The sequence below is a fragment of the Cupressus sempervirens genome, chromosome 10, assembly GCF_028749045.1.
Source record: "Cupressus sempervirens isolate cs-2001-9-10 chromosome 10, ASM2874904v1, whole genome shotgun sequence".
Taxonomy (NCBI): domain Eukaryota; kingdom Viridiplantae; phylum Streptophyta; class Pinopsida; order Cupressales; family Cupressaceae; genus Cupressus; species Cupressus sempervirens.
In genome coordinates this window covers 864,528,578-864,600,666 of record NC_143127.1, presented here as the reverse complement: position 1 = coordinate 864,600,666, position 72,089 = coordinate 864,528,578, and the positions used below count along the sequence as shown (strand labels likewise).

The 72,089-nt window shown below is 34.0% G+C and overlaps 1 protein-coding gene across 1 annotated transcript; it reads right to left on the bottom strand.

Moving 5' to 3' along the window:
- Positions 1-12,871: 12,871 nt before the first annotated feature.
- Positions 12,872-48,364, bottom strand: LOC149536753 (uncharacterized). The gene is made up of 3 exons (XM_089806340.1): positions 47,902-48,364; positions 46,663-47,120; positions 12,872-13,648 (listed from the first exon to the last, which is right to left on the bottom strand). The coding sequence occupies exons 1-3, from the start codon at positions 48,362-48,364 to the stop codon at positions 12,872-12,874; spliced, it is 1,698 nt and encodes a 565-aa protein (XP_089662466.1).
- Between the last annotated feature and the right edge of the window lie 23,725 nt (positions 48,365-72,089).

Here is a 72,089-nt window from a genome sequence, read left to right as displayed (position 1 = left end):
CGATGTAGAGAACAGATTTAGTACTGTCTTTTAATCTGCAAATTGAATTGAAAGTGTCAAGACCTCTAAGATATGGAAACATTTCACATTTAAAAGAATCGTGACTAAGAGTTATAAGTAGTAGAGACCCTATTAGAAACCAATGGATACGTTGATTTTTTTGTCTAAAAACTAGTGTATCAATTATTATAATCACTGGTTCGAAATTTAGGAGAATAGATAAATTTAGAGGTAAATTGGTTTGAACACCAAAGAACACATTATGAGAATGTTGGTGAAAATTGCCAATGTAATGAAAGGAAATGTAAACAATTTTGCACCTCTACTTGTCAGTAAGTTGTAGCTTAGGACTGAATTGCAGATTGATTTGAGTAATTGCTTCATAACTAATATTGCTTCATTTCTTCTATGCTCCATACAAACAATCGTGTCATTTGTTGAACCCTTAGAAAAGGGGCATCGTAACTATTGGCTTAGTTCTTGAATGAAAACAAGAGACAACACACTAGCGTGTATGTAATTTTAAGTAATTATTTATCTGTTCTACCATGTTGCATCTGCTATTTGAACTCAACATACCAAAATGAATGAAAACAATTTAAACTTGTTGATAGATTTAATTATTCAAATCATTGTTTGCATATAATGTTAGCTTAAAGAACAAATTTGACAACTGAGTGTCAATACACTTAACCAAGATCAAAAGTAAGTGCCGAGTAAGATAAGGTGTCGAGTGATAACAAGTGCCGAGTGCAACAGGTGTCGAGTGATAACAAGTGTCGAGTGCAACAGGTGCCGAGTGCAACATGTGCTGAGTGATATAGTTTTGTTCAAGTGCCGAGTTATCCAGGAAACAGCATGTGTCGAGTATCAAAAATACTTCAGGAGCCGAGTAACTCAGTAGATCAGCATAAAAGTTTGGAATTGCACAAACTATGATGCAAATAGTTTTTGCAGCCGACAGAAGGTAAACTTTGAGGGATTTAATGATAAAATCAAATCTTTATTTTTCCTATGCAATTCACATGCAGCCAATAAGAAAAATGCTAAAGGCATGCAACCAATCAGCAAAAGATAAGTATTGAGCGGGAAATTGAGATTCAATATGGATCGTAGATCCAAAACAAACCCTAAGTCTTTGAAGTCTTTATAAGGAAGACAAAATTTCACTGTAAAAGAGAGAGATAAGATATATTGAAGGAAATACAAGGGTGCATAAGCAAATCTATTTTCAGAAGCAAGAGTTATCAGATCACAAAGGATCAAGATCAGGAGAAGGCGGAAAAGGAGCCTGTATTCCACAATCAATAATTGTAATCTATCAGGTTTATTGTATCTAATACTCTCTAGCAATTTTATTAGAATGAAAATCCTATGGTGATAGGTTAGCTTTACAGCTATTTTGTAAGAACCTTTTGATTAGGTGATTAAAATCCTTTAACCAGGTGACACTTCATGTTAAGTGTTTGAAAATCCTCTAACTAGGTCACTATTAATACAGTGTAAAGCCTTTAACAGGGCAAACCATCAGAAGTGGTTGAACAATATTGCTACAGTAAATTTTTGTGGGTATCATCCCCACCCCAGTTTTACCTTCTTATTCCTGGAGGGTTTCTGGGTTACCAAATTTCGGTGTTATGTGTTATTGATGCATGAGTTTTGTTATATATTTATTTGATGTATTTACATGCATGCAACTTACTTTCAGTTAAAATTTTTATTGGCTAAAGTTTGGTACTTATGATTCACACCCCCCGCCCCCCCCTCCCCCCCCCCCCCCCCCCCCCTCATAAGTACTCTTTCCATATTTGAATATTCCAACAATTGGTATTAGAGAAAGTCAGGTTCTCACAAGGAAAAGCCTAACAGCTTGGAGGAAAAGATCTAAAGATGGAAGCTTTCAAACTTGGAAAGATCATTGAAAATCAGGTGATAGATGTGCAACTTGATTTGCATAGCTTGGAGGAATTCAGAAACAAATTGAGAAGCTCATTAAAAAAGAGGAAGGATCTAGCCATAGTTGAAAATGATATACACTATAAGGAGATTGATACCACCAACATATTTTCCAGTGGAGACACTAAAGAGTTTGATGCAGCAATAGCGAAACTAATGGAGAAAAATAAAATTCAAGCAGATGAGATAAGATCTCTCAAGATGGAACATGAATCACAGGCTATAATGATATGTGAAATTACTGAACAAAAGAAAAGAGCAATTGATGATAAGGTCATGATGGAAAATGACAAAAGGAATCTTGCAAACAAACTTGAAGAAAAATGTAGTGAACTGACAAGGATCTCAAACATGCAGATGGATACACTTGCCCAAATGATGAATCTTCATCATGAACTCAATGTAAAGGATATTGAGATCTCTACCTTGAAGATGCAAAATGAACAAATGCAAAATGAATTGAACAGAGAAAAAGAGGTAGCAGAGAATCTCAATAAATCAAGTGAAGGAATAAAGTACTTTGAACAGTTGCTGAAATCACCAAAATCTGCCCATGATACATCAGGACTAGGATACAATAGCACTGAAGTTGGAGAATCTTCAAAGAGTGCTGAACAAAGAAGTGATAAAGGTAAGAATTCAAAACCCACTTGTCATTTCTATAATAAGGGACATACAACTAATGTATGCAGGAGTAGAAGATTCAATCAATCAAACATACCCAAAAGTTTCTGTCACAAGTGTAACATGCAAGGACATATGACACAAAATTGCAAATCCAATGTCACAAGGACTCAAAGATTTGATGGACATTGTTATAATTGAAAAAAGTATGGACATAGGGCATTTGAATGCAGATCAAAACCTATGTGGACAGTAAATCAACTAGCAAAGACATCAAACCATGAATTTTGGGATTACAACACCAGGAACAACTGTCACTATTGTCAAGAATATGGACATATCCCATAGAATTGCATAAGAACACATTTTAGAGGGAACTACAAAAGATGGTTGAGTCAAACCACATGTTTCAGTTGCTTAAAAATTGGTCATGTCAGCAGGAATTTCCCAACAAGGTCAAAGGCATCAAGTTCTGAGTTCAGCAATGGAGAGGCAAAGATAGATGTTGGACATATCAGAAGTGAAATGAATAAGACATGGAGGAAGAAAGATGAGTCTAGCACATCAAGTACAAAGATCACTTCACCTAATAGGTTAAGTGATCACACTTCATCAAATTAAGCAAAGAACAAGTGTGAGGGATTGATAAATCAAGTAACATCATAAATCAGTCCCAAGACATATAAGAACTGCAAAAATGAAATCAGCATAAACAAAGATGCTAAGTCAAAATTGAGAACTTTATGTCAAAGTTTCCTTCAGGAGCCGAGTTGCTAACAACAACTGAGATTGATAGTTGATGCCGAGCTATAAAATATCAATAGGAGCCGAGTAAAGAAAAATACAATGGGAGCCGAGTCATGACGAAACCTTTCAAGTGCCGAGTAGAGAGTTGGCAGCGTACTAAGAATTTATTACTCTATTTTGAAGGGTACATAAATCCTATTCTCGATCATTTTCCCACCATTCGAACAAGAAGCAAAGCCGAAAAAGGAGTGGAGAAGATCAAGAACAGCTCAGAAGCCATTCGTGAAAGATTTCAATAACGATTCAAGACAAATTTCATCGATTTAAGGTATTTTACTTAAGTGCCGAGCTACGTAGGACTCATAAACTTGTTTAAATTATAAACCCTAGTTTGGCAAACAATGGCATCTGGGTCAGGAACCACCAAGGGTTTAGAGAGTCATGAAGTTCAGTTGGTCAGCAACGAAGTTAAACAACCTGAATTTAAGACCATTCCAGAAGTAGCATACAAGAATGATGCTGCAGGTGCATTATCAGTTATTTCGGATAAAGTTGTTATGGTACAAGATGTTCGCAGATGTTATAATTGCAAAATTGGTGCCATAGGAGACTTAGAAATTCATAATGCATATGATAAACTGTGTGAAAACAAAGTACTGAAAAATGAGTTTTCAATAATAGAAAGAAAAGGATTGACCAAAACCCTAGCATTTTCGACTGTTTTCAAAACAGAATGGGTACGGATAGTTTTGAGCCGAATACATGACGGAGCTTTTTGGTTAGAGTCAGGGCCAGTAAAATTTACCAAGAAAACTGTTCATAGGGTTACTGGTATTCCAACCCTAGATCGGCCAAAGACCCTGTGAAGTGACAAAAGGGAAGTAATAGAGAAAAATATAGGTGCCAAATGGAACAATAGAGGAATGACCATCGACACAGTCACGAATCCCCTACTAGATTTTGTTGTGAGAATTATTTCACACAAATTCTATCAATCAAGTAGGTTGAATAGTGTACCTTGTATAGCAATTGATGTTGCATAAAAGATAATCAAAAGGGATCACACTTATGATCTGGCAGAGCTCATGTTTCAATAGATTAATGAAAATTTGGGAGCTATAAGGAAGAGCAAGGGAGCTCAATGCAAATTTGGATCAGTTTTGATGTGTATGTTTTTCTATCTGATGAAAGAATTTCCTTCTATGGGTAAAGTAAAATGGAATCCAGACAAAACAATTGTTGAACAAATTAATGGATACATTGAACAGATGGGTGAAAATTTTGATGCCCAAATGACTGGTTATTTTGAGGACTTCAAAAAGTCCATGAAACAAAGAATGAGAATTCTAGTCTCATTGACTGAGAAATATGAAAAAGATATTTGTTTTCTTGTAGATATAGATTATACTTATATACAAGCAGTTATACCTAGAATAAGATGGCTTAGGCCACTAGGTTATGAACTTGATGTTGATCAAGCCTTTGCAGCAATAACAGCCTTACTTGCAGAAGAAGCAGATAAAAATGCAATTTTTTTTGGAACTTATCATGTTGTCAAATCAAAGGTAATAACATATTTGAAGACTGCTTTAGCAGTAAAGAAGAAAGAGAAAATGGTGAGACAAATCAAAAGAAAATTTGGCGTAAAAGAAGAAGGAACAACAGAAGAAAAAGGAGAAGACATTGAAGAAGAAGGACATAAAATTCAAGGTCAGACTCAAGGGTCAGAAGGAGACAGAAAGGAAAGTGCTGAGGTAGACGAAGCCAAGGAAGCACCAGTTAAGAGAAAGACCACATCTCCTTCTGCTCCTAAATCCAAGGGGAGGAAAGTAGCTGCCCCTGCACCAAAGAGACCGACCACAAGAGCTGCAGCACAAAAAGCCCAAGAGGAGGCAAAAGGAAAGAAGAAAGACTCAAAGAAGACTGCTACTGAGTCAAAGAAAAGGAAATTTATTCCCCAGCCTGAAACAGACGAGGAGAAAACAGAGTTAGAGGACAATAGCCAATTTCAAGTGGTAAGACACAAACCCCAGATTGTTGTTGATAAATTATGTTCAAAAATTAGAAATAATGATTTAAAAGGTCTAAAGAACCTGAATTTTTCTAAGCTCACCAAAGAAGAGAAAAATAAATTAGAGGAATCTGTGTATGCTATGATGGCTGAGTATAAGCACACACCTCTAGAATTAGATGAATCTATGCCAAGAGAACTGTATAAAATTATAGAGGATAAATGGCATTTTTGTTTACAAATGGAAAAAGAAATAAGGGAGTCAACATTGGCAAGATTGTTGCCTGATTTGGCTAAAGATCAAATAATAAATGCCGTAAGAAGGCATAATAACAGATTCACTCCCAAGTATAGAGCATTCAGCATATTCCAGAATAAAATTGAAGAGGTAGTTACTAAATCCACAAGATTGTGGAAAATAGTTTACAAGAAAATTGAAGATGTATATAATGAAGAATATAAGGCAGAAGCAATTGCCAAGACAAAGGAAAAGAAAGCATCAGAAACAAAAGAGAAGAAACTAGTGGAGAAGAAGAGTAAAGAAGAAAAGGAAGAAGAGGCACATAATGAGGAGAAAGAGGAAGAGAAAGATATAGCTGAGCCACAAGATCAAAGTATGCAAGACATACATGTATCTCCTCCTAGTCCTCCTCATGCCACCATCACACCTGCGGATATCATAAAAATAAAGGATGTTATAGATACTTCAAATCTAAACATCAATCCATTAACTGTAGAGGATTTGGAAATCCTTGACCAATCATCACTAGTAGCAAAATTAAGTTCAAATCCTGTATTGGTCAGTGTTGATGAATTACAGAATCCAAAAGTCAAGGTAAAAGCACAAGTGCCACCTTTGAACACACAAACTAATGGTATTCTATTCCTTCCACCACCACCTCCACCAAGTATAATCACTGATACACTCCAAGTGTCGAGTACAGCAGCAGGGGAAATAAAAGAAACATCTGAACAACCAACAAGTTCAACCCCACCTAGCATTCATAAAAGGGATATTCAAGCTGAAGAAAAAGAGACACCGAAAAAGGAGGAGACTGCAATACAAACATTGGTTGCATTACCAAAATCTGGTACTCCAACACAAACTCTTCAGCAGCCGAGCACAGATGGATTATAGCTGAAAATCAGAACACCAGGCTCGAGCTCATCAAAGGTAGTCAGGAGACTTCACTATGGAGTTCCTGAGCTTGATGAAGAAATAAAGATCCCATATTATGAATCTAGCACTCTTACTAAAGAAAAGATTAATGAAATTCAGAGTGCATTAGACAAAAGAAGGAGACAAGAAGCACTAAGAAAGGAATACAAGCATAAGCTTACATTGAATGAAATTAAAGACATATTCACGGAAGCTTTTTGCTTACAATCTCCAGATGAGTCAAGACCAATCATGGAACACCTATCTAATATAGTTGACCAGGTGACTAATGAAGACCAGGAAACAAATGCCAGGTTGCTTGAATGGTTAGAAAAGAAGTTCCAAGGAAAAGTAAATAGTAAAATATCCGATGATATAGCACTGTCACAAGAAGAACTAGCAAAGAAAGTTATAACAGTTAAAATTGTACTAGGAAACATCTTTTCCCTGTACAACAAGTTGTGTGATTTTTCCACATTCACACAAGACACTAGCCAGAAAATACTGAGCTTGGAAAAAAATCTAAAAATTTCTAGCATGCAACTCCCCACAGATCCAGCTCAGAGTGAGAAGCATTTTGTCCAATCGCTTCACACACAAAGAGAGTTAGTTGTTTTAGCACCAGAGGAGGCAACCACAAAAGCCAAATTGATACAAATGCAATCGTCAATTACTCCTCATTTGGAATTACTTCACAAGGAGCAGATAAATGCAGAGATAGTCCTCAGGAAAGACCCCAACCTTTCTTCATCTGATGGACTTGTACACCTAGCAGCAGAGATTGCCATCCAACATAAGACATTAGATGTCGCATTAGCAAATTGGGATGCAGCTCTAAAGGTACTCCTTGAAGTAAATAGCACATTTTTGGCCAAATATGGCATTTCATTATAAAGACCCTTGACATAAGTGTCAAAAAGGGGGAGAATAAGTAATAAGAGTTGAGTATAGGAATGAAATGATAAGTATAATAAAAGGGGGAGATAACAGAGATAGCAAATTTTGAAAATTTGGGGGACAAAGCAAATTTTGGGAGCAAAGTTTGAATGAAGGATAAATTACTGAGTCACATGAATCTTAATTAAGTGTTTTTGCCACTCATGTCAAAGGGGGAGATTGTTAGCTTAAAGAATAAATTTGACAACTGAGTGTCAATACACTTAACCAAGATCAAAAGTAAGTGTCGAGTAAGATAAGGTGCCGAGTGATAACAAGTGCCGAGTGCAACAGGTGTCTAGTGATAACAAGTGCCGAGTGCAACAGGTGCCGAGTACAATAGGTTTCGAGTGATAATAAGTGTCGAGTGCAACATGTGCCGAGTGATACAGTTTTGTTCAAGTGCCAAGCTATCCAGGAAACAGCATGTACTGAGTATTAGAAATACTTCAAGAGCCGAGTAACTCAGTAGATCAGCATAAAAGTTTGGTATTGCACAAACTATGACGCAAACAGTTTTTGCAGCCGACAGAAGGTAAACTTCGAGGGATTTAATGATAAAATCAAATCTTTATTTTTCCTATGCAATTCACATGCAGCCAATAAGAAAAATGCTAAAGGCATGCAACCAATCAGCAAAAGATAAGTATTGAGCGGGAAGTTGAGATTCAATATGGATCGTAGATCCAAAACAAACCCTAAGTCTTTGAAGTCTTTATAAGGAAGACGGAATTTCACTGTAAAAGAGAGAGATAAGATATATTGAAGGACATAGAAGGGTGCATAAGCAAATCTATTTTCAGAAGCAAGAGTTATCAGATCAAAAAGGATCAAGATCAGGAGAAGGTGGAAAAGGAGCCTGTATTCAGCAATCAAGGATTGTAATCTATCAGGTTTATTGTATCTAATACTCTCTAGCAATTGTATTAGAATGAAAATCCTATGGTGATAGGTTAGCTTTACAGCTATTTTGTAAGAACCTTTTGATTAGGTGATTAAAATCCTTTAACCAAGTGACACTTCATGTTAAGTGTTTGAAAATCCTCTAACCAGGTCACTATTAATACAGTGTAAAGTCTTTAATAGGGCAGGCCTTTAACAGGGCAAACCATCAGAAGTGGTTGAACAATATTGCTGCAGTAAATTTTTGTGGGTATCATCCCCACCTCAGTTTTACCTTCTTATTCCTGGAGGGTTTCTGGGTTACCAAATTCTGGTGTTATGTGTTATTGATGCATGAGTTTTGTTATATATTTATTTGATGTATTTACATGCATGCAACTTACTTTCAGTTAAAAATTTTATTGGCTAAAGTTTGGTACTTATGATTCACCACCACCCTCCCCCCCCCGCCCCCCTCTCATAAGTACTCTTTCCATATTTGAATATTCCAACATATAAATACTACCTATGTATGTTAATAACAACATAGTTCATACTATGATAACTTCTTTGGTAAAAGAAAAGTTGTGAATTCTTAAACATTAACCAATGATTCCTAAATGATAGATACCTAAGGAGTGACAACTGTGGAATCAGAAGTCTTTTGGCTGAAAATATAATAAAATACATTGCAATGACATGCTGAAATTTACACCATTGTATGTGTTAAGTTTCATTGTTATATTTGTAAGCATGTCTAAGTTTATATTTATGCCTATATGTAGATAGTGCATTTGGAATTCATCATAAACTTTATTATATTCTTTGGATCTCCTTATATTTTCATTAGTGTATTTTAGACTACCTTATGGGATGGGTGTAATGTGGCAATTTGGGAGGGATAGAAATGGATACAATATGTTTTGTTTGTTTCTTTCTATCTGCTAGTTATGGTTAGAAATTGATACATTGGGTATTGTTTCTTTCTATCAATTAAATCTTGGATTAAAGTACTTTGGCCAAAGTCGTTAGTTTTATTGCATGTGTAGATATGTTGTTATGTTATTTCTCCATCACATTTTATGATTAGGCTACTTAGACATATGTGGAAAGCAATATGTTTTACTACTGCAGCAAATCCATCTGATCCTGTTGTTTTGAATTGCTAGGATTCTCATGCCAAGGCCAAGGAGTTCTTCATGCCAAAAACAACCCTAGGAGAGCTAAAAGCACCTGGGCCACACTCTTCTCTCAGGTAGCAGATGGATGACATTCGATGGTTGTGGACAATGGGACTTGAAGATGGCCACATGTCCAAGGGCAACTTATTTTAAACCTTCATATGATGTAATGTATTTAATCATCTTATGATGATCATTTAGTTGTAATTATGTACAATGGATAATGTATCTATAATGACCTTCGAATGTAATTATTAGATCATGCATTTTGATGGATGGATGACGTGTAGGTCAACATCCTTGGATAATGTTATAAATTTACATTCTTTAATGGATAACTATTTTGTTAATGTTTGATTATGATTAATGAAATGAATGGTTGACTATGCAACTAGTATCTTAACTTTTGAATTTCACAATTCTTGCACTTTTGATGATGTATCATTGCTTAGAATGATAGAGATCTTAATATTTGATTATGATTAATGAAATGAATGGTTGACTATGCAACTAGTATCTCAACTTTTGAATTTCGCATTTCTCACACTTTTGATGATGTATCATTGCTTAGAATGATAGAGAACTTACACATGGAAAATAGGGAATGGTTCAAACACAAAGCTTTGGGATAATTAATAGGATGGAAAACATGTTCTAAAAGAGGATGCAAAATTATTTGACCTCTGAACTAATTTTAAGGATAAACAGGGATAAAGGGTGGCTATATATTCAAGAAGCAAGGAAATGACAGGGAATATTGGGCATAGAAAGAACCAAACATGATCTTTCTACACAACAAATAGTGAAAATGAAGAGGTCGTTGAAAAACAAAAGTTTGTTCGTTTCAAACAAGGAAGACAAAGTTATTTGGTGCAACTCTATTTTAGCTAACTACTCAGTAAAGTTATGTTATAAGATAATAGAAAGACAAAGATGATGGAGACTTTAGGACTTCAAATCTTTGCTGGAACAAAGATTGCCTATCTAACACAAGGACATTTGCTTGGCTAGTTGTAAAAGGAAGAATTTTAACTAGAAAGAAGGAAGAAACTTGGGTATGTAGACCCATCCAAATGACTATTGTACAATAAAGCAAAAGAATCTGTAGATCATTTATTAGTGCAATGTAAAGTGGCCTGAACATGTTAGGAGCTGATTCTTAACAAATTTGGATGACATAGGCCATTATAGAATACGAAAAGGAAGCCCATGTATTAAAAAATCTATCCAATCAAATATATGGGTTGTAAGCCCATCAATAATGATTTGGGAGATCTAGAAGGATATTTATGGACCAAAATGAATTTTAATCATTCAATTGAGGAGGTGACGAGCCTTCGCCAACACAAAGACATGAGTTGAAAATTCCATACACCATGGTGGACAACAAACTACATAAATAACTAACAATTGGAGGAAAAGTAGTCAAGCATAAGAAAGATAAGAATGCAAAGAAGATGCAATGGAGAAAACTGGAGGAAGGTTGTCTCAAAGCAAATGCATCAAGGTAACCCAGGGTAGTGGTAGGTGTGTGGGGGTGATGATTTGAGAATTGATGGGTTAAACTATATTGATAGTAGCTGAGAGAATTTAGAGGATGAGACAAACAATGTATGGGAAGCAAACACGCAATTAAAATGGCACCTAGATTATGTAAAGGTCAACAAACAATAAATTCTTTCCTTCCAATTGTGACTCTTCAATTCAAAGACTCTTCATTATGTAATGTAATTGAAACCTTTATATATGTTGGTCCTGCATCATTTGTAATCTTTTTTTTTTTTTTACATTAATACAATACTTTGCAATCTAGACGTAGCCACATTTGTAGTGAGCTAGGATAAATATTGTATTGTTTTTTCTTCTCATCTATTCAACTTGCATCTTGTTTTCTTTTCTACTTCAATTCCTTTCATTAATAAGCTTCATTTAGAAGGGATTCTAAAGTCATAATCAAACTTTAATATCAGTTATGTTTGAAGGACAGGTAACATAGAGGCTGACATCATCAAATACAAACACATTGTCAAGAATACAATGTTGTATATCTAACACTATCCAGAACTATAACTAAAATATAGGGACCTGCCAAACAGAATATTACTATACAAAGCACAGATAAAAACTAAAATTAATAAAATATACTAAGGACGCATTGCATTTTTAATTATAGATCATGGTGTAGTGACATACTCCTCTATAATAATCGATCGATGCAACCTTCTCTATGAAGAAATCGAGTAAATGGCACTTGATTATCGAAGTGTGGCTAATAAATATAAAGCAATCACCTCTAAGAACGTTCAATATGATCAACTGGAATGCCAAGCAAAACAAGAATAGTGGATGTCTATTTTGAATGGAGCAAGAAACATCATGTACATATTCTCAAAACCAAGTTTTATACTCTTTCAAAATGGAATATAAACTACCAAGCCTGGAAAAAAAAATCAATAAACCATCTTTAATCAAATCCATTAGCCCATTCCCTTGCAAAATCTTTCAAATTAGAATGGATGCTTGTCATAGTTCTGCCATTAATAGAAGAACTCGATACCAAGAAATGGAGTGTACACATAAAACCAAAAGAAAAATCTTTATACTTTGTTTGCGACCGATTCTTGGATCGGTTCACTTGGTAGCTAGTAGAGCACAATACAACTCAATTTAGAAAATCTATAAAACTTTGAATCAAATAAGAATGATCTAGCGATAAATTCCAATATGAACTGATAATATCCAAAACCAAACTTTGCAATTATAGCTATAAACAAAATCGATTCTGGAAAATCATAAATCGGTCAATACAACCGGTGCAACCAAACCGACTGGCATCCATTTTCACCGATAGAAATTTCACACATTGCATGAATCAACTTTAGAAGCTCGAAAATATAAAACAACGTTCAATATGAAAACTCGATACCAAATTAGAACCAAATCGTTATGCTTTAAACTACGTAACTAATTCTAGAAATCGGGTTGCCACAAACGAAGACTGATATCCCTCAAACCGACACGCACATATTCAATAAAACATAGTTTTCTATAAACATCGACTACACAAATTGGACCTTTATATATTATATGCTAAAACATTCCATGGATTTTGATTTGCAGCAACATTTAACATTCAAATCATCTGTTCACGGATATAAAACATTCGCTGTTATAACAAGGAATGTGACTCTTCATAAGTTTTGTTCAAAGTAAACATTAAATCTGAGACGAGAAGAAGTTAGACTAGTCCTTCTACAAGTACAATGCCACCAGTACGTCCGTAACACAAGTCCATCACTTTATTCCGCACCATAATTTAAACCCAAGATCTTCAGAAGCATTTCCAAGACTTAGGATTGATCTACTCCTCAGTCCTCACCTAGCAGTTACAGTCTGGTACGAAGCAGGTATCAAGTAGGAGATAAATATCAAATTCGTGATTGCACCAATTACCAAAAACCAGATGTAATGCCCGTTATCTTTGGAAATGCGTTGCCGAGAAAGAAAGGGGCCTAGAGACGCTGCAATCCAAACCAGCATTAAGCCCGCAACTATACACAGTGCTTGCCAAGCAGTGATATTTGCCTTTGTGGCAAGTGTAACTACAAGTATCACCTGGAGGCAACAAACTATAACGAGAGTCCAGAGGTGATGCTCGTCTTCTCTGAAGATGTATTTCTTAGAGCGAAAAATCATTATCCTTATGCAAATCGGAACAATGCTAACTAAACCCAACACAGTCCCTGCTACAGCTTGATGCTTTTCTGCCACCATATCGAAAATGGCTGCCCCAAAAGCGAGCAATAAAGATACCAAAGCTATCCATAACCCTGTGATTGAGGTGTTGAGAAGCAGTGGGTCTTCTTGTTTACCATCTAGCGCGTACATTAGCAGAATTGCCGATGAAATTGAAATGCAGAAAGCTATTGCATCACATACCACTGTCATTTGAAAGAAACGAGTATATTCATCGTTATCTTTTGGAAGAGTGAAAGCTGCTGCAAATGTTACTGTTGCGATCAACACCGCATTTACTGAAACAAGTTGGACATCCGAATTTTTTGATTTATCAGTTGCTGATGAGTGCTCTCTTGTTTCTTCCACAGCTCTTGCGCTCCTCCGTGCACCATTTCTTTCTAGCAACCTTTTAATCTACACCAAAGACCCACATCTTTTCAATAAAAGAGAATGATGGGCAATCAAAAATCTAACAGTAGAGAGAAGAGAGTGACTCTAAAACTAAATTAAAGACAGCCTATTGTCTGATAACCAATTCTGTTCGAGATATGCTACCCAGTTTTGCATACCATTCGCTTGAGCGCTTTCACAACCATGTACTGTTTTTCTAGCAGGTTTCAATTAAAGGCGGATACTGCACAATGAATGTCAGATGCATAAACTATTGTTAACAAAATAAAACTACTCTCATCGTTAAAAGTTGAATTCCTGCAAATTCAATCCCAACCAATTAATTTAAATCGGGATCAACCATGAGGCATGTTCAGTAGGCGTGTCCTTACACTGCTCACCTGATGTTTCATTCATATTCTTCCTAGATGGAGTAAACCATAATTCAAACCCGTCAATGGATGTGAAAAATGGGGCGAAAAAAAATAAAATTTAATAAGGACCAAAGTTTTATCAATTTATTATGCAAAGAAGTGCCTATCAAGACCACCAGATTTCTAATAGATAAATTCCCTTAACAAGTTGTATTCATGATTTTTCAATCAGTATTCGTCATTCCTGAGTTAGCAAGGCAACTAGTAATCAATCTTAAAATACACCAATCAATAAGGGCCTATTTGGCAAGCGGAATTGGAAGAGGGGAATAGGAATACATATTCTGGAATAGAAAATGGGGTTACATATTCCTGTTCTCTGTTTGGTTCAGCCAATATTTGATGGGAATTCGCGGACCCCAAAATTTATGTTATCTAAAATAAAAAAAAGTGGAATAGGAATACATATTCCAATAACACCTATTTGGGTGGAATTGCAAAACCCCATTTTTGGGCCAAAATTGGAATACAAATACATATTCCTATTTTACTTCGTATTCCAATTACGTTTTAGTGCATCCAAACGAGGAATTCAAAATTTTTGGAATTTACATATGCCTATTCCGCTTGTATTCTGCTCGCCAAATGGGCTCTAATTGATTAGATATTTGTATGTTTCTGTTTCAGAGCTATTAACAGACCAAGACAAGTGCAAAGTATTATTTTTGTTTCTGTTTCAAAGCTATCTTGAAATACTCTCCGTTCTTGAACAACTCCTCACATCATATGAACACCCATTTGAACCTATGGCTTCAACTATACTTGAGTCTTCATAAATAATATGACTTCACTCAATTCAATCATATTCAGTTGACTGTAGGTAACCAAAGCAACCCACATCCAATACATTCTTGGTGCCTCTTACTCCTTTAGGGGTACTTGTTTCACAAAGGCCTAGTCTTCTACTCTCTCAGCCTTGCCATGAGAGTTTTTCCCTCGTAACTTTCAAAGTTCCCAAACTAAACCCCAAACAAGCTAGAGTTTTAGATATCCTTTTGAACCCTTCTAAACATACTGCAAAATGGGTTTTAGATTTCTCCTTTTAGGGACTCAAATACACACTGCTACCAAAGGCCTAATAAGGGAATCAGCTCAATTTTGTGAAGAACAAAATTGTGCAAATTTAAAATTTTGCTCGGCACATAAAGGTGCCAAGTGACAGGTTTTGCTTGGCATGTGAAGGAGCTGAGTGGCAGCAGGGTGCCGAGTGAGCTCAGCACAAGAAGAAGTTGAGTGAGCTTGGCACTCGAAGGACAACTCGGCACAAATGGATGCTGAGTGAGCTCGGCAGCAAGCAATACCAAATGAGCTCAGTAACCACTACAAAGTGGTGCTCGGCAAAAATGGATGCCGAGTGAGTTCGGTTCAAACTACAGAGTTATAACTTAGACAAGGACCAGACCGAGTGACAAGACTTACAACGTGAATGTTTCTACCATTAAAACCAGAGAGCCAAACTATGAAGCTTCCAATAATAAACTTCTCAAATGCAACAAATAGATGAAGAGCAATGGATTTAAGTATGCCTGCTTGCTTTCTATTCAACTTTGATTAAAACTATTACAAAATCTGAGAGCATTTGGCTTCAACCAGAAAACCCTAAAATAACCCTAAAAACTTCTAAAAATTCAAACTTTAAACTTATAGCTCTAATGATAGCATAAAACAATGCCTGGAGCAATCATTGCTTCACAGGACAAATCCAACAAACCACGAACTTACAGATTGATAAGAAGAAGAAACACGTGCAACTGCAGGCATGAAACAAACTTTCTTCTATCTTTGCAACTTGATCCACTGATCGACTTTCTTTTCTTCTTCCTTCTCTACTCTTCTCTACAACTTCTAATTTACTAAACTAATCGAATGAATCTAAAAACATTCCTTTTGTCTCTTGCCAAAAATATTTCCCCCTCTTTACCAAATTTGAAAACTCACCTACTCGCATTCATCGTTTTTTACTGTTCTACAGGTCGTCAGGTTTTGGCTCTAGGGGCAAACATCAACTGCAATAAATATTCCAACGAATTTAGCAAAGCAACCCCTCTGAAACTAATTGATCTCCGCAAAACAATGATCGTGCCAAGATTGTAGATACTTTGAAACACCAAATCCACCACTAAACTGCGTCTAGTCAACTGGGTTGTTCTTCTGCAATAAAAAGCTAAGAAAACACCATTTAAATTCCAAAGCATAACCAGACCAGAGTTTTTAGGCGGTTTACACAAAAAGAAGGATATCTCCCTCAAACCACAACAAATGCTCGCCAAACCAACTCCAATGGAGCACCAATTCCTTGTTCTACTCTTCCATGTGGCTTAGGAAGTTTGATAATTTGAATGTGACGATACACAAAAAAAAAAAATAGAGATTGAAAAAAAAAATGAAGTGAGTTTTATTATTTTATTTCTCCAAAACTCCGACTACATTACGAATTCAACTCAAATGATTTGAAATAGCCTTCTTTCAACTTCCCCAACTGATTTTACCACTCACATGACCATAGTACAACATTTACATTTTTTTGACAACTTTTGCATTTGCCACCGTAACTCACCAAATTCTTATTAATCTACCATACACGATGAAAAACACTCCCAAGGAACTAAATCAACATTTCCTAACCATCTACTGGTCCTTTGACCAAGATTGACCATCTTGGCTTATGCATGTCTAACATGATGACCATGTTGGCTTATACATGTCTATAATTGTCAATAGCCTTACAAAATGGGTCCAAAACATTACAAGTAGAGAAAAATTGCTCCATAAGACCTAGACACCTAATTTTTGGTATCTCTACCTATTGTTGTCTATTAGTGTCAAATACTAAGTCATTTACAAAGTAGAGTCAAACGATCATCACTACGACCGAGCCACTCTATATAGGCCAAGCCATGTACATAAGTATGTATGTATTAAGCTCTATAGGAGCTAAGTAAGTGTATGATCACCAAGTATTTTCTATATGAACTGAGCTCAACATTGATCGAGCAATTTTAAGCACACTAGTGTCAAGCTACATAGTATGTGCTAAGCATGATACTAACTGAGCAACATCAATGTCAAGTGTCAAAAAAAAAGTAAAGGTCAAGCAATGCAGAGTTTACATGAAAGTTGGGAATGGAACAAATTTTGAGGTAAATCATTTTCAAGCCAACATGGAAGGAATATTTAATGTTTGTAGAGGTTGTTATAGAGAGTTTTACGCATTAATGACGTGGAGAATGTCACCCAATCTAAAGGAGAAGCTGATCATGTCATCTCAAACTAAGCAAGAAAGATATGTATAGAACTATATATTTAAATTGATATATCATACATTAGCTCCTTATATGAAGTGTGCCAAAGTTCATATTTGCATATATGAAGATGCGTAAGAATAGATTTATGGAAGATTGTCAAACATAAGTAAAATTGTCTATGTGACTGAGCATTGCAACAGAGACTAAGCAATTCCAAAGTAAAAAAGGTAGAAACCAAGTGAAATGATAGAGGCCAAGTGTAATCAAAGAGACTGAGCTATAAAGTAAGACCTGGTTCAAAGGTGCCAAAGTTGACCGAGACAACTGGCTTCCACCTACCTGAGTACACAACATTAATGGAGACCCTAAATCAATCAAAAGAAGGTATATATCAAATTTTGAAGATATTATCTCATACCTTGCACATAGGTTTCAAGAGCATAGAGCGATTTGGCAATTTGAGCGACTAGCAAAAGATTTCAAGAGTGATTTGGATGAAAAATTTGAAACAAGTGGGTATCTGAACTGTGTTGAGTAATTCAGAAAAAAAAGACTTCAAACCCTAATTAAAGACACGAAAGCTTCATCTACCACTGGATGAGCCAAGAGGTTAGTAAAATCCAATTGGTGAAGAGTGACACTTGTCCTTAACCAATGTTTCGTGCTATTCCAGAAATTGAAATGAAAGGAAAATTATTTGGGTGTGCTATCCTTGATACCACCCAAAATTATTATGATCCATGATGTTAGGAGCTTTTATATGTGTAAGACTAGAGAAGTAAATGAGACTATGAGATCAAAGAAGCATATGACAAGTTATGCAATGGAGGAATCTTGAAGGATGAATTTAAAGTTGTTGAAAGGAAAGGGTTAACTCATGCCCTAGAATTCCCAAGGAATTTAAAGATTGAATGGATCTAAATTGTTTTGAGAAGAATCCATGATATGAAGTGTTGGTTACAGAATGGACCTATGGAGATCACAAAGAAAATGATTCATAGAGTGACATGCTATCCAACCCTAGATAAGAAGAAAACCATGCGATCCCTGAGTTAAGAACAGGTTGAGGCAAACACAAGTGTCAAGTGGAATGGACGAAGTTGGTCCATTACAAACATTTATGTTCCACTAATCGAATTTTTTGTGAGGGTTATAGCTCACAAATTTTATCAGTCAAGAAGATTGAATAGTGTGTCATGAATGACAATGAATCAAGCATGCAAGATAGTGATTAAAGATCATGAATATAATCTTGTCTTTGCAACTAGTAGAGAATTTCTCATCTATAAGAAAAACAAAGAATTCAACATGTAAGTTTGGATCCCTCATTGTATGTATTTTCTTTTATATCCAGAAGTATATTCCTGGTGTTGGTGATGTTGTTTGGGAACAAAACAAACTAGTGACAAGACTGATAAACGAATGCATTTTTTAATTAGGAGAAAATTTTGAGAATGTAACAAATGCTTACTTTGAGGAATTTAAGAAAAGATTGAAGATGAAGATGAGGATACCTAAAGAATTGGTCACAAGGTATTGTAATGACATATTTTCTTGTATATACAAACAATACATTTGTGCAGGTAGTGAAGCTAAGGAAGGCTTGGTCACAAAGTTTTGATTATGAAAGTGATAGTGATTTAGTGAGTGCAAACAATGTTGCACTATTAAAAGAAGAAATACACACTAAGGCCAAATATTTTGGAAAATATGAGGAAGCTAAGGCTAGAATAACTATAAATATCAAGATAGCTTTTAAGGAGAAGAAAAGGAAAAGAATGATTGAGGAACAAGAAGAAAAGTTGGGCACCCTAGGCAAGGGAAAGGAACCACTATAGATCACACAGGGTCTTAGAGAGGATGAAGAAAAAGACAGTAGTGATGAAGAAGAGGAAGAAGAAGAAGGGGACAAGGGTAAAGACCTAAAGCCCTAGTTGTTGTCACTCCATTGAGCAAGAAGGTTCAAGGAACTAAGAAGAAGTCAATAGTGACACCTCTATCCTCTACAAAATAAGCCAAGAACTAGGGAAGCTACTTTTCCAAGCAACTTGCAAAGCAAAGAGTGGCAGATTTGACTCAGCCTAGTGCCCCTAAACCTAAGAGAAGGAGAAAATAAGTCTATAGAAGAGGTATGTGCAAATCTATGAAGATCTTCAAGATTATCCAGCTTTAGATTTGTAAAATATGATACACTGGATAATACTAACAGAACCAAAATTGAGGAGGCTATGGTGGCCATGATTACTAATCATAAGCTAGCTCCTAGTAAAATAAAGAATAAGATACCCAAAGATTTATATGAGAGATTGGAAAGAAGATTCCAGCAGGTAGACGAAGAAGAGAAAAAGATAAGGACTGACACTTTAGTCAGAGTCATGTCTGATCTATCTTAGGATCAATAGAAAATATTTTTGGTAAAGTACAGACGTAGATTTGTTCCTAAGTATAGAATGTTTATTTATTTTATAGAATAAAATGGAAGTTGTAGAACAATATGATGAACTGCTTCGGAAAAGCATTTTTCGGTTATCAACCGACGAAGCAGAGATAGAGAAAGAAACTGTAACTATAAACATAAAAGATGATTACAATAGTGGAGAAAGTTAAGGTGTGCTGAGTCTGTGAGGAAGCATTTCACTAGTACATGTCGACACCCCTAACACTCCAGAGGCAAAGCAATCAAGGCTCACAGGTACAGAGGCACAAATTGAGGTGAAGAACACAAGTATAGATAGTAAGACTATTTCAGCACCTCATATTGAGGAAAATAGAGAAATAAATAGAGTTGAATCGAGTGTGACCATTGTTGTCTCGAGTATTGAAGTATAAGCACGAATAATTGGTGAAACTCCTAAAGCAATGCCGAGCAACAACACTCCCTCATCGAGTAGAAAAGGAAAATCAATAAAGGACAAGTCATCAGATATTGAAGTTAGTCTGGATGAAATAATTGAGATGTCAAAATTAGACTTGGCAAATCTCACCTTGGAAAAAATAATTTTTTTACAAGAGATTTTGGTGAAGAAGAAATGACAAGAAGAGTTAGGAATAGAACATAAGCAAAAACAGTTACTTTATGATGTAAAAAACATTTTTGTGAATACTTTTGATATTCAAAATTTTTGATGAAGCCCCAATCATTACCCAACTTGTAAATATTGTTGAACAAGTCAATGCTAGTAATATGGAAGCAAATGAAAGATTGATAAATTGGTCAGCTAGAAGATTTGAGAATAAGGTTGTGGACAAAATTTCCATAACCATTGTCAAGTAGAAAGTGCAATTGCAAGAGCATATACAGGTTATGTTAGAACTTATACAAAAAGTACAACATTTGTACAATATTTGGTTAGACATGCCAAGATTCACTAATAATCTTTAGGTACAAATAAACCAGATTCAAGCTGAGATGAAGTGATCCAACAACATTATTTCATAGTTAACATGATCTAGCATTGATCATTATGATAATTTACTACATGCTAAAGGCACATTGGCTGAGCTTCAAACAACTGCTAGCAACATGAGATCTAAATTGATCTCTATTCAAGCAATGTTGATACCTCATTTGGAGGTATGCAAAAGGAGTTGTAATTAGCCTAGGATCTTATCAAAGAAGATCACAATCTTTCAGTGGCTGATACTTTAATTGATTTAGTTGCAAGACTATAGTTGTAGAGTCATATTATGGAAGGAACAAGAACCACATGGGATCATGCATTGTCCATGATCACTTGAGTTCATAGGACATTTATTAACAAATATGGTTTGCTTCCACCCTTTCAATCCAACCATTCGTGACATAAGTCTTTAAAGACAAGGGGAAAACAAATTTGCTAGAGAAGGAAATAAAAAGGGGAAATGGATTTTTTATCATATTCATTTTACATTTTTTATTTTTTATTCATTGTTGGCATAAGTCATAAGACTTAGGGGGAGAGTTTATATCCAATTTTATTTATAATGATGTAAATATAACAAAGTTTTTTTTTCCACTAATGTCAAAGGGGGAGATTGTTGGTATCTCTAATTATTTTTGTCTATTAGTGTCCAACACTTAGTCATTTACAAAGCAGAGTCTATGATCACTCGAGTTCATAAGACATTCATTGACAAATATGGTTAAATTCTTCCACCCATTCAACCCCAACAGCTATGACATAAGTGTTCAAAAACAAGGGGGAAATAGATTTGTTAGAGAATGAAATAAAAAGGAGAAATGGATTTGTTATCATATTCAATTTACATTGTTCATTCATTATTCATTGTTGGCATAAGTCATAAGACTTAGGGGAAGGGTTTATATAATATTGTATTTGTAATGATGTAAATATGACAAAGTGTTTTTTCCACTAATGTCAAAGGGGGAGATTGTTGGTATCTCTAACTATTGTTGTCTATTAGTGTCAAACACTTAGTCATAATTTACAAGGCAAAGTCAAATGGTCATCATTGCAACTGAGCTACTCTATATAGGTTGAGTAATGTACATAAGTATGTATGTACCAAGCTCTATAGGAGCTAAATAAGTGCATGGTCACCGAGTATTTTCTATACGAGAAGATCTCAACATAGACCGACCAACTTTAAGCACACTAGTGTCGAGCTACATACTATGTGTTGAGTATAATACAAATCAAGTAACAACAATGTCGAGTGTTAGAAATAGTAATGGCTGAGCAATGCAGAGTTTACATGAAAGTTAGGAATGGAACATATTTTTGAGATAAATCATTTTCAAGCCGATATGGAAGGAATATTTAATGTTTGTACAGGTTTTTATAGAGAGTTTTACCCATGGCATGGATTACAGATCCCCATGTTTTATGATCAATGATTTAGATGGAGAGACTAATTATAGAAGCATCTAAAAAACTATTTATGGAACTCTTTAAATAGAGAAAATCTTAACCTAGATTGTATGATGAGGAAGAGGAGTATGGCATGGAGATGATAAGAGAAATATGCATACGAACAAGGAGAAATATGTGAATATTGAAGTGTAAGATCAAGATCAGATCAGAAGTCAATGAAAGTGTTTAGTTATCTCTTAATAGAGAAAGTGACCTAATCAAAGTAATGAAGGGGAAGAAAAGTATTATCAAATTAGAGGAGAGGATTAGTTAGCAAGGAGAAGACTCGAAATCAACTTATAGAGCATACTAAGAGTCACATATTGAATCAGTTCTAACCGATTTGAATTAAGGTAAATCTCTTAACAGATCTTTGTAAATCTCCTAACAAAGTCCTTACTTTATTGTAAGTGTTAAATCCTGTAACAAGGTGGGACCTAGCAGTCTCTTAAGCTTTTAACAGTGTAGACCCCTCACATGGTAGATCATATATTATGATCAAACATTGTAACCCTAATAGGTTAACTTTATTACTATAGTAGTGAAGATTTTTGGGTGTTATTTGCACTCCAATTTTACCTTGGAGGGTTTCTGGGTATCTAGCACAAGCTCAAGCTTCAAAGGTTTGTTTGGTGGGAGTTCCTTTTAACCACTCTTCACCCTCTTCTGAGTGTACACCAACCTCAATTTCTGCAACAACATCCCCTTTGTAGGTTATCATATCCGCATCATACAAAATTGGCAAGATGCCTATGTTAGGTGGTAGTTCAATATCATATACATTGATACAAGACATTTTGAACAATCGTCCAATCAATCTTTGTGATCATTAGCTTGGTGTGTTTACATTTGGGTAGTCTCTCCTTTATGAGGTATGCCCATACCAAATCTCATATTTGAAATCATACATCTCTCCTCCTTTTATCTACTTTTTCTTTGTACTTATCTACAATCTTTCACAATGTTGCCTTAACATGTTCATTGATGTCTCTTATAGTCAATGCAAATTGTTCTCCTTGTGTACTATTCTCACAACCATTGGTTAACTACTTGAGTTCTTCAACCCCTCATGGATTCAATCCATATACTATTTGGAAGGAACTCTTTCCTATACTTTGAATAATGGAATCATTATAAGCACATTCTAATGGGGGGCAAAACCATATCTCATTTCTCTCCATGTTTTTTAGTTACACATCTTAAGAGGTTACCAAGCGACCTATTAACAACTTCAGTATGCCCATCTGTTTAGGGATGGTAGGAAGAACTAAAAGAATGGTTTGTCCCCAATTTCTTTCAAAGGGTCTCCCAAAAATGACCCAGAAATTTCACATTTCTATGTCATACAATATGTAATGACAACCCATGAATCCTCACTCACTATTTCTTTAATGAAAATACTTGCAATACAAGAAGCATCATTGTGCTTTTATAAGGGAAGAAAGTGGCCATCTTATTGAATCTATCCACAAATACAACTATACAATTACATTGTTATGTCCATTTTGGGTCCTTGGTAATCCCCCTTACATAATCGATACTACTACTTTCTAAAGATTTGGTTGGAACTCAAACGAAAAACCAAAATGTTGACTCATACTCCCATAATAATTTTCCTTTACTATATTATTCTTCAATGAACACTTGGGTACATAAAGTTGATTATCTTTAAACAATAACCCTTCTTGATTCAAATACTCAAAAAAAATTGCATGGTAAGTGTTGGAGTTCATCCAAATGATACCTTATAGATTCCATGGAAATCTTCATCATCATTGTACATTATCTAAAGAGCATCTATATCCTCACTTTGCAATTGGATTTCCTACACTATAAAGACCCTCTTGCTCAAAGCATCAACCACTTTGTTCACTTACACCTTCTTATTTTTGATAGTGAATGTGTAGGCCTACAATGACTCCAATCACTTCATATGTTTGTGACTTAACTTGTCTTGGTTGTTTAGATAAGCTCAAGGCCTGATTATTAGTGATATGAAAAAATTGTTTAGGTAATAAGTAATGCCTCCATTTTTTGATGGCTTGTACAAGAGCATACAATTCAAGGTCATAAGAGTAATATTTCCTCTTGGCCTCATTTAATGTTTATTGAAGAAGGCAATTGGCCTTCCATCTTGACGAAGAACTACTTCTTTTGCCATGTTAGATGCATCATTCAATGCTGAGAATTTTTTTGAAACAATGAAGAGTAGGAATAGGTTGTTGTGATGCCTTTTTTATTTTAGGAGCTCAAAGGCTCCATCAATTTCTTCTATCCAAGCTAACCTATACTTCTGCCCACCTTCAATGGGCTCCAACATAGGTGCACAAATCTGACTAAAATTCTTCTTAAACTTCCTAAAAAAGTGATTAACCCATGGAAACTCCTCCTTCTACTGTCTTTGGAGTAGGCTAGTTAAGTATTGCCTCTAAATTAGCAAGATTCATGCTCAATTTACATTTTGAAATCACTAAACTATGATAGATTAGTTCCTCTTGCAAGAAAACACACTTTTCCAAGTTTATCATTAGCTTTCTTCATGAAATCTTTTCAAAACTTTATCCAAATGCCTTAAATGTTGATCCCTTGAATTACTAAACACCAAAATGTCATCTAAATATATCACCAGAAAACTTCCAAAGGAATAGCTTCAAAACTTCAATCATAAGGTGCATGAATGTACTAGGGGCATTGTATAGTCCAAAAGGCATGACAATCCATTCATAAAGACCTTCACTTGTCTTAAGAGTTGATTTCACTAATCTCCACCCCTTATAATGATAAGGTGATAAGTACTTTTAAGGTCAATTTTGGATTAGTATTTGGTAAATCCTAGACAATCCAAGACATCTTCAAATCTGGGCGTGGAAACTCGATAACTGATAGAGATCATGTTGATGGCCCTTGAATCAGTGTATAGCCTCCATGCGCCTTCATCCTTAGGAGCTAAAATTGTAGGGACAAAATAAGGGATAATAAGACTCTTCTTTATCAAACCCTTGTCTAACAATTCTCATACTCATTTGGCAATCTCTTCATTCTACATAGGAGTCATCTTATAAACAACATTTTTTAGAAGTGTTGAGCCAGGTATAAAGTCAATTTGGTCAATAATCTCCCTCATAGGAAGCAAGACATTAGGTAGGTCCTATACTACTACACCCTTGTATTTATCCAACAACTTCCTTACTTCCTTCCCTCTTCTTAGTTGGAAACTTTGCTTCCTGCTTTAGTAATATGACCAGGCATAACAAGAGTTATCTTTTCATTTTAGGGCTTCTAACAACTCTTTCCTTCCTACAAGCATGACATTAGAATCTCTTTGACTTTTATTCATAGGACTATAAGGCAATGCTCTCATTGTATATTGTATTCCATCTTTGGTGATACTATAGGTATTATTTTTTCCATCATGTCGGGTTTTTAGATCATACTATTAGTGTCTCCCAAGAAGTAAATCACAAGAATCCATTGGTACAACATCACAAAGGATCATATCTTTACATTCCCCTATCTCAAAGTCAACCCAAGAATGTTCATCTACCAAAGTATGTTGTCCTTAGTAAGCCAAAAGATTTTTTATGGGAAAGGGTGAGGTGTTCTTAATTTTAATTTTTCCACCATTTCAAGAGACACTAAATTATCAGTAGATCTAGAGTCTACAAGAACTTTATATACCTTTCTTCCAGCCTTGCGAGTAGTCCTAAATAGTGATTTTCTTTTACGGGGTTCTTTTGTGGCAAGTACCTTAAGTAATGTTCTCTTCATCATCAGTTTCTCTCCTTGCTTCACATCTGCAAATCTTGGATAGGGAGTGAACACTTTGACAATCTTCCTCTTAGATCAATTGTGTTCTTTCTCCTTGTGTGTTTGAACCACTCTTCTCAAGGTATTTGTGAGTCAGCTATCCCACTTGATTGCAATTGTAATATCTACCAGTCTAGGTACATGAGTGTCTCCCTCCAAATCTCTCATGGCATTTGGTCTTCTTACTCTAAAGTTACCTTCGAAACTTTCATCTCCTTATTGCTCACATTAGACAACTATTTTCTCTTGGTATTTGAATCCTTTCACTAGGACAAGCTTTACCTCTAAAGTTTAAAGGACCAACCTGTCAATGCCCAATACAACCACTCAACTTACAGTACATGGGAGGTGGTTAGGTCCTTTTCACGGATCCTGAGTGGAGCACTAGAAATTTTTCCAACAATCTCCCCCTCAGTATTACTTGAGGGTATGATGATTCAAACCTATGACCAAGCTCTACTACCACTTGTTAGAGTGGGGTTGTCGTTGCACCAAAAAATCAATATCTTATTGCGTAATACAACTATTCAACTTATATAGTATACAAAAGGCGATTAAGCCCTTGTCACAAATCCTAAGGGAAGTGCTAAACATGTTGCCAACAAAAGTCTCTTCCACCCATTCTATTAAGTTTATCTTGTTTCCTCTTCAATTTCTCCTCTATTCTTAATGCCAACTAAAAGCATTTATGTGTTTTATCTAGGGCTAGGAGACTTATTTCATCTTGAACTATTTTAATCAATTAAGGTATATTGCAACCTTTTCCCTTTCTTCTTCATGACACTTTATTTTGGGATAAGACTATGAGACTCTTCAATGTATGCACAAACATTCATATCCTTTTGTTTAAGGTTTTGTAACTCCCTGTGTACATCTCCTCTTCATAATCATCAAGTAAAAATTATTTTTTGATCTTTGTGACCATTTTATTCCATGAAGAAATTAAATTCTTTCCCTTCTTTCTCTTTCATCTTGGATATAACTATTGTGATGTGGAGCCTAATTAGACTTGGAGGTTTATTTAACGTGGTTTCTCCCCAGATTATTTCTATGGGGGTTTAAGGGCAACACCCCCAAGACGAGGTCAATGGGCACCACCCCTATGGGGTCTTGGGGCAGCGCCCCAAGTGCGCTCCCTATCGTAGTACAGGGGGGGTCAAGGGGCAATGCCCCCACGGGTGTTTTTGGGGGTAGTGTCCCTAAGCCAAAAATGACCTTATACTATACAAGGCATCTGCTACTATTTTTCTATTGGACAACTTATTCTAGCCCTAATTTTGTAAATGGAAAAAGATTTTATAAAATGGCTTAGGGTTAGGGATTTCATAATGTATGGTGATATTGTAGCTTCTTGCGGCAGTATTGAGTTGTAAGGGATTGTGAATTGTAATCACTAGATAATAATAATATTGGACTTGATGTTGGTGGATGTAGCCTAGGGATTGGGTGAACCATGTTAAATCCTTGTATCTTGTGTTCCCATTTGTTGTGCTTTATTATTTTTTGATATTGGTTATATTTGCATGTAACTGTTATTTTTGTCCTTGGTTAATCCTAACAATAATTCCACCAAGTAAGAGTTGATCCTTTCATCTTTTCCATTGCAATCTACACCTTCTAGTACTTAGGGATCTCTTCACATTCAAAGTGGTTGTTTAGGGCTTCAATGTAATTGATGACTTCATTTGCATCCATTAGTCCACTAAAGATGGGGATATTTTCTTTGGCATCTATGGCTTTTCTTCCAATTGGTTTTGGGGCTTCAATGAGATATATATGCTCTATAGCTATCTCCTCACATAGTCTTAGAGCTTCATCCTCATCCTCTGGTGACATACACACGTCATCATCATTTCTCAATGACATACTACTTCTTAGATACCAATATGATGTAGAGTTAAAAGAGAAACAAGGCTTATCCTATCCTACAATGAACAACTCACCAATCACTTCTTCAAAACTAACTACTTTACTCCTGAGACTACTTATCAACTCATTAACAAAATTAGACTACCATGTTTACAAAAGACTCTCCTTGTTTGTACAACTTATAGTATCAAATGCACACCCATCTGAGTTTATGGCTTTAACTACATCAGAGTCTTCATATAAATGAATATTATGACTTCACCATTAAAGGAATGGACTAGACCCATAAAAACATTTAATAATTTCAAGGAACCAAAACAACCCACATCCAATACACTGTTGATGCCTCTTACTCCTTTTGGGGTAATTGTTACATGATGACCTATTCCCTTACTAGTGCTATCAAGAGAGTTTATCCCTCATAAATTTTATAGTTCGCAAAGTGACCCCAAACAAACTACAATTTAGATACTATTTTGGACCCTTCAAAATGTATTACAAAATGAGTTCTAGATTTTTCCTTTTAGGGGCTCATATTTAGGCTACTACAAGAGGCCTAATTAGTAAATTAGGTCAATTTAACAAAGAAACCTCTCTGAAACTAATTGATCTCCTCAACATAATACTTCTTCCAAGTCTATATATACTCCAAAATACTAGATTGACCATTAGACAACTTGGTTCTATGTCACATGGTTGTTCTTCTGCAATCTATGTCTCTTACTCATATCTAGTCACATGAAGGTGTCCAACATTTCAATGCTCATTTCAGCCCACCAACTTCACCTCCCGATTTGAGATCCTATTTATTTTGAAGTACACTTGAGGGCCTGAATTTCCACCAAAGGTCATGAATTTACAACAATAGAAATCTAAGAAAACCACATTTAAATTCCAAACCCTAATCAAACTAGGTTTTTCAAGCAGTTTACGTAAAATGGAGGATATCACCTTCAAAACACAACTAATGTCCAAACCAACTCCAAAAGAGAGCTAGTTTATCCCTCTAATCTAACATGTGCCTTAGGAAGTCTGATAAATTAGTATATGGCCATACACAACAAAAATCAGAGAATTTTCAAAAATAAGTAAGATAGATTTATTTTAATTTCCTTAATCCAAAACTCCAACTACATCATAAAGTTGACCCAAATGATCTCAGCTAGCCTTTAATCAAATTCTCCAACTAATTATTAAAATTACATGACCACTAGATGGAAGTTGTTTGTTTATTGCAAAAGTTGTAAAATGTTGTCAAAATTTTGTTAAGCAACTAATTGACAATGTTTGCATTTTTGTGACAACTTTTGCATTTGCAAGCCTAAGTCACAAATTCTTCATCAATCAACCATACATGACCAAAAACTCCCCTAAGGCCCTAAATTAACATTTCATAACCACCTTTTTAATATCCTTCCATATCTTCAATCACACCTACATCCACACATGTTCAATACTTGAGCCTGTTAAGAATTTTGCATAACAATAAGATGTAAGTGGATTATTTACTTCCCATTTATTTTAAACAAATAAGCATTTTTTCAAACTCACATCAAGGACTACCATTATATTTTCACCTCTTGCAATTGCACATAAAATCATGTTGTCCTATAAAACATTAAATATTTTCAATAGTTATGTAGAAGATATTTCTAAAGCAAGCAAAGTGGCTTAAATATGGAGGAAACTCTGTAGTTAACCATGCTTGAGCTAGAGTGGTATGGCATTGGGTGACCTATGGGGAAGTCTCAATGCTTCACCTTTGTGAGCATCACCTAGATATAATAAGTGTTAAGAATTCAATTCATTATCATAAGAAATGGGTTCTTGTGAATCACTGCTCATGAAACATGGGTTAATCAATTTGACTAAAAAACTACACAATTGAATAAAATTTGATAACAACATCACAATTTTTGATAGTTCTTGTTCTTGTAAATCACTACTCATGAAATAACTACCATAATGTTTATCCCTCACACATTTCAACATAGTTGCTTGTTGTATTGCCAAATTTCAATATATATGCCTTCCAACATTTCCACTACTTCCAAGTGGCCATGATAAGCTACCAGATGAAGTGTTGAGTTCCTTGTGTATGTAATATGTCCCACAATATTGAGTCCATTATCTCTCAAGCATGTAAGCGTTGTCAAGAAACCTAGTGGAACTACTACATACTGACTTTTACTTATTCTGATCTCTCTAGGAGAGGGACTAGTAGTTGTACATGATTTAATAATTGTATTATATATTATATGAATAAACTATATGTAAATTAAATTTCAAAATTTCTAACGTAACTAGTGTGTACAAACTTCTCTCCATTCCTTATTCTGTTATCTCTCTCCTTACCTTTATCTTGATATGAGGGAAAGGAACTAATGGTTTGTACATGATCTAAATGTTGTATACCCATTGATTAGCATATTATTCAGTTTTTCCACATATTTATGTCTGTAAATAATTAATCAGATAAATTAAGTGCCTAAAATTGTCTGATGTAACTATTGCATACATATATCTCTATGTTCCTTATATTTATGTTAGTATGAGGGAGAGGAGCTAATAGTTGTAGTTGTACATGACTTAAAAGTTGTACACCCATTTAATTATATCGTCCACTTTTACCAAATATTTATGTTTGTAAATAAATTATTCATGTGTAAATTAAGTGCCTCAAATATTCTGATGTAACTATGTTGCTTACAACTTTTCTCCATACCTTAGGTTACCCCTATTTAAATAATAGGGGAGAGGGACTAGTAGGTTTAGGATTGAATATAGTTGTATAGTCCTTTTTGCTTATGTTATCCACTTTTGTCACATATTTATAATATATATTGTAAATAAATAATTCTTATATAAAAAAAAAAAAAAATATCAAATGTTAGTGAGAATGGACCAACATTTGAATAAATGAGAAAATATGGATGTTAAATAAAAAGATATCAAGTAATTAATTAATAAGAGAAATTTAATTATTGTTCAAAATAAAATATCATAACAATCTATTAAAGTGTTAATTGAGAAAATATTTTCAATTAATAAAATAAGTTGCTCACTTAAATAAGTATAATAATAGTAAAAAAATATCATTTTTATGTATACAACTATTTCATATTAATAATTTGGTTTATTACAAATGTAAAAGATGAGCACAATAAAAATCTTGTATATTTTTATAAAAAGTGTGGGATTATCAAAATATTTTAGTGTTCAACTATTGGTCCATTTGCATTGTATATAAGTTGTACTTTATATTATAATGTGTTAGTTTATTAAGAAAAAATATTTATTTGGGTTCAACTATTGGTCATTTTGTGTTCGATATATAAGTTAGAGATAACAAACATCTATGATTACTGATTAGTATTTAGTCCATTTAAGTTGCATATAACTTATATTTTACATATAAAATGTGATATTTTACTAATAACAACTCATATTTTTTTGGTTCAACTACTAGGGATTTTTAGATTATATTTGGGCTGAATATTTAACACTTTGCACTAGATATGTTTATTTTTTATTATCAACCGAGGGTTTTTAGATTAAGTAGAGTTGCATGATGAGTCATGCTTTGGAACCTTTAGATAGTTAAGTATCCATTTACATTTTTTTAAAGGAAATGTTGTTTTATGATATTACAAGCAACTAGATGTTAACCAACATTAATACTAATCCCTCTCCACTAAATGAATGAGGTGAAAAGCTTGAGAGATTTGGAAATGAACCAAATCATGAGCTCTCCTTAAAAGACTTCCAAATACCTTATTTTAAGTTGTTTGTTAAGATCATCAAAATGATATAGATGCAATGAAAAAATCACATATAGAAAAAGTGGTAAACAATTGCAAATAGTGGAACATCAAGATTTAACATGGAAAGACTTGAATGTAGTAGCCATATACTACCATAATGACTCAATATGTGAAGATATTAAATGGAGTAGATCAAATTGTTAGAATTTTTTTTTGTTTTTGTTGCACCAAAAGATCAACTTGTCAATGCCTAATACAAAAACTAGACTTGTAGAAGACACAAGAGGTTGTTAGATCATATCATGAATCCCCACGAGTATGCCAGTCCACTGCCAACAACCACACTCTCAAAATTTCTCATGACAACCTACATGGATTCATACCTATGACCAAGCTCTGGTACCACTTGTTAGAAGTTGTAGTTATCATGTAGCAAAATATCAACCTGTTAATGCTCGGTACATCCACTAGGCTTATAGAAGACATAGGAGACTATTAAACCATGTCACAAATCCTTGCAAGGGACATTGTCCCATTGCTAAAATATATGCACAACTAAGTGGCATTCAAGTAGTACAAGAGACTTAAACATGAAAAAATGTCCAAGGATGTAAAATGTGCACATGGTCTTTTTGATCAAGAACTCTCAAGAAAAGATTGTGAGTATTCATTATCTACAAAATCAAGAAAATACTTCATTTGCCAGAAAGGGTTGGTGGTGTGTAGTGTTTCCTAGTCATGATCAAAGCCAATTTCATTCTCCAAACAAAAAAATAGCAAATGACGATCTAGGGGAAGGTCACTGAAGACCAGATGAAGTTTATCTTCAACATCGATGTCCCATTTTCTTCATGTTGGTGAGAATTATCTTGGGTGATAACTATTTGATAATGAACTACAAGTACAAAATAAAGCTTGATATGGAATCCATGTTTTTTGCATGGTTTCTAGAGTTTGTAAACAAAAGGAAATTTAAAAAGTGATGGAAGACCATGTGCATGAGGGAGGTCTATGTCCTAAGACAAGGATTGGAGATACTAAGGAGGAGGTAGTTAGATAGGGATGACCAATTTCCACTTCTAAAAGGCATCTTAGTGCAAAAGGTTGTGGAGTCAAGTTTCAAAGGGAAAGCATAGAAATGAGAAGAGTTTTGAAATGTATACAAAGGCAAGGGAAAGTAAAGGTTGAAAAAAGGGATGTTAACTAGAATTATGAAGTACCAAGGAAAAAAATGTGAAGTCAAGAAATAGATGAGAAGTCCACCAAGAATGGGAAGTCTAATATCCCAAAAAGGACTAAGGAAAACAAAAAAAAAACATATTTGAGAGGAAAGGCATACAAGAAAGTGAAACTTTGAAACTTGTCGTAAATATCATCCTTTGAGATTTTAACATAAAACCTCCACAATTTAAGATATTCATGTGATTTATGTAAATTCTAGCTCAAGATACATAGAGTGTAAAGAGATGTAATATTTAAATGAAAAATTTGCCCATAGGAGGACCCATTTAAAGATTTGTTTGATTTGCTATAAGTGATGGGTATAATGGAGCTAAAACATACATAGAAGCTCAAATTTAAGCAATAATTTGTCAATGATAGAAATTAAATCCCAACTTCATCCATTTACTAAAGCGAGAATCTAAAATGCAACTAAATGTGATTACAAATTAAGAATCTAGTATCTAATTTTATTAAAATAAAATAAAATATTATCTAATTTTATAGACATAAAATAGAATATTATCTAGTTTTATAAACATAAAATAGAATATTTTCTAATTTTATAAGAATAAAATTGTCAAGCACTAAAAATTTATTATTTATTGGTATTTTTGTCATTTAGTCCTGTTGTGTTAAATGTGCATGTTCATGTCTATCTTCTCATTGGGAATTGTCCATATAATTACTAATGTGTGACCATTACTCAACTTTTATGGCATCTCGCTATCATCACCTTTAATTTGTGCTTCCCTTTCAGCGATTTTATTCCTCTTCTTCAAAAATAAAAATCAATAAGAAAAAACATTGATAAGCCTCTCTAGGGGTACCATCCATATAGTAAGTTACATAAACCTTCATAGTGCTAGTTATTAGGTATAAAGGACAATAAAATGACACATTGTAAAATATGTTAACAAGTACTTCAAGTATCAAAATAAAATTCCTAACATCACAAATGAACTCCCTCTATAGTAGCACCTTTTAATAGTGATCAAAGCTACGGTTTGCCTTGCATTGTTATTGATTATTTACTCTAAGAAAGTGTGACTATAGTTTTAGCCACCATGCTCATCATTTGTGACAACCATTTTGGTAGTTCCTTTGACACAACAAATGTTAAGTTCAATCAATAAATAATCCACCTTAAAATGATTGTCATTGTTGTCTTTTGTCTTAGCTTACAATGCTTAGAGAATGAGAACAAAGTAGACTTTCTCACATTTAGACCTAAAATTGTTTTTGATCAAAGTTTATGTCTTAGGACTATTCTCTATTTGTTTGATTTCTAGTGATGTGAAGATATGTTTTCCTCCATTCTTTTTGAAGGCATAAATTTCTTTCCCACTATCATGCATCTCTCTTCTACCAAAAAGCCCTAATAGCTCTATATAAGCACAATGGCAAATATCCATGATTATAATATCATACCATGACATATTTTCATTAAAATTTGTTAAACATCGATCATCAATTTGATGTCCTTTTAATAATAGGGATACATTAAACGAGTGTATAAATAACTTGTTTGAATCCTAGATTCTCTAACATTTCAATTCAGACTAAATATCTATGCTTAGGCTATTAATTATGACTTCACAACATTAACTCTTGTTGGTACTCCATCTAATGGCCATATTTTTCTTTGAATCCCATCTCCTTTATGTTTCTAGGTTTTTTTTACAATACATTTAACTGATTTGAAACATATGTGTATGGATCTACAATTGTCAAATTTTTCATAATGGTAAAGAAGGGGGGTGAATCAGTTATTCAAGGTCTAGATGTCTAATAAAACTTTTTCATCAAGTAAAGTGAGCCTATTAAATTGTTCATTCATCCAAGCTTAAAATTTTCTTACTTAGCAAGTTATTGTAAATCAACATGCAAGCATAGCACATGAAAGATCAACGCATAACACATGAAAGATCAATGCATAACACATGAAAGATCAACACATAACACAATGATTTACGTGGAAACCCAATTTGGAAAAAATGACCAATAACATGCTACTCAATTTTCACTCTTCTAAAGTGATGCCCTGTGAAAGGCTTGCCCTGTTAAAGGCTACAACACACTATTAAATGTGACATGGTTAAAGGATTTAACCACCTTGTTAGAAGTGGGCTTGGTTAGAGGACTTTAGAACATTCACTTGGAATGCCACCCTATTAAAGGATTTACAAATGGCTACTAAACCAACCTAAGTCCATAGGATTTCACCCTAACTGATACAATTGTTAGAGAGTAACAACAAGGGCTTTTGACTTGATACAACTCACAACTTAACTTGTAGATTTCAGATCTCTGTTCAGCTCTTCACAATTTGCCTACCTTTCAGTCTCTGTAGCTCTGACAGCTTGTCCTCCTTTCAAGCTTTGTCTCCTTGAGTCTCCATGCTCAATATACTAGTGCAATCTCTATGTTACCACTTATTGAAGCATAGTCTTTGTGCTCTATTCTTTCTTCTCCTAGATGCCTTCTCCTTGACACCGTTCAACCACTTTGCAATTTGGCACACCAACAACTTTTGCTTCTTAGCTTGTGACTCCTTAAATAGAAGTCTCGAATTTCTTTTCTTGCTCAATTCTTCCCTCCTTTAATTTTAGTTCAAATGAATTAGGTAGGATTCATTGAATCTAACCCATATCTTGTTCCTTCTAGAAACATCATGAAGAATCCTCTTAAATTTGCCTAAAAATAGTTTATCTAAAATTTTGTGCTTCCAGCTCATCATCCTTATCCTCCATTTGGTTCACAAAATTCAAGGTAACAACCTTGTCGACTCAGTTTTGGTAAATCTTTTTCATTTCACATTATGCAGCATCTCGACACTATTGAAATTCTAGTGCTCGACACATGCTGTGTTACTCAACACCAACTACGTTTTATTGATGCTCGGCACCGGCTATGGATTCACTTGGAATCCTCTAAGATTTTCTAACACTTGACACCTGAACATGCTCGACTCCTTCTGTATCACTCGGCACACACTAGATTTTTCATTTGCTCGGCTCTAACTAAAAATCTGCTCAGCATAAACTAGCTTGCTTGGCACTCACTAATGAACTTAGTTAAGCTTTGTAGTCAACCTTGTTTCAACTTATACTTCTAAAGTTTCTAAGTGTGGCCAACCTCTGTATCTTCAAGTATATTATTAATACATCATTTTACCATTGTCTTAATTGATCCTTGCATTTCATTACAAAACCATAACTCAACCTTTCCCTTAGGTGCTTTTGTTACATCTTGTTGATTAAATCCTCTTCATCAATCGACTAAGTGATAGTACTTGGATCTTATAAGAAATTATCATTCCAGCAAATAGTAGGTTTGACATCAGTGACAAAACAATGATTGAAAACATTCTTTATCAACCATCTTCCTTCTTTGCAACAATCTCTCTCTTTGATAGTACTTTTTCAATTAGATTTCCAATAGTTTCGCCATGAATGATACCAAAGAAGGGCTTAAAAGGCTCATGAGCAAGTTGAGGTCCTCTAGGCAATTTCAAAGGTAATTCCCCCTTTCCAATCGTTAGTATAAAGTCAAAGACAAAAACTTGGGAAACAAGTATGAGTTAGGGAGACAAAGTGCTTGCAGAGGACACTGAAGTTGACCTAGAGGGTATTGAGAAGAACATTTTACCAAAAATTACTAATAAGATGCAAACAAAGACAAGGGTATGAACCCTATTGACATAATCATTTGGAAGGTGAAAACAATTACTGTTGATATCATTCAACATCAAGAGTTTGTCAGGGGATTTTTTTCCCCCTATGTTTTGTGGTTTTTTGGCATTTGTTTCACGTCTAGCCTTACTCTTAGATTATTCCTTCTATAATTTTATTGACCTTAGGTTTTTGGGAATTTTCCTCTAATCAAAAACATGTGTTGGAAGTTACACAAGTCTCAAAATATTTGGGTGGTGGGATTTTGTGTTTAATTTTATAAAGGTTGTTAAATATCAAAGTTGTAAAGTTTATAATCCTAATGTACCTCTCCACAAATCCAAGCTATTTTACTTGTTCTCATGAAGTTTTTGGACTTCCCTTTAAACTAACATATTTTTTCTTGAACCCTACACTCTTTAAAGTTTACACTAAGTTTCATTATAGAGTTGTAGTATTAATCATCTTCTTATATATATCCCTCATGGCTTATTCCCACTCCCTAGTCCCTAATCCTTTTCACTATGGGTCCATTTGGTTGTCAAAATATAAATATGAGAATAGGAATACTTATTCTTGAATAGAAAATGGGGGTATGTATTCCTATTCTTGTTTGGTTCAGCCAGAATTTGATGAGGAATTTATGGACCCAAAAATTTATGTTTTCTAAAATAAATAAAATAGGAATAGGAATACATATTCCCATTCCACCTATTTAGGTGGAATAGAAAATGCTCTTTTTTTGGCCAAAATTGGAATACGTATTCCAATTTTATTTCTATTCCAATTTTGATTTGGTGCATCCAAACAGAGAATTCAAAATTTTAAGAATTTTCATATGCCTATTCCAAATTTATTCCCGTTGCCAAATGGACCCTATATATCTTCTAGAAATATGGAATTTGTCTTTCCTTTACCCACATATCTTACAATATTAATTCCTTAGTATTCTCAATCCTTGACTTCCAACTAATCCTCTTATCTATTTTGTTGAAGCCCAAATGGGGTAATAACCCTAATATAGTATATATAATATAGATTATTAGGTATATTTGTCTCATGGTTTCTAACATTTCCTAGTGGTCAAGTATGACCAATATTTAATTAACTGCTCTTGTAGATTGAAAATTTTAAAATCCCCAATCTCCAACTCAATAACTTAACATCTTTTCAAAATCAATGGTATACAAAGAAAACTTCATTGATTTATTTAAATATAATTTACAAAGTATTCATTATTGTCAATTCCAACAAGTGCCATGCAATGGCCAAGTATTTGCCTAACTAACTATAGTTTTAATTTTATATGTAAATATATTTATAAGTTATAATATCCTTATGTTCTTATATATACATATGCAAAGGAGTACATCTTACTCTAAAGTTCTATATAATACAAAAAAATCATACGTAAGGTGAAGAGGCATCATAATACCTTTGATAATATTTAATGTTTAATATAGAGTCTTTGGTAATTTTATTTCATGGACTAAACATTTGTTTTACATACATTTTTATATTTTTCACACTTAGGATGTTCATATTACTATTAAATGGAAAGAGTTTTCAAAACAATTGATTCATTATAATATATGATGTGTAACGCCCCGCCAAGGGATCCAAAAGAATTAACCTAAGGTTTCACTAAGTTTGCTAAACATTTTTTTTTTTTAAATAAGAAAGTATAACATACACATCAATCACATAGTAGCGGAAGCAATAACATGTAATCATCAACAAACATACATCACAAGTTACATTCCTTAAGGGTCCCAAGACGTTGAGTCACATTTAAATTTAATTAATTCTAAGTCTAACAACTACCACATACATATGAAAGAATAATCAGAAAGTCCAATGTCCATAATATACATTTGTTCTGAATGCCTCTTGGCAAATTAATTCGGAATGCTCAATCATCCACTGTACATGTCAGAGGGTATGAAAGGCTTAAAAGAATATACATATGTAAAGATAAAGATACATCATCCTCAAATCCATGATACAAAGTACAGTAAAATAAATGAAATCATCCACCATATATGATACATCAATACATCCATAATGATAAAACATCCATGTATAGAATGAAGGTAAATGCCAACTAAGAAAACTCCACTCACGGTGACCACGGAACGGATCTCAATGGTAAGAGTAAAAAGCACTACCACCCGACCACATGGAACCTAAATGGTTCATATATATATATATGTATGTATATATATATATATATATATATGTATATATATATATATGTGTGTGTATATATATATATATATATATATATATATATTGCAATAGGGGTTATTGTTTTATAAAAAATTTAAATAAATTTTAAAATGCATAATATACATGTTAGAAATTTTGATTAAATATAATAACTAGTAATTTAATATGGAGGGGGTTTCAAAAGTTTAAATCAAAATAAAATAAAATAAAACTAATTCTTTTTACCCCCACTCACCTTTTCGATACTGGCGGCAACCACAAGGTATGGCCTGCGAAATCGCAGTGGTACCTGCCGCGAGTATTAAGGCCAGCAGGCTTGTACAGCCGCACGGGTTCCTTAAAGGGGCGCCAGTTTATTCATCTGGAACCATGTTTTAATAAATGGTTATTTGTTAATGAATTTTAATAATATTTATTATATTTAGTTATTATTTTAATTAATAATAGTTATTAAAAGATTTTGATGATATTATTAATTATTATTAATAAGATTATTAATAATTCTTAATTATTATTTAAATAATAAGTGTTAATAAAGTTTTATTATTTTTTATTAATTTAAATAGTAATGTATTTAAATAAGTTTATTTTTAATCAATAAAATTATTAGTAATTATATTAATTAGTAATAATTGATAATTGTTGAGTTGGTAATATACGTATTTAGTTTGATTATCATTAGTCAATTTGATTAAAAATTGGTTTAATTAAAATTAATTAATGATGAATATAATTAAATGAAAATTGTAAATTTATCTTGATATTATTTTAATAATATCACTTAGATTTAAACTACTTATTTATTTTGGTAAGTAACTTGTCTTTAGAGCATTTAGAAAATTTTATCGAATTAGGATAATAGTACCTTTTTATTCAAGTACGAGATATGGGTTAAACTATAAGGATTAAAACACACCTCTTTAAATTTGAATACTCACACTAAAATGAAAGGTGGAACTTTTACTATGAACTATGAGATTATGATGCTTTCTATGTTCTGTTTATGTTTTGGGGTTTGAGGTTTGTTCAGATGTTGACCAGTTTAGGTTGTTACCAGAGGTTCGGGGGTTTTGTGAATGTGATGTTATAATGATTTGGTCTTGATCTTTCTTAACTCGACCATGGTAATGTGATGGAGTGCTCTATGATGGATGTATTTACTGGTTGTTATTGCTTTCTAGTTTCCTTGTGTGAAGCTGAAGTGTATGTATTTGAGTTCCCTGACTTAACCATTTTTGAGTCATCGATCAGTTTTATATATATATATATATATATATATATATGATTTTCCTTCCAGTCGCTTTGAGAGGACTGAGATGTTTTGGATGATTTGTTCTTGGTGATGTCACGTTGTGACATGTATTGACTTGACCATTTTGGAGTCTTCGATCAGTATTGTGATCTATTATTGGAATACTTGTTGGTTGCTCGTTGGAGAACCATTGGATATTGTGACTTATTATTGATGCCTTCAGTTGCTGATAGAGAACTGTTGTGATCATTATGATTATCATTTGATGCTTTCCAGTCGCTTGTACAGGACTGAGGTGATTCAGTGATTTGTGCTATCATGAGCCTAGGGTAGGTTATCTATGTGTAGTGTCGGGAAGTGGCTTGCAATGAGGGACAGGAGACCCGAAGTGGCTCTGGGCATGACTCATTGTAAGTTGTTTGTTTTAATAAGTGAAAACATCTCACCTAAATACTGACCTAAATGAACCTAATAAGATAACTGTATGTTCTCTCCCATGCCTTGAGTACTAGTACAGACTAGGATGGGGTAGAGAGAACGCTTGGTTACGACCTTGCATTCCGTAGTATGCCTCGTTAGTACGAGAGGATACTAGTGGCCACAGGATCATAGGGGACCTGGGATTCCTAAGGGATTGCTTGGGTAACTTCCAACGTGACTTTTGCGATGACACTTTCCCGCTTGCATAGCAGGTTTCCTACGTGTCTTTGTGGTGCCTCTGGGTTTAGATGTCAATCTATTTTAGGAACCTTTGAGTTAGCATATTTATAGGATTTCTTGGACTTAGAGAGTATTTATGTTATATGTTTTGTTATCCTATTTGGGACTTGAGACTATCTCCTCAGCACGGTCGGAGTGGACCATTTAGGTTCCACGTGGTCAGGTGGTAGTGCTTTTTACTCTTACCATTGAGATCCGTTCCGTGGTCACCGTGAGTGGAGTTTTCTTAGTTGGCATTTACCTTCATTCTGTACATGGATGTTTTATCATTATGGATGTATTGATGTATCATGTATGGTGGATGATTTCATTTATTTTACTGTACTTTGTATCATGGATTTGAGGATGATGTATCTTTATCTTTACATATGTATATTCTTTTAAGCCTTTCATACCCTGTGACATGTACAGTGGATGATTGAGCATTCCGAATTAATTTGCCAAGAGGCATTCGGAACAAATGTATATTATGGACATTGGACTTTCTGATTATTCTTTCATATGTATGTGGTAGTTGTTAGACTTAGAATTAATTAAATTTAAATGTGACTCAACGTCTTGGGACCCTCAAGGAATGTAACTTGTGATGTATGTTTGTTGATGATTACATGTTATTGCTTCCACTACTATGTGATTGATGTGTATGTTATACTTTCTTATTTTAAAAAAAAAAATGTTTAGCAAACTTAGTGAAACCTTAGGTTAATTCTTTTGGATCCCTTGGTGGGGCGTTACATGATGAATATACTTACCTACATTATATTACTTTCCTTATATTTAATGTTAATATAGATTTCTAATTAACTAATTTAATTCAAATATATTCATAATGCTTATGGAAATATAAGATATCTCAAATTACTATTATATTTTAACAATGTAGAGTTTTAGTAGTTATGTGTGAAGATTTTCAAAACTATCTTAGAAATCAACATGCAACAATTAAAGTGTTAAAATAAATATTTAATGTACCTTTCAAAATAATAGATAACACAACCATAATAAACCCCAATTCATTAAAAGAAAGAAAATTAATATAGAGAAATAATAGAGTTAAAACATTGGCATGTGTTTTTTAAGAAATAAAATATTTATATAAAAACATCAAATAAAATAAACTTTAATTGGTAGAATATGGTTCATTTAGTAATAGGTTCTAAGTAGTCTAAAAAATAGTGCAATACTTAGCCTACGACTAACATGACTTAAAAACTTCTACATGTAGCATTACTCACTCTTACCTATCTACTTGCCCGACCAAAGCTACCATAATTAATTCAAATTTACACCACTACTCCAAAGAGATTTTTTTGCCTAAAAATAATTGCACAAGTTGCAAGCCACCATTTCAAAGCATTTAATGGGATTTCAACTCATTCCACACACAACAGTGGTATTTGATTCTCAATCAATTTATTGACCAAACCAAAAAGGAACAATATGTGCACACAAACAAAATTGGATCATTTTTTCACTTGTTACGTAACTACAGTGAAGAGAAAAATCTAAAGGAACTGATGTGTGAGACTTTAGTTCGATGGTGCAAGTTAACTCTAGTTCCACTTCCAGTATTGTAGTTTGATTCTTTAATTCATGCACATAATCATGTCAACTATTGTTCACACAATCGCGGGAAAGATTGGTTGAGTTTTCTAATTAATTTTATTAAAAATTTGCATGAGTCATTATATCCAATAAAGAATATTGTGCATGCATAGTCTTGGCTAGAGTTTAGAAACTAGTAATCACACCTTAGTAAGGTGCAATATGTATGCTGAAGAGATATTTTAAGAATATGATAGGTGTCTATTTTTTCAATGGATTAACCATTTATTTGTAACTTTTAACCCATATTGATAACTCTAACCTCAACCCTTTCTCTAACCCTACCATAACCCAAATATCAAACTTTAATATGAACAAGATCATCACAAATCAAAGGTACAATATGAAAACTAAAATTGAAAATAAAATTAGAAATATTTATTTAAAAGTACTAAAATTTTAAATCTAAAATATACTTCAAGTACAACTCCATCTTTACTACAACCACCTCATTGCATTACATTACTGAATAATAAACCCAATTTATTTTATCAATCTACTTACCAAAATTCAAATAACTTATCAGTACTCTATTAAACAATTAATATGTACATTATGTAATTCATCATGTAAAAATTTACAACTCTACCAAATTTACCATTGTAGCATTTAAAAAAAAACCTCAAAAACCATAGCAATATCTAGAAAATAAGAAATGTATGGTTTTGAAAAAAATATTACTACAAAGTCACTAAAAAAAGACCCAAGCATAAGTAAAGAGAAATTAAAACTTGCCTGAGATCTTCCTTGGGAGGGAGGCAACACAATTAGAATCCTATCCACCACACAATTATAGATTCCATTGGCAATTCTAGGTATAACGGATTGCTCAGAATGTAATCGCACAGGAGGCAATCTTCAATAGATTCTTCAAGCAGTGAAGCCAAAAGAAACAGAAGCTACAACCATTAAAAGGTAGAATGTAAGTTTGGTTACCCTTGTAATTGATTCTTTGCATGGGCTGCCCTCAAACCGTAAATGAAAATGTACCAAAAAAACATCTTCATGCAACTTCCTTACCCTTTTAAAGATGGCAAAAAAAGTCCTTACACGTGTCTAAAAGAGGGACACCAAATTTCAACAGATCATGCCGAAAAAGAGCGAACGATTCAAATTATTCTGATCATCTTGCAAGCCTCAAGAGTTAGCAACAACCATCGATGCAGAAAATGAACTCGATCACTTTAGAATAGGGACACCTTCAGTGTAATAAAAGAGCAGTTATATGCAACTAAAATAATACATGAGGAGTGCATTAAATAATGCATGGAATATAAAATAGAAAATAATGTTATGATTATTAGATGTATGAGATATAAACAAAAAGAGTCCACTATTTTTAGGAGATATCATCCCTATTCAGCAATATGAGTTTATTATGCTGCAAAAGAAAGTATAGCAGCCATTGTGTAAGACCTCATGGTAGACACAATATGTATTTGAAAGGAAATGAATAAAAGATTCATTGTTTGGGTGTAGAATTGTGTTCTTGTTTTGCTTTATTTTTTGCCCCTATTTTCTATGTGTTTTCAGATTCTACAATTGGCATCAGAACTCTCTTTTGTTGTGTTGGAGTTTATAGTTTCTACATTTGGTATCAGAGCTCTCTTTTGTTGTGCTAGTGTTTATAGTTTCTACATTTGATATCAAAGTGGATGAAGATCGTAGGCTGTGAAGTGTGTTTGCGAGATTATCTAGGATAAATTTTATGAAGAAGATGAGACAATGAAAGGAGATTCTAGGCATGTGTGATGAGTGCAGATTGGTTGAAGACAAAGAGAAGGTTGTAATGAAAAGGATATCGTAATTTTTAATTTTTCAAAGGAAGATTGAAGATTTATAGAGATTGAATGAGATTTACTTTGTGCAATCCAAGAACACTAGCAAAGGTAATTAACTTTTGTAAGGAAATTGTTTGTTTTAATGGGAAAGATAGGGAAGAAAGTAAAGAAAGAGAATGAGAGTTTAATTTGTGAAAAAGATTGTTTGAAAGATGAATTGGAAAAATTGGAGAAGTGTAATTTAGAATTAATGGAGAATTTGAAAAAGTTGGGAAAGGAGAGAGATGAGTATTTATGTCAAATTGAAAATCTTGAAAAAGATGGTAAAAAGATAAAGGAGGAAAATGAAATTATACTTTGTGAAAAAGATGTGTTGAGAGATTAACTATTGAAATTGAAACAATCAAATTCAAAGTTGTTTGATACGATTAAGGAGTTAAGAAAGATTATTTATGAATTTTTTTGTGAAAATAATAATCTTGAAAAAGAGTTGGAGAATGTTAAAAAGGATAATGTTGATTTGGGTAAGAAGGTAAAGATTTTGGAAAAAGATATTGAGATCTTGAAATCAAAGCCATCGATTTGTGAAGTTGCATGTGATACAGATGATTTGTGCCCATTTAATGTTGATGATGTGGTCAAAGTTTGTTCCGGGATAGAGTGCAGGGATGAAGAGAAGAACATGTCTACAGGTATAGATGGAAATTGTTATGTTGATAACATTAGATGTTTTAAAAACAATATTGGTTTAAAGATTATGCAAAAAAAGGGTTTTAAAGGAAGTGGATTAGGAAATCATGGGCAAGGCATGAAGGAGCCCACTCAACCCATTTGGAGGCCAAAGTATGAAGGCCTAGGATTTAGTACGTGAGATAAAGTTGATGTCACGAGTATGAAAAGTTCAGTGAAATCAATTGAAAGAGTGCATTGTTCTCATTGTAGAAGGGAAGAACATAAAGAAGATAAATGTTGGGATCTTCACCCTTGTAGCATTTGTGGGTTGAAGAGTCACAATGGAAAGTCATGTTGGAATAAAGACTGCGATGGACAATCTATGAAAAACCGTATGTAGATTGATTATGGATGGATCAATGGATCTTGTTGGTTGAAAGTGATAAGGATGTTGAAGAGGTTGTACAAACCTCCAAGTTTTTATGTCAAAACAAAGCAAAGCAAGAACACAATTTTACACACAAACAATGTATCTTTTATTCATTTCCTATCATATACATATTGCCTCTATCATGAGGTCTTACACAATGGTTGTCATACTTTCCTTTGGAGCATAATAAACTCAATAAGTTACTCAGATTTCTATATAGAGACGATATTTCCTAATTATAGCTGACTCTTTTTGTTTACATCTCATGCATTCAACATGCATCTCATAATCATAATATTATTTTCTATTTTATATTCCATGCATTATTTAGTGCACTCATCATGCATTATTTCAACCACAGATAATTGTTCTTTTGTTTCTAAATTAAATCCTAAACTCTAGAGAAGACTATGCCTCAACAATATGCTTTATTGGATATAACGACTCATGCTAAGTTAAACTGCAATATTGGCAGTGGAACTGGAGTTAACTTGCACCATCGAACTAAAGTCTCACACATCAGCTCCTTCATTCTCCCCCTTGATGTCGAAACTCATAGTTAGATCTCAAGGCACTCACTCTAACTACCACATGACAAACAAAATCACCACATGATATTTTTATCTCGTGAACATCATAACCACATCAAATTTTGCATGAGCATCAGTTTTCTACATATGATATCAGAGCTCTCTTTTGTTGTGCTGTGTTTATACTTTCTACAAAAATCTAAGGTTTCAATCCTTGCACCGTAAAGTTGACTTTAGGGGAAATCATTTCGTAAATTGCCCTTAAAATTAATGTTCACTCTATCTAACTATATAGTAAGTCTCGTGGAAGCTTCTACCCCATTCAAATTCACCTCTTCCTAAAGAGGGCTATATTATGCCATTAGCTTTTGCTTATTCGCTATTTTAGTTAGGCCATTCTTAAATATAAGGGGAGAAAAGTTTGAAAAAGTAAGCAAGTACTTCTAATCTAGAAATCAGACTTAATATGTGATATTTACTAAATCTCTGATTAAAGCATTTTAAGTTATTCATAAACTTGTGCTCGCCCTAAATATGGATACCTTCTAACAAGAATCAGCCCATGTTCAAGCCTGTAACGGCATCCCTTTTCCTCTAAAATGACTAGTCCTCTAAAAACATCCAAAACATGTATATGCCCCTACAAAATGCTACTGTTGCATCTGCCTGTTTGCCGCACTGATTTCCCCATACCACTGCACATAATTGAAACTAATAGGTCTCCATCTATTTTCCAAGGCATTTATGTCCCTTGGCTGTTTGCATTGGTCAATAAATTCAACTTTTCAAAATACATTACTCATCAATATACAAACACATTCTACTGAAAAATACCAAAACTAGATGAAAGTTTGCATTGGTCCAGAGCTCTCACTACTACACATAATAAACAGGCTTCTAATAAATAATGGTTGATAAATGATTTTGAAAATAGACAAAATGATGTGCTTACCCCGTAAAAAAGGCGGTCGTCAGTGCCCATCTTCTCCATTGCTATGTCCAATGCTGTTTTGCCCATATTGTCAGGTTCATTAATCAGCCTCCTTGATATTACCAACACTACCAAAGTTTTAATACTCCTTGAAATTCTGTGAAACGTTTGTTCTGCATTTTCAACCACCAAGTGCAGAGCAGTTCTGCCATCACCATCTACAATTTCTATACAGTCTTCAGCGTACTTGATTATCTCAGTGGCTAACTCCAGGTTCCCTTCTTTCACTGCTACATGAAGTGCTGTTTGATGATCGTTGTCCACCTTATAGCACAGGGATCTATCTCTGTCTAAGAGGATCTTCGCAATGGGCGAGATCCCACGAAGATAGGCAGCGCTATGCAATGGTGTTCTGCCAGAATTATCAACTTTTGCAAAGATATTTCGATCATTAAGGTCTGACAGTTTCTTAAGCACACCTGTACAATTTGTAACATATTCGTTATAGCGGACTAGAGTAATGTAATAGTAAAAATACATAAATAAATTCATTAACAACAAAAATAACTTTTTGTATCAGATAAAATTATCATAGCTATTTATTATGTGTGTGTCAATTAATAAATAATATGCTCACTCACTTAAACAAAAATTGTTATACTATTCTTATGTGTGTGGCCATACATAAGAATATTCCTTGTAAATTGCCTGATAAATCCTCACCACTAGTTGTCCCTCTCCCCTAACGTATTATTATCTAGAACAAAATGAAAGGTTTTTTTTGGTATAATGGCTTATTATGTAGATTTTTGTGGATTATTATCTAGAACAAAATGAAAGTTTTATTTTCATATAATTGATTATTATCTAGAATAAAATCAAAGATTTTTGCATAGTGGGTTATATTATCTAGAACAAAAAGGAAGATCTTTATTATAGTGGATTATTATCTAGACTAAAATCAAAGATTTTGGCATAGTGGATTATTGATAAGTATGAGATATTTTCTAGATCAAGTCAAATTGTGATATTTTCATGAGAGTTTAATGTCTAGTTTTAGAGTCAAACTCATTGACCCATTTATCATGAGTAATGATTCACAGGCGTGAAGTGTTCCATATATTTGAGTGCTTCATCTTTGCTAGCATCACCTAGATTTAAGAAGTATTAAGTGTTCCAATCATGAATTCATTCACTACTCATGACCAATTTGACTCAAAAACTTATCTTAGAACAAAATGAAAGATTTTTGGAGGATACCATTGTGTGTTTTGTACACAGCACACTGCGCAAGGGTTTGCCCATCGGATGTCCTCTTGTCGTACTGAGATTCTGTGAGAGGCAAAAGATGCTCAACAATCTTCTTATGACCCTCCTCCGCCGCTTTGAACAATGCGGTCTCACCAGCACGATTGACGATATTCACAAGATCCCGATGATTGCTCAACAGAAACTGTACGACGTTGCCATGCCCTCCCATGGCCGCTTCGTGCAAAGCAGTGTTGCCTTCGTCATTTGTTTCACTTACAAATCGACTTCTCTCTATGTCTCCATCAATCATCTGAACCAGCATTTCCACAGCTTTCAAGCGGCCATGATATGCTGCCAGATGAAGTGCTGTGTTCCTTCTGGGTGTGATCTCTTCGGCCACAATTCTATCTCTCAAAGATTCAAGTGCCTTCAAGTCGCCTAATGTAGCTGCTGCGTACAGCTCTCCCTCCATAGCTTCTCCTGATACCTCTATCTTGATCTAGATGAAAGGTGTATAGACTCCGTGCAACACACGATGGATTCAAACATTAACCAAATTGTGAGCTTTTTCCAAAGTCTTGCAGATGCTTTAATTTAAGATGTCTGTCAAGCTCATCGAATCACACAAAAGCAACAAAGGCGACCTTTGAAGGCAACGGCTACCCAGGCAGCCGAATCGACTGCCTGGGTATGCCCCCCATTCTCATGCCTCCTCATGCCCAACGATGCATGCCATCCTGCTTCCTGCGGCCGTACTCATGCCTGAGCGTGACAGAGGGAGGTACCCGGAGCTTCTCGATTCTACTGCCCTCCTGTGTCGTTTTGAAAGGACTGCTATGTGAAGGAAGAGCTTCCACGTGAACAATTTCTGTCATAACTCTTTTAAATATCCCTGATTCGCTTTCAGCTGTTCGTATAGTTTTTATTTTATTTTTATGTTGCATCTTAGAAAAGGTCTTACTATTATTTTCTTCTAACTTACGTCACAATAAGTATGCTTTAAATTTAAACATGATAAGGAATACCATCTTTATTTATGTTTTTTGGTTTAAATATTAAAATAAATAAATTTAAGTATTTCAAGTTGGTTAAACTTGTGTTTTTAATTTTTTTTAATTGGAGACTTCGGTTTGTTTTATTTTGTTGGGTTTATTTGTTTAGTATCTGTATGTATATAAATGAAATCTCTTTGATTTAAAATGGTTATGTCATAACTCTTTTAAATATCCCTGATTCGCTTTCAGCTGTTCGTATATGTCATAAATAAAATAAAAACTATACGAACAGCTGAAAGCGAATCAGGGATATTTAAAAGAGTTATGACATAACCATTTTAAATCAAAGAGATTTCATTTATATACATACAGATACTAAACAAATAAACCCAACAAAATAAAACAAACCGAAGTCTCCAATTAAAAAAAATTAAAAACACAAGTTTAACCAACTTGAAATACTTAAATTTATTTATTTTAATATTTAAACCAAAAAACATAAATAAAGATGGTATTCCTTATCATGTTTAAATTTAAAGCATACTTATTGTGACGTAAGTTAGAAGAAAATAATAGTAAGACCTTTTCTGAGATGCAACATAAAAATAAAATAAAAACTATACAAAAAGTTGAAAGCGAATCAGGGATATTTATAAGAGTTATGACAGAAATTGTTCACGTGGAAGCTCTTCCTTCACATAGCAGTCCTTTCAAAACGACACAGGAGGGCAGTAGAATCGAGAAGCTTCGGGTACCTTCCTCTATCACGCTCAGGCATGAGTACGGCCGCAAGATGCAGGATGGCATGCATCGTTGGGCATGAGGAGGCATGAGAACGGGGGGCATACCCAGGTAGTCGATTCAGCTGCCTGGGTAGCCGTTGCCACCTTTGAATGTGAGGAGCAAAATTCTCCATCCAATGGTCAGCAATTGTGGAGAGACAATGACTACCATCGAAATAATCTTAAACGTTCATTATAATGTGATCCCATTGGAAATAATTTATGTCAGATGCATTGAATATAAGTTTATTTTTTACTGTTTATGATGCGACCATTGGGAACCTGCCAACTGTTCGATGAAAAGGTTGTTGGCCTTTTTTTCCTTCTCTTCTTAAGCGGCTATATAACATTACACTACACATCAGGCACTTTTGGTCTGACTGTACTATTACGACCAACATCAGACAAACTAGAATGATTGTACAATTAGATAAAATATATATCATAATAAATATCTCAGAACACAAGAAAACGGTTATAAATACCTTGGTACCCCTTTGCAATTTCCTCACATAATATCTATACAATTACATACACCACTACCGACATCATACTAAATATTTGTACAAGTGTCATAATACAAAAGACTTAAATAATTGTACAGTTAGATATAGTATAAATCATAATAAATATCTCAGAACACAACAAAACAGTCATAAATATCTCGGTATCCCTGTGCAATTTCCTCACATGGACTTTGTAGAAACTACAGGCTGTCATGAATATTATTTTTATTAGTAGACAAAGAATTAGAGAACTTTTAAGAGCAAAGTAGTGCTAATTTTTCTCGATTTTCCCACTTGTGAAAACCATTTTAAATAGCTGGGCCTATCTCTGCAATTTCTTCCACATGATTTCTATAGCAATTATGAAAAGTATAATTTGTCTTATCATTTTTCATGACGTAGATCTGTTATCTTTTCTATCTATGTAACCGTTGGGTTAAGTTTCTGATCACAGTCGATAATCTATCATTCATTCTCTCATTCTAATTTCGATGATGGTTCACTGAGTATGATCTAAAATATTGATGATAAAAAACTTATTGCAATCAAATCTAGAAATATATTAGATACACTGTACACAGTTAAAAATATATTTGCAATTCTAATAATACTAACACAGTATTTATATAATTGTATCAATATTCTCCTATATAATACTATTAGACATTATTTATAATTTCAAATAAGAATAAATATCTATTAAATATTTAGTAATTATATTAAAAATATATAATTACAATATTTATCATCTTTATTCTATTAAATAAATAATATATTACAAAAATGAAAAGCATAGTATTTATTATACCGAATTCAACATAAATTTGCAGTTGGTGATAGCGAATTCTCATTCAAAAAACACCAAATTCAACAAGTAAATCAAAGACACAATCACGATCAAAGGCGAAACAATTAGAAAGATCACTTTACATCCTTGAAATCGACAGTCTCTACACATTCTCGCTCATCTTTGTAGTGGTTGAACAATTTGAGCAATTCTGCCAAAATTTTCCCAGTTTTCTCAGAGCAGACCAACTGAATGACCAGGATCATTGTCCTCCCATTGTAACCGTGGTAGTTAAGAGCGTTGCCCTTTGCGAATACACAAACTCGGAAAATCATTTCCATAGTTGATAATTATTATTTGAAAATCATATTATGGTTATACTTATTAATTCAATAGCCTTCATATAATCTAAATTAAATTATATATCTATATATATATATATATATTCAATATATTAGAGAGACTTCAAATATATATGGGTGAAGATTGGGGGAGATACAGAGTCGGAGAACAAAAATAAAAATAGACAGATTACTTTAGATAGGCATGACATTGAATATTGACACTCTTAGTTTTTGTATATTGCATTTACGATAATGTACATCTGAAGATTTATTTATAATAGAATATAGAAATATTATTCTATAATCAATGTCTCAATACAGACTTATATTGTGCTTTGGAATCTTCATCATTTGTATAACATGTGTATGATGAAAGAGAAACACGATGTTGCAAGATGGAGGTGTATTCCAAGAACCCATTTGATCTATAGAATTGACCAACTCTTATTGAAGGTGTTTGTGAATGACTGAATGATCTTATGACACATGGCATGAAAGAATGGAAAGAATGATGGGTAAGAAGAAGCTAAAAATGATACCACACATAAATAATGTTACAAAACCCATAACTTGAGTGAATTTGGGTTCATTCTCATTGATTTCACCCATTAGTCCCTAATGTTGATCACCAATTTTAAACCCTTAAAGATCAACAAACCCAAATATCTATTAGCCCAAAGAAACCCAACATGTGTATGCACTAAAAAGCTCAACTAAGAATAAGAGTTATCTAGATATTAAAACCCTAAATAAAATCTCTCAAGGTGTTGCATTACTAAATTAGCTCAGAGAGACAAGTTTGTTTGTGGTATTGTGAATATATTCTTAGTTCTTCTATGGGATTATAAAAGTGCAATGATAAGCATGAAATAATGAAAAAAAACGTTGTCCATGTAGAAGAGCACAATATGAACCATATCTCCAGGCTTTGGGTTTCTATTTTACACATATTTATCTTTCAAGACCACCACTTAAGAGACCAATGCATCTAGAATATCACAAACAAGTGGAGAATCCCAACATGTTGAGCATGTGCATGGACAAAAGGAAATAGATATTATAATCAATCATGGTGGATCTATTGATTCAATTGAGAACTCCCCTCTAGATAGCCTCAGTTGTTTGATAAAGAAAGTTACTGAAGACCCCTCACTTTCCATAATCTAGAGAGGGATAGTTTTAGAAATAGATAAAGAGACAAACATATAGAAAGAAGATAGAGAAAAACAAATACAGATGATAAGAAGAGGAGATCTGGAGATGGAGGTTGAGATATACAAAAGATAGAGGAGAGGAGAGAGAAAGAGTGAAATATAGAGATATATGGAAAGACGAATAAATATGCATGATAAATATGTATGAGAAGAGAAAGAGAGAGATAGAGAAATAATGTGTTATATATAGTAGAAATGAATATGGGACATATAATGTTAATAAGATATGTATAAAGAGGAGGGTGGTGATAGATAGTGAGATATAATTAGAGTGAATATGTGACGTAAAATTAATAACATATAGATGGAGAGGGAGAGGGAGAGAGAGAGGGACAAGGAGAGTGAGAGATAAAAAGATAGATGTAGAGAGGGTGAGAATGAGAGATTAAAAAGGTGTTAAGAGACAAGTAATAGAAAGACAAAGAGGGGGATAGATAGATATACATAGAGATTGGGTACATATGTAAAGAGAGGGGGTGAGGGGGGGGTAAGGAGTTGGAGATAAGGGAGGGAGATATAAAGGATACATATGTAGGGAAGGGGAAAGGGGGTGAGAAGAGATAAGGAGATAGAGACAAAGGAGGGAGAAAGAAAGCCTACATATGTAGGCAAAGGGGGTGGGGAGAGGTAAGGAGATATAGACAAAGCAGGGAGATAGAAAAGATATGTATTTAGGGAGATAGGGTGGGGAAAGGTAAGGAGATAGAAACAAGGGAGAGACATAGATTGGAAGAAAGAAGTAAAGATAGATATGATACAATTTCTTGATGGTGGTTCATTGAGTATGATTTGAAACATTATTTGACTTAAATAAAATTTGAATAGTTAAATCCAAAGCCTACTCTAAATAATATAGATTGAAGAATCTAATGTCTTGATATTAATTTAATTAATACTATATAGAAAATATTTGTTAAGGAGACACGAGGAAAGAATGAGAGTGAGAGACAAAGAAAGATGAAGATGGAGAGAGACAGAGAGAGGGAGAGAGGAAAAATATAGAGCGAGTGGTGTAGAGGGAAGAGAATGAGAGAGTAAGGGGGCAGAAAGATGTGTAGAGATGGAGACTGAGAGGAACAAATAAAATGTCTTGTTTTTGTTAGTTAAGAACAAATTTTACAACAAAATATGGTGCACCTATTGCACACTAAGGTGCGATTGCTAGTACATAAACATAATGAAGGATTGAAACGTAATTTTAGCGGCACAGATTCCTATATTACTAGAATTAATCAATTTGAGAGCAGAATAAAACTAGTTGAATTGATGTCACTGACGAAGAATCTATTGCAACGATGAAAAAGATGCGAGCGCAATAATAAGAAAGGCACAGATGAGCATAAAAATAGGTGAAGTGATTGAACCATCATCCTTGCCGAGCTTGTGAGATTTAGATTTGACCTCCCAACAAATGAATATTTAATGCATTAAAATTAGAGCTGTTGAAAGAATGCTAGTCTTGACTTCAATTTTTGAGGGAATGACCTAAATAAAACAATGCATTTTACCTCTTCCTCTCTTATTCATAGACTCACCTACACAAATACTCCTATACTAGAGGTATTTCTTACATTTTTAACATATTTTTATAGGCTTCTTTGTCAATCTATTGTTGCATGTTTATTTAGTGTTACACTATTAACCTAGGTGAGATTGGCTTTTTGATATAGATTTTGTTAGAGTGATCAATGACATTGTTGAAGTTTAGGTGCGCAAAATAACTTGTTTTGTAATACTTTCCTTCACATTTTGTATTCTACACCATTATCTCTCCTTTTTTGTAATAGATCAAAGTATCTTAGGTTTTTTTTTTGGCACTATTTTGATCTTTGAACGTAGATTAGATTAGGGTTTGTGATTATGGAGTAGACTATTATGACGTATTTTCTATTTGACCACCATCCATTTGGTGTCCTCATTTTCTCAATCTCGTGCTAGTTAGTAGATGATCAAATCTACACATCATTCTAAACTTGTGGATACCATACTCCATTGCAATTTACATGGTGGCTTACTCTTATGTCAAACCAATGAAATAAATAGGAAAATCAAAAGTAGTGAAAATCAAAGACAAAATTTTCCATCAACTTTTTAGATTTATGTAAATGGCCCTTTTTTTTCAAATAAAGAAACTACTTAGCTACATCATGTTGTGAACAATAAATCGAACTACTAAGAAACTACCCTAAGAGAATACATAAATAACCCCATTTATAATTGAATACATAAGAGAATACATAAATTACTGCTCCTTTTAGTGGAAAAGACTCTGTCAAATCCACCTCCTCTTCTTCGACTAGTAAGGAAGGCTTCTTATCAATTATTCAATGTGGTGGGAGCTCTTTTGCAGACAAGGTTTTGGGTACTTCAGTATGCGGGTCTTCCCCTCCCAAATCTAATAGCTCATGCATAGTTAAAGGGAGCACTATCTTGATTCCTAATGATATCCTCTTCTTGGTCTCTTAAAGGATGTGTTAAGATTAACGCCCTCCTTAATGGTTTTCTTGTCTTCTCCTTTGTGGTTAAGGATGACTTGTTTGTTCTCACAAATGAACCTTAATGTTTCTTGGGTCAAACAAAAAGAAAATCCTTAATGTTTGCAAATGGAAACCTCTACTAGACCCATCTATTGATCTGGGTGCTTCTGCTCCAACATGGGTTAGGCTATCGAGGCTTCCTGTAGAGCTTTGGAACTCTGAGGTTTTTAGAGGTAGAGCAAAAACGTTTGGGTCCCTTTTGTTGGTCCTATGTGCAATTGTTCGTTTTCAAAAAAGAAGAGCCTTTATGCATGAAATGCAGATATTTTGACCATGTTGACCTTTCTTGTCCTTCTTCTCCCACCAAATTTGAAGGAGGGACCAAGGAAGTCCCAGAGGTCTAGATTTTACCCTTGACTACTCCTTTGGTTTCAGAGGTCCTTCTTAGTAATTTGGGCCCTGCTCTTCAATTGGTTGAGGATGAGTCTATAACTTCTTTACCCCCTCCTCCTAAGGTTATCCCTCTTCTTACAACCACTCAAAAAAAAATGTTGGATGAGTCTGTTATTTCCCTCCATTCTTCCTCCTCGACCTCCTCAAATTTGGCTAAAGCTATGCCCTCCTTGGATAACAGTTTGGGTATTTCTTTAGTTCTACCTTTCCCTAAATCTATTTTTGGGGATGGTTGTATATTGTTGATTATGGGTCCTTTGAGATCTAATCTCCCAAATATTCTTTGGGATGCCAACATTTTTTTAGAGAATGACATTATTGAGGAATGTTAGTGGAAAAAGGTTGATAAGAAGAACAAAAAAGCATATAAAATTGATGTTGGGAAAGGTAAACAAGGCATGCTAACATGCAAGAGAATTGGCCCCTTAACCAAGGGATATATGATGGGAAATCATGAGGCTCTTGTTGTTAAGGATAGTCCTAAAGTGAAGGTCAAAGCCTTGTTTATAGGGATGGTGTAGCTTTAGAAGGTTGTTATTTTAGCATTGTATTTTATTTTTGTTAGGATTAACCTCAAACAAAAATAACAGTTACATGCAAATATAACCAATACCAAAAAATAGTAGATTGCATAAAAGAGAACACAAGATACCAAGATATAATACGGTTCATCCAATCCCTGGGCTACATCCACCAACAATAAGTCTAATATTATTATTATCCAGTGATTACAACTTGATTACAATTTGCAATCCCTTATAGCTCAATACCACCGCAAGAAGCTACAATATCACTATTCATTATAAAATCCCTAACCCTAAACCTTTTTATACAAGTTTTTTTCACTTACAAAATTAGGGCTAAAATAATAGAAAATAGTAGCCGACACCTTTTACAATATAAGGGCATTTTTGGCTTTATTGCGACAAGAAGCACACCTGGGGCATTTCCCTAGGACCCTATAGGGGTGCTACCCCTTGACCTCATCTTGGGGGCACTGCCTCCAAAGCCCCATAGAAATAATCTAGAGGGAAATTGTGCCAAATAAACCTCTAAGTCTGATTAGGCTCCACATCAAAATAATTTTTATAATGGCTAGAATACTATCTTGGAATGTTAGGGGTTTGAATAGTCACCTGAAGCAACATATGTTGAAGAGTGCTCTTCAAGATCTCAAAGAAAATATTCTACTAATACACAAGACAAAAATTAATATAGATTGTATGGAAAGGGTAGTGAAGTTTGTATGGCCAGGTGGCTCTTGGATTTCTTAGAATTCTCAAGGTTCTTTGGGAGTTCTTTTTGTCATATGGAATGTGTGTAAGTTGTAAGGTACTCTCCTATACTCCTCAAGTAACAATATTATTATTGCTTTCCAAGATCTAACTTTTGGGTGCACATGGAATTTAATTAATATGTATGCCTCGAATAACCAAGGACAAAGGAAACTTCTTTGGAAAAACCTTGTAAATCTTATTAACAATGATGACTCTAAATGGATGGTTATTGGTGATTTTAAATCTCCCCTCTATCCTTCTAAAAAAGTAGGGGGTAGTGAAGACTTTTTTGAAAGAATGTTGGATTTAGGGGAATTTTTCCTAGATTCAAGTCTTAATGATATAGGCCTTAGGGGGTCTAATTTAACATGGAATAATAGAATAAAATGTTATAGCTTTATCCAAGGGAGGCTTGACAGGGAAACTATCTCATCAAACTGGAAAAATATGGATGATTTTCTTTTGGAAGCCAAACCCTAAACTAGGCCAGATCACAATGCTCTTCTCCTAGAATGGAAAGCTACAAAATAGGTGGCAGGTGCCTTTAGATTTGAGAATATGTGGCTCTATAAAAAAAACCTTTAGAGATCTTATATGCACTTAGTGGGATAAGCTAGCTAAGTCGTCCCCAATGATTAACATTGAGATGAAATTGAGGGTTGTTAGGAATAAAGTCAGAAAGTAGAACAAGATTTCATTTGGAAACATCTTTGATACTAAAAGGATCTTAGAGGGAAAGTTGGCTAAGGTTTAGAGGCTTCTAGAAAGGAATCATATTGATCTTATCTTGAGTATGCAGTAAAGTTCCCTTAGAGACCAATGGATATCTCTCTCCATCCAAAAAGAAACCTTTTGAAAATAGAAATCCTATATCTAATGGCCAAAGGAGGAAGATAGAAATAGTAGGGTTTTTCACCAAACTACTTTGAAACATAGAAGTCAAAATCATATTAGATCCCTAATTTTCTCCAAAGGGGAGGAGGTAAAGTAAGAGGAGGAAATCAACATCGAAGTTATAAACTTATTCATTCAAAATGGACCAAAAAATCAAGGAATGGATGACCCTAAAGACCTTTTTGGGTGTATCCCCCTATCTATTTTTGATGAAGATAATGTTTTGTTGACTACATGGGTTAATAGACAAGAATTTATATGTTTCTTTTTCTTTCCATTCTTTGACGTCCCCAAGTCCAGACGAGTTTCCTCTTACTTTCTTCCAAGAATATTGGGATATTATTGGAGAAGGTGTTTTTAAGTTTGTCTACCACTTCTTTAGAATGGGGGTTATGGAAGAGTTATCCAATCAGACTTATATTTCCCTAATTCATAAATTGAGAGGTCCTTCCTTGATGAAGGACTACCGGCCTATAAGCTCGTGCAACATTACTTACAAGATTATTGCTAAAGTCCTAGTGAACAAAATGAAATCTATGTTGGATAAATTGGTCTCTAAAAACCAGAAAGGCTTTTTTGGAGGTAGAAACATTATGGATGTTGTTATAACTACTCATGAACATATGCATTCAATGAATGTTAACAATAAGGCAATGATGACTCTCAAATTAGACATCTCCAAATCTTATGACAGAGTTAAATAGTCCTTAGACAAGGTTCTAACTAAATTTGGGGTTAAAGGAAATTTTCATAAAATGATCATGAGTTGTGTGACCTCTACTAAATATGTTGTCTTGGTTAAGGGAAAACCCATTAGGTTCTTTTCTACATTGAAGGGGTTGAGGCAAGGAGACCTCCTTCACCTTATTCTTTTTATCCTAGTACTTGAAGTTCTTGGTAGGAACCTTTCCAAACTTTCCCATGCTAATGCTTTCTCGAGTGTTAAAGTGGCCTCTAGACTTCCTAAGTCCACTCATCAACAATTATCAGCAAAACACCAAATGTTGCTTCTCAAGGCTTAAAAGGGCATGTAGAAATGATGTCGTGCTGACATCATCAAAATGCAAGTTTAAATTTCATGGCCATATGGCTGTCATAGGCATAAAAAAAAAGATTTGACCTGCTAACATGGCAGATCCAATGGGCGTGGACTATGCATGATTAGAGAATGACTTGTTATGATGATGTTTTACTACAATGGGTAGAACCCAATGAATGAGAGCAACGGTGTTGGTGGTCTTCAAAGGCCGCAAGCTGTGACTAGAAATGGCGTTGTGGTGGCTGTCCAATTGGTTTGGATGGGTTTCGATGGTACTTTTTTGAATTTTTTTATTTTTTATTACAACACATATATATGAATATGCATATTTTTACCAAACTTTCACAAAAAAAAGGTGTACCCAAAATTTTTTTTTTTTTTTTTAAATTTTTTTTTTTTTAAAGAAAATTTGAAGAAGAGAGAAGATGAGATTTTTTTTTTTTAAATTATTTTTTTAAAAAAAAAAAAATAAATAAACTTAAAAATGGCCAAGATCCCACAAGAAGAAGTAGATGGAATAGAAGAAGAATATAGACAAGAAGAGGAAGAAGAATTCAACGTGCTCCGTCCACCTATAAGCTTGAAAAATTAGAAAACACTCTAAATCACATTAGCATGTTTGCAAAGAACCCGTGAAGTGGGTCCCACCGGGCGTGCCAAAATGTATCACCTATTTTAGTAGAGTAAAATGAACACTAATCTATAAAAAGCATTCTCAATACTAAAAAACAAATAAACACTTAAGATAGGACCAAAGAAGACAAAATTGAGGAAAGTAGACCAAAGATGGTAAACTCCTCAAGTGCTTCTCATGATGACGAAGCTATGTCCTTGATGGATAGTGGATGTATGCTCACGATGTGCTCAAGCTCCAAATGGATGAGTGATAATCAAATATGAGTGTGGATGAATGATTCAACAATGAAGGTATGGAGGGTTTTCAGCATTATAATAGTATTTTGGTAGTTTTTAGGCTCTCAAAATAGCATTATAAGTTTGTTTCAAAAGTGGATGATTTTAGTGAAGGGAGAGGCTTCTATTTATAGGCCAAGGGGTGGAAGGATGGACAGTCAGGATGCAAGGATGGCAAGATGGTAAGGGAGGGCTAGGATGCACTCAAAGGGGAGCACATGGATTGTGCTTGTTTAAAGCCAATTAGGAGGTGACACATGTCACAAGGTGATTGGATGTGAGAGGGTAGGATATGGGTTGGTCAAAGGAGTAATGAGGGAGGTTGAGCCATAAATGGGGATGGTTGGGTCAAATAGAGATGGTTGGGTCATAAATAAAGATGGTTGGAAGGAGGATGAGATTGTTGACTTTGGCTTAGAGGTGGTTGGGAGGAGGATGAGATTATTGACTTTGGCTTAGAGGTGTTTGGGAGGAGGATGAGATTATTGACTTTGGCTTGGGTTAGCAAGTCTTAACCCTTGCTTAAGTTGTGCACATGATTAGAAGAGGGATTAGGATTAGCTTAGGAGTTGGCTAACCTTGTTTAGGGAATGTGACAAGGTTAGGAGGGGATTAGGATTAGAATTGACATCTTCTAGAAGAGTCTAGGCTTTTAGGATGAGGATAAATAAGATTTTTTAGAAAATAAATAAAGTTTTATTTATTTCAAGAGTTTAGGTTGAGGAAATATTTATTAAAATATTTTTAATAAATATGAGGATTAATATTTAATCTTAATTAAATATTTTGAGTTGGGATTAGGGGTAGGAAATGATGGGATTAGCCTTTAATCAAAATTAAAGAAGGATTTAGAAGATTTTGGAAGAGGTTAGTGGTCTTAAGGAAATTGGCCAAGTTTTGGACAAAAAATAAATAAATTATTTATTTTGGGATTTTTGGTCAATTTATTAATTAAATAATTAATAAATAAGGAAATGATGTTTAAATAAGATTTAAACATTTTTGGGAGGGATTCCTTAATTAAATATTTTTAATTAAGATAAAGGGATTTAATGGCATAAAAAATAAATAAATAAATTAAATAATTAATTAATTAATAAATAATGATGTCATCAGGGATTTTTTTCAGAAAATAAAAATACTTTATTTTCTAAAGGATTTTTAGGTGTCTACACCCACAAGATGATGTACTAATATATAAATTCCTTGTTAGAGGATAGACCTTATTAGGAGTCAATAAAAACATTCAGTCCATATCAATCCCTATTAGCAAACTTTGAATCCCTATTAGGAGATTCTGACCCTGTTAGGAGTTGTGCCAACCTTGTTAGGATTTATAAAAGCTAGATGGACCCATTTTCACAACAGCTTCAAGGGAAAGACCAATGAACCCACTATCCAAATGATATTTGTATTATTCCTTGCAGAATAATAGAAATGAACTATACTATTACTTCATCTTCCTCTTTCCTATCAGCCAAATTGTTGCTTCTTCTACTAATCTTGATACTAGATTACCAACTTCGCATTCAAAAATCCCTTGGATTGCTTACTTGCATTTATCAAATACTTTGCTCTTGTTTGCGCACTTCACACTTTTTCAACACACAATTCACTTACTTGATACACTTGAAACAAGGAAAATATCCTTCCCTTATACCAAGTCCTCAAAACAATTCCTTGAGTTTCCTTGAGGCTCTCCCAATTAATTATAATAGGACTACATTAATATAATTAATTATTTCATAATTACACAACATTGTTGGCTCATAGTCTTTGCAAATTCTCACATGTATGACATCAAACCTTGCGTACTCATTGATATCATCATCATATTCACATTTCACAATTCCATCTATGTTAGGAGATCATTAGTAAACTTGGACCTATTTTTCAAAGCTTTTCTATCAAAATTATGACTCAAAAATGTCAAAACTTACCATCACTAAACTGTAGTCAAAAGTTTGATGACCAAGACAAGTGTCAATATATCAACGACAAAAACTGTTGAAAATTATTGCCATCATTGTCCCATGGTAGTGCTAGAGAACTAGTTTGAAATGTTGAACAATCAATGCCTATGGGAGATGGTTCGACGGGTAGTCCACATCATCAATGGTAGGAGGTGTCAAACAATCGATGACCTGGAGATATGTAGTGACGGATTTTTCATACTCTTGACAACAATATCCATTGAACTATCGACTACTTGTAGTGATGTTTCAATGAGTTCGTTATACCATCGATGACAGTAAACATCAAAATAGCAATGGTAGCTAGAGTTTTAAAAATAATAATAATGTAGTAGCAAGAAAATTTCTATAAAATAATTGATATTGAAATCATTTGTTGACTGATTGTTCTTCACACCAATCTATTGATTAATTGATTTACTTTATGATTATTGTTTAAAGTTTTCACATGTTGAAAGACCTTGCCTATTTTTCTAATAAAATATACAATTGGATATTGAGGATGATGTATCTATAAGATTTCAATAAAAAATAATATTTTCATGTTTTCTTTTTGTACAAACTTGGCGAAGGTTGAGACATGAACCTTAGTAGAAGTAAAGGAGGTTTTCTCATATATTGATCAAGGAAGGTCTATGGTAACACATATAATGTTAGATAATATGATTGTTCCACTCCCCAATGGAGATGTTGATGTGTCCATGTTAAAGAAGTTTTTCAATTGATCAATGGAAGATTTGAGACTGAGGTTATAATTTTTTTCTACATTCTACTTTCCCTCTCCCACATGGTTGCAAACATGAGATGATTCTCTAATTCCAGTATAAGCATTTGGATGTTTCTCAAAGTTTCTCTTTAAATGGAAACGATAAATATTTTCTTCTACTGTCTAAAAATTTTCTCACAACAAGTATGAAATTGAGAGAAAGACATGATTTGATGATTTATTATTTTGAATGCTATCTTTAATAGGCAATACAAGACGAAAAACTATCCATTCTAATGACAATTTTTGCACTAAACTAACTAGAGTCTCAAAATTGAACTAACTAAAATATTGTTCATCCTTATCAAATTTTCACAATCCATATCAATGTTATTTTTTGTTTTAGGGTTTAGCATCAAAATCTCATATCACACTACATGATCTATCATTAGCATGCAAGAGAGCCAAGGATAAGAAACTATTGCTATTGTGATATGCCAACATTCCTTTCCATAAGAAACTATTGCTATAAGATATTGATAATAACAAAGATATTATAAGAAACCTAAAGCAAACAAACTTAGAAGATTAATATAACTTAATGCAATCAAATACTTTTTCCTCCTTGGTGGACAAGTGTGATACATAATCTCTTGTGAGAGTAGCTCCATGTCTGCATACAACTTATAGAGAAAGCAACATGTTATAAATCATAATACTTATGTTAAGGCCATTTTAAGGCATTCACTTGGAACCTTCTATGTTCACCCACTAAAAGTAAGTACCATGTTGGGGACTTCAAAGTTCGAGCATCCCCTTGATCTGCAATAATGACAATAATGCATGTGAGAGTCAATAATGACATGACAAAAAATAAGCTGTAACTAAAATGCTTTTAACAGGTTTAGTTTGAGCTTCACTTGGTTTCAAGAATCCTTTCATATTATCTACTTAATAAGTCCAACTACGTGAAGGTGGAAGCTCATTTGGCCTCCCTCTACCAAATAATCACTCTAAATTCCCCATTAACAACTAAATAAGTATTTCATTCATTCATTTTAGAAGTATATCATTGAATCATTATAATCACATAACATATATTAACATGACCTAAAATTAATTAATACATATAAACATTCATCAATAATTTGTGAACACATCAATCATTATATTCACATATCATTCATTAACATGACATATAATTCATTAATAACTATAAATATTCATCAATAATTCATGAACATGCCAATCATTATAATCACATAACAATATTCAATAACATGATATAAAATTCATCAACATTCATTAAAATCCATCAACATTCATTATCAATAAGCAACATTCATAAAAATCCACTAATAAGCAACATTCATCATCATAAAAATGCATTAATAAGGAACATTCATAAATATCCATCAACACATTCATAATCAAACAAGGTTTTTAATGTTCATTTCTTTTTTCTTTTTTTGAAGATGGAGGCTAATAGGCACATCCGAACAATCTTCGCCATCCTATGGCTCTTGTGGTTTTTATCTTACGACATGAGGCTTCCTCTTCTTTCGTTGAGGAAAAGGCTGATGCACCTCTACAATAAGAAATAAATGGGTTTAATTCTAAACTTTTTATTTTATGTTATAAGTATTTCATTAATCTAAATAACATAACAGGGATTTTTCTTTACTTGATAGTACCACATCATCTACTATCACATTTTTTAAGCCCCAACCTCAACATGCTCAACACTAACATCACACTCTACATACTCAAAAAATATCACATAAAGGTTACACCAATAGCAATTTAAGATGTTAAATTTTATTAATAATTACATGATTAATTTGAAATAGAAATTGAATATGTAATGCCCCATCCAGAGATCCTTGAAACAAGGATAGATAAAAGCCAAACAACTTTTTTGTTTCAAGTATGGAAATACATAACAACCAACATACAAAGATCACAAAGATTGCAACAAAAGACTAACCAAACAACCAAACACCAAAGATCTCCAAGTATCACCACTAACCAAAACATAAACAAGAAAACAACAGAGACCAGCCATGGTCTCACACACATCGAGGGTGAAAAAGAAGCACAACTCAACTATTGAACACCATGTTGAAAGAAAAATGCTAACTCCTGAAAATTTGTTAAATCTAAAATCCTAAAGCCTTGAAATTTGGTTAAGTCTAAATTTTTGAAGCCCTAAAATTTCCTAGAATCTTTATCGTAGCTCACATAGGTTTGGAACCTATCTCAAAAGATTCATTGCATTTATTAAAATATATACTAGAATGATATATTTTAAACCCCATAGGAAATCTATTTTGAACTAGGAAGGTGTAAAACATGATAGGGTGTCCAAATCCAACCTCTAAAATTTCCCTAGCCAAGCCTAGATACCCCTTATTTTTTGCATGAGAACAACATACTAACATATTCTCGCATGAGGATGTGCAATAAACCACATAATAAACTACCCTTCATGCGAGGAAGTGCACCAAATGGCATGAAGAAGTGCACCAAAGTGGTGTAGGATTTCATGCGAGAAAGTGCTAAAGGCCACGTGAGAAATCCCAACACACCACATGAGATCTTGCATTCTCATGTGAGAAAGTAAGATTTCATGCAAGAAAGTACAATTTTGCATGAGGATACACATTAGAAAGCCAGAAAAACTAAAGCAAAAAAGCTAAGGAAATTATTTCCTCCACATCGGGGAGTACCAGATCCACATATCGAGGAAAGACACTCAATCAAAACTACTAGATGAAAAATTACATCTAACCATCCAACATAGCATTGAAGGGAAAATAATTGAAAGGAACATCGCAATGTATAGAAATAGCATCACAATAAACTAAACAACCAAACTAAGTACATGGTTCCTCCAAACCATAATACCATCATTGGTCCTAGCCATCCCTCATGCATAACATCCCAAATTATTGACTAGGTCTTCAGATCTATCATATGAGGAGATCACTACTAAAACATGCTACAACATAAGAAGAAGGAAATATAACATGCTAGAAGTAAAACATAAGATAATCCTACAAATCAAACTCATCACTTAACCGCTAGTAAATTTGGACCCAGTTTTTTACCAATTTTGGTCTAAAATTTGACCAAGGTTTGTTGTTATTTTACTCGTCAAAATTTCAACCAAATTGTAGGTTGGTCACAATTGTAACAAATACATTTGTTGAAATGTTTTTGTTTTAGCAGAAACAAAAGCATTTCAATGAATGTATTCATTGAAATTTTGACAAACCTGCAATTTGGTCAAAATTTTGAAGAGAAAAATAGCGACGAACCTAAGTCAAAATTTCAACAAAATTGGTTAAAAATTGGGTCCAAATTTACTAATGAACATATGCTAAATATCATAACAAGGAAATCTACCAAAGCTAACATCATCTAAACATGATATACAAGCATTCCAATGAAAGCATAAATCACAAGATAGCATACTCCAGAACTTGAAGTGCCAAGTGAAAATATCCAGCAATGGTCACACTGGGATAATAGACTATATCTGTACACCAATCCCTAGTAGCGGTATAGGTAGCTATGCCTTCCAACCATGTAGAACCCGCAGGTCCACTCTTGCCATGCTGATGGAGATAATGATCCAACCACAAACACACATAAAGAAAACATCCATGGCTAACACTCACGCTAGAAAATAAGAGAACTAAAACCAAGATTAGAGACAATGCATAAAATATAGGTCTTGGTCAAAGACTTAATGGGCAAGTAGGGGCTGGCATCATGGAGAGTTGCTTGGCATTGAAAAGCCCAAGCTAGTATTGGTAGCATCAATTTCCCAATGGAAGGCACACAATTCTGGCATCATCAACTTCCCAATGGAAGGTGCACAATCCACATTTTAATTATCTTAATTTTATTACCACCCAATATTTTAATTTAGTTATCACTTATATAAAACTTCCTCTAGCAACCAATGAGAAATAGTCACTGGGTTGCAAGATAGAAGCCCCTCCATGTGCTACCCTACCCTGCCCATGATCATCCAACGATGAGTGCCCTTAGGCATGTATATTCCCAACCCAATCTCAAATGATCATAACTCCATTGAAGTACAAACAGGAGATTGAGCCTCATAAGTTAGTTGACAATGTATGTGTACATACTCATGTGTGGCACACCACCATCACAAAGATAATAACACAAGGACAAGATGAGAACACAATGCAAAATATCACTCAACCAAAAATAGTTCAAGAGGATGGATGTAACATGCATCCCAATGCAACATAAAAGTGCAACAACGAGTAGACTGACATCCAAATGGATGATCCAAGTCCACAACCAACATCATGCCAAGAAAACTCGAGAAAATGGGGTGGAACACAAAATGAGGTAAAAACTAGAAAAAATTGAAATTAAAACTCATTTGGTCTTTGGGCACAAAAACCCCAAAAATCTAATAAAATTTGGGTTCAGAAACTGTATGCAAAAATGGCCAGCATAACAAAATGAAACCCCAAACCCCCTATTGGTCATTTTTTTCCCTACGCCTTCATAAAGTCATCTTACTTTGGGTTTCTGGTCTTGTGTATAAAATAGGGTTTGATATCATCAAACTCTATTTTCAAAATTCATGCCCTAAGAGTGCCCTCTAGGTCATGAGAGTGTCATCTCATAATTAAGTGGGAGAAAGTTTATTTTTAAGAAATAAAAATCAATCTTATTTTTGTGGTAACCTTTTCAAGTTTTTCTTGGGCCTTCATAATAATAATATTGCACAATCAGATCTCTTTAAGATCTATGGTGGTCGCTATATCACATTGAAGGATTTTGGTCACTTTATCATAAGTGACATAGAAACCAAATATATTATCACCCTTGAGGCCTAGTTAATTTTTAACATAAGTTTCATAGCTTTTACCCAAACCATTGGATCTTCTCACATCAACGGAGGTCACTATGTCACGACTAGAAAGTGGGGAGGTTCCGCCGAAAGCGACATAGCGCCTTCCCATAAAAGTAAAAAATGTTGGGACTAGAATCAGATATGGTGTTGAATCTTCTACATCATAAAGTGGCCCTGGTAGCTGGTGAATTTTCAGAATATGTCAGACGTAGTAAAGAAGGAGTTGGGATGTAAATTGATTTTCTTTCTTTTCATGGTGATGTTTTACCCTAGAAATATGGTGGTTTCTATGTCATGATCAAGAAATTTTTCCTTTCTGCCAGAAGTGACATAATGCCTTCTCGTAAAAGTCAAAAATAGTAGGAATAACATTTTAGATAGATGATGTAAATTTTATTTGTCATCAACAAGCCACGTAATCATTGTGGAATGTCAAAAGTCATGAATGAAGACTAAGCAATAAGAAAGTGTTAAATCACCATGCCAAATTTTTCAAATTACAAAGAGGTCCCTATTTCATGACTAGAAAATTATCATTTCTGTTGGAAGCAACATAGCACCTTCCCTTTAAATCTAAATACAGTGCAATATGAAAAAGGAGATGGTTTCATAAAGTTAATTAATACATACACTTTGCCAACATGTCAAGGTGATGTCTTGTCATGTATTACGTGGATTTGCACTTAGAAAGGAAGCATGTGATTAGTCGAAGCTGTCAAATCAAAGATGTATCAATGGTAGGCATTAAGTCACTATTGAAAGTTGCTTGATGTTTATACCATGCAATATGGTGAGAAAAGGAAAGAACATATGGACACACCACAAATTAAGTAAGATAATCATAAATTCCTCACTGTATGATTACAAGTGCATCAACGGTTGGCGCTAGGTCACTATGAAGAGTTGCTCAGTATTTAAGCATAGTGACATAGCAAGAAGGTGAAACATGTTCGTGAGTGCTAGTGGGTCTAGGTCAAATTGCTAGTGGCAAAAGGCTTACATGGAGAAATTCTAGTTGGTTGACTGCCAACCTGGCAAGTGGGAAAATGAATCATCCACAATCTTTTTCCTTGATCATTGGATTTTTTGCTATCAATGGTGTGTTTTAAAAAAATAGAAGGTGATGCCACCCTATTTTTTTGCCTTACAATTCATTTATAAAGCTTGAAGACTCCCCGTGTGAACTAGGAATAGAGTATATTACAAAGATTTTTGCCAGTTCTTCTCCATGCAAACAAATCTTTAGATTTCTAGAGAGCTCCAAGCCATTAAGAAATTGTGCTCGGTGTGATTAGAATGCAAAAGAATCTCTAGTAATCATGGTGTGTTATAGAATTGTAGTTATAGAGTAGTGAAGAGCCAAGTAAGTTTCCCAGTCCACTATATATCAAGCTTTCTAGTATTTTATAAATTTTTATCCATTATGCCTCCAAAGAAAGAATTCTCAGTACAAGTAGATATAATGAAAACATAAACATGAATGATGACCTCCTTGAGTTATTGCCTAAGTCTACAAATGAGTTAGCCCAAGTGAAGAAGTTACTTTTAGTAAACCCTAGGCTCAACATAGTAGATGGTCTATATGATAAAGGAAATTGGATTAGGGATGCCATTACTACTAAGTTAGGGATTTTTTTTTCAAAAATGTGGTTCTCAGAGAGAAATCTATTTGCTCCCCATGGAAAACATTTGGAACTTTGATTTAGGAAAGCTTGTAGTCCCTACTGTATTTTTGGATGTTGACCTACTCATGGTCATTTCCCAGAACTATGACTTTTCTATCAAAGTAGTAAGAAGATTAGATGGTTAGTGCCTGATGAGCATCAATGCCTAAGAAATTTGAAAGGTTTTTGGTTTAGGGCCCTCGTCAAATTATGTTGTACCCATTGACTTGCCAGGACTAGAAAAGGAATACCTATCAAAGAAGGAAATGATCAAAAAAGGTGCATTGAGAGCACTTTTGGCTTTAATTGGAAATCTTTCGTTGGTCATAGCCTTTGTAAGAGAGCCTTTCAAGAAGGAATACTTCACCTCTAAAGCCTTAGAAATATATATGACTTTGTGTAAAGTTTTTGGTGAGGATGAGAAAAGTTTTATGCAAATCAGCTTCATGTATATGATGGCTCAAATTTCTTCTTTTGGTGTGGATATTGTTTTTGATTTTGTATCTTATATAACAGAAGAAATCCATATAGAGCTGGTTGGAAGTGCCAAGAACAAAGTGAAAAAGACTTTTGGTCATTACTCATTATTGATGCATATGTTCTTTTTTAAAGGTACAAAATATTTTGGGAAGGAGATTGTTTTAAATAGAAAAGAAGAAGGGGAAGCTATGCCAGTCTAGTTGTGGAGTGATGATATGACTAGGTATGCTAAAAATGCTAGTTTTGTTAGATTTGACCAATATTTCACCTCCAAATTGAGAAGCCTCTTATTAAGAGACAATCCCTAAATCCTTAGGGCATTATTGAATTTTGTTAGACCAATGGATAATCCATCTAGCGTTAAGGTGTCACATAATTGGGATAATATCATACCATACCCTATTTCAATAATTATTAGGGTTTATGGTTTCCAAGGAACTCCTCATGTACTGCTCTACCATGTATCTTTGAAAGTAGGGATAGCTGAGATATTATGGAAGCTAGGAGGATTAGAGGAAGTATATCTCAATAGAAGAAACAAAGGTTCTATTTTTCCTACTTGCACTGTAGCCCATCATTTTATAATTACAAAGGGTGGCTGGCTATTTTTGTATAAATTTCTAGACCAATATAAAATGGCAGTATCTCATCCTTGTTTTTGTGACACTGAGGGGTTTTATGATTTGGTTTTTAGATTTAGGGCTAAGGTTGGTTCCAAAAAGCATGAGCCTTATTTTCCTGAAGATATAATAAGAAATGAATTCTCTTTGTAAGAAAAAGAGACTAAAAAGGAGAAATGGAGAGTGTTCTCTAGAGTCCCAAAATTCATTCATTGTTTTGATAAAGAAGGTTGACATTTATTCCTTTAGTTGGGATAGAACAATTGATTATCCAAAAAAAGACTTGGCTATGATATAATTCAGAATAAAAGAATCATTGTAGACAAAAGGAAATAGATAGAAGAATCTACTAGTGTAGTCCTAGAAGAAAGACCTGATGAAACCTTACCTAAAAGGTAGAAGATAATAAAGGAACAGGTGCCCCAAGTTGAAGAATATTCACCTACATAAATCCCATTACAAACTGGAGATGAACAACTCACCAAGGAGAAAATGGAGCAACTGGGATCCCAAGGGTGAATATTTATCACATAGGCTAAGTTAGAAGAAGGAAATCTACAAAAACCTCCAATGCCGAGCTTGGAGTTAACAATGGAAGATTACAGAGGAAAGGAGCTAGATCTTATGATTGAACATGCTAGTCATGAATTTTTATCTGATGACAGTTTTGTTAGAACAAGAGCTTGCTACCAATTTTCATGGAGAGTAAATATGCGAAAGTATGAAGAAAGATGCAATAAACTAAGAATAGAGCATCTAGAAATGGAGGAGGTAGCTATACAGAACTAGATAAAAGAAGAAATGATGCAAGAGTTCTAGAGCATGACCCCTAAAGAAGGGAGATAGATGGTGAAGGCATCTGGTGTTTTATTGCTATCCAGTTGGGATATAGAAGATGCTCTAGTCTTTAATTCTATTTCAAGTAGATTGAATTTAGAGGATCTAAATAGGAAGGAAATAAAAGGTGCCAAATTCAGTGAGGATCAGGTTGCATTAGTTGTTTGGTCAATAAGGAAAGGATCTAGGACTAGTTCCTCACAGTCAAATGATGTTGGATTGATGGGCAACATAATTATGAAGAGAGTAGAGGATACAACTAATGTAGAAGCTACACATTGGGGTGTTGGTTCATCTCATTTAACCTTAGCTACTGTAGAGATAGATCAGAAGGAAAAGCTAGAACTGCAAGAGAGGTATGAGAACTTTTGGCTGGCTATAATTGAACTTGAAAATAAAGTGGTGGGACATTCTACTAGGCTACATATCACCTATCCTCAGCCATCAATGAGATCTTCTAGATCCACTCCATTTATTGAAATCCCTGATACTCCACAAAGGCCAGAGTTTTATATGACTAATGAGTTGGAGGAAGAAAAGAGTAAGCTAAAAGCTTTACAAGATGAATTGATCTATCAGTATAGTGAGAAAATTAGAAAGGCAATCTTATATCTAGTAGATAAGATTGATTGGCCTACCTTTTATGAACAGTTAGTAAACATTTTTGATATGTGGAAAGAAATTAAGGAAGCTGAGGAGGTTTTAAAACCTATAATAAGAAAATGGGAGGAAAGGGACAAGGATATCACCCTTTTATGCACTTCAATTATTGACTCCTCTCATGAACAGATAGAGAAATTTTTTGATTCAACTAATGACTTATCTAATTTTCAAAATAAGAAGAAGGCACTACAGAGAAGAGTACCAATTTGTTTCTCTAGGTATTTAAGTGAGAGATTTGATCTTTTTCCCCAAACACTCAAACAGATGGATATAATAAAAGAAAGAAAGGAATGGGGAAAAGAATTGAATGATTTATTGGCTTAGAGAACAACTAAAATCAAAAATGAAAAAGGATATGTGCTATGGGAAAATACAAATGGAGAATGTGTTAAAGTACAACTGTTTTACAATTCCCTTAGAAAGGAATTTGTTGAAATAAATAAAATAGGGGGTTGGGTGGTTAAAAAGAAAAGAGAAATTTTGAGCTTTCATTGGCCTGATGATACAATTTTCTACAAATGGATGGATGTTTTTGTCCATTTAAAACAAATAGAGATATTAACTAATAATGTAAACTAGGACAAAAGCTAAATAGATGACATGTCAATACAACCAGAAGAAGATAAAGAAGAGCAACCATCCCAAGTGGAGAGTACCATGGTCCAAATAGA

Excerpts from the sequence above, each read along its gene's own strand:
- LOC149536753 (XM_089806340.1), bottom strand. The coding sequence starts at position 48,364 with ATGGAGGGAGAGCTGTACGCAGCAGCTACATTAGGCGACTTGAAGGCA. Across the intron at positions 47,121-47,901 it reads TGTGTACAAAACACACAATG|GTGTGCTTAAGAAACTGTCA; the intron begins GTATCCTCCAAA and ends CAAATTGTACAG. Across the intron at positions 13,649-46,662 it reads ACGACCGCCTTTTTTACGGG|ATTAAAAGGTTGCTAGAAAG; the intron begins GTAAGCACATCA and ends TCTTTGGTGTAG.